This window comes from Plecotus auritus (genome assembly GCF_963455305.1).
Source record: "Plecotus auritus genome assembly, chromosome: 8".
Taxonomy (NCBI): domain Eukaryota; kingdom Metazoa; phylum Chordata; class Mammalia; order Chiroptera; family Vespertilionidae; genus Plecotus; species Plecotus auritus.
Genome location: NC_137782.1, coordinates 160240924 through 160313012, shown reverse-complemented (window position 1 = coordinate 160313012; position 72089 = coordinate 160240924). Strand labels below are relative to the sequence as shown.

Here is a 72089-nt window from a genome sequence, read left to right as displayed (position 1 = left end):
GTTTACTTGAATAAACCCCAGTTACCAGAATGCTGGTTAGAGTGGAACTTCCCAGAAAACAGAAGATCTTATGGGAGTTTCTCATGGTTTGAAACTCAGTCATGAGCAATGATTGCAGGGTGCTCTCATGAGGAATACTTCAGAAGGGAGTTGAAAAGAATGTTTACTAAAGAGATGAATTGGTCCACAAAAGGAAGGAAAAAAGGGACAGGCAGGAAAACCGGTCTGGGCAGAGGATGAGGAAGAAAGCCAAGAAATAGCTGAAAGAAAACCAACCCCAGGCAGAGGGAGAGTGAGCTGGGCACATCTGCTCACCTCTGTGTCCTCATAGTTTCTATGGCACGATGCCAACTTAACTATACTGCGTCAGGTGAGTCAGGTCTGACAAAGAGGGGGTCAGACCCTGGGGTTGTCTGCACCTCCTCCATGAAAAATCCCGGAGAGCTAAGATAATCTCTTCTCACCTCCCTTCTGGTAAGGAGCAGCTGGGCTGCTGGAGCAGCTGTCCTTTCCCTCCAGAAGGTCCCACAGGTTCCCCTCAGAAAGCCAAAGTCCTACACTCAAGTCCCTCTCTGCTTAGTCCTAGGGTAGGGCAGCTGTTGTTCACTTTTGCATTGTGTGGGAAGCAGCATGGTGCTGTACTGGCCTTTGTAGAGTGAATTAAGAAATAAATTAGCACCCAGCTCCTGTCAGTAAAGGCCAGTTGTCCAGAATATAAGGATATGGTATGAGAAGCAGACATCAACTCCAAGAAGCAGTAATTGGCATGTCCTGATTAAAGAGCCCAAATATGCTCCCATTTTCACACGCCTAGCACCTGCCTACTGCCTCAGTAAGGGCCCAGAGATCCAGCCCTTTTTTAACAGCATGCACCGAAAAGAAGGGAAATGTGGGAGAAGAAGGAAGGAAGATGCTGTTTCTCTACAAAACTAAACATAACTCAGACATGTTATTCAAATTCCCTCCAACAACTAAGGCCCAAATGACTAAGGCGGGAACAATGGGTGGTGACACTGCCCGAGATGTGGGTGCCGTGGCTGCCCCAGCATGTTCCCCTAATTATGGTGTGCTCTCTGACATGGGAGGCCCACAATTACTTCTGGGAAGTCACCTGGGGAGCTCTAGGAATCCCTGTCCTCGCACAGCTGCACTCGAGTAACTGACAGAGTCGGGAAAGAAGGTTTGGCCATTTTGGTTCTCAAAGTTTGCCCCTCTGGGCTCTTTCATCTTATTTCCAAGAACTAGCTTTTGTTACAAAGGTACTGTTTCCAGGAAATTGAAAAATGTCCTTTAATGTAAAGCCAGAAAGAACTTCCAAGGAAAAGGTCATGGGGATGAGAAGGAAATTCTAAGAAATTAGTAGTGTTATGTGCAATGCCAGAGAGAGAGAGAGACGACGGGAGTTGGGGGGGTGGGGGGGGGGGGAGAAGAAAGAGGAGGAGGAGGACAAAGAGAAGGAGAGGGAAGGGGAGATCTCAAATATTTGTGATCAAAGTCCAGGTTTTCCACTCAACAACTCTGTACCTATGAACAAGATCCCTATGATCTCTGCCCAGCCGGCGTGGCTCAGTGGTTGAGCATCAACTTATGAACCAGGAGGTCTTGGTTCAATTCCAGGTCAGGGCACATGCCCTGGTAGTGGGGTTGATCCCCAATAGGGGTAGGGGGCATGCAGGAGGCAGCTGATCGATGACTCTCTCTTATCGTTGATGTTTCTATTTCTCTCTCTTTTTTTCTTCCTCTCTGAAATCAATTAAAAAAATTTTTTTAATGGGGAAAAAAAAGATCCCTGTGATCTCTGAACCTATGTCCCCATCTGTATAATAAAGATACAATTTTCCTTACCTGGTGGTTGCAAGGACATGATGTTCATTAACCGCTAGGAATGGAACAGGTATACAGGGGATGTATATCTGTATACAGCAGAAGTTGAAGCTTGGTGCTCTTCTATACTGTATTTTAGCCACTCTCTCAAGAACCTCCTCACCATGTGCATCTGTCAGTAAGTCAATGATACCAATTAGGCACTTTATAGGGGAAAGGTTCTGAATCCCAGCAGGCAGGGAGGGAGCAGGGACTCCTCCTGGGAGCTTGCCTGGAGCCATACAGCTGCAGTAAGTACACAACATTCCTTCACTTCACTGGTGGAAAACCAAGGAGACAGGGGACTGAGTGATCTCTGATATCCAGGACTTCAGGACCCTTACAGGTTGGCTCCTATCCAAGAAAATGCTGAGTAGCCCAAAGCCAGCAATAAGGATGTGGATGAGAGAATCAAGGCCCATCTTCATTAGGTGAAAAGGGCCTTCTCCCAGTCAATCTCATTCTCTCTCTCTTCACAAGGCATAAATATCTAATCTTCCCTACATTTTGTTCCTGATTTGTTACTGCTCCACTGCATTTGGACCCAGAGGCATGGCTTTTGATGCCTAGAGAGATATGGCCAATCTCAACCCACTTAGAAGTGACCCATGTGACTTGTGCTCACATTTTGCTGGCAGAACCAATCACATTGGCCGCATCCAACTTCAAGGAAGTGAGTTTGTTAGTCAGAATAGGTTGGGTTACACTGTGACAACGGTTTATTTCTCACTCATGTGACATGCTTCCTGCAGGTTATCTAAGGCCCTGGTATCCAGGCTGAAGGAGCAGCCCCTAGATGGGGCATTGTCATTCTTGTGATAAATGGAAATGAGAGTTTGTGGATTAATGCAATGGCTCTAATGTTTCTGCTCAGAAGTGGTACACCTCACTTCCACTCTTAAGCCAACATGAGTTACCTGGCCTATATGACATCAGAGAAATAAAATTCTCCTACAGGAGGAGTAGCCCAGGTCACATGAGCAAGCCTGATGACAAAGCGTCAGGAGGTATAATGATCTTATCACATGGAGGGGTAGCAGACATTGGAAACAATAATCCAACACAGTAGGAGAATGGGATATTAGTGAGTATTGGTAATGTTTAACATTAGTAGTCTTGTAAATATAAATTCAGAGGACTATAAAATAGAACTTTGTAGGAGGAGATGATACATCCTACCTGTGGGATTAGGGAATTTGGGACAGTTACACAGAATAATAGTTAATTGATCTCAACCAGGGTTCGGAGAATCTATTGTTACCTACAATATACTCAACAATAAATTAATTCAGGCAATATTTATTTTGGGGCCAGGAACTGTAATCACTGTTATACAATGGCAAACAAAATAGGCCTGGTCTGTATCCTCATGGAGATTAAATTTATTTAGAGAAAACTGACATTAAATCAATACACACACACACAAATAAATGCATATATTTACAAAGTGGGCTATTACAATGGAAAATACTGGGCTGTCAAGAGACAGAGGAAAGAGAGTAGGCCATAATGAGGAAATTATGCTGGAACTGAGTGCTGACTTAGAGTTAGTCGGGCAAAGAATGTTCTAGGCAGAATGAACAGGTTGTACAAACTTCCTGAGATGGAAAAGAGTTCGGTATACTTGAGGTACTGATGGGAGGAGGGAAATCAATGTCCTCATTGAGTGGAAAAGGAGTTTCAGGGTAAGTTGGTGAGAAAGGTTACATCATGCAGGGCCTTCAGACCATGTAAAGGGTGGGAGTTATTTTGTTGTGTTTTTTTTTTTTTTTTTCATTAATCCTCACCCAAGGATATTTTTCCATTGATTTTTAGGGAGAATGAAAGAGAGAGGGAAAGAGAGAGAAACATCCATGTGAGAGAAACATATCGATTGGTTGCCTCCTGCATGAGCCCAGACCAGGGCCCAGGCCAGGGAGAAGCCTGCAACCAAGGTACGTGCCCTTGAGCAGAATCAAACACAGGACCTTTTGGCCCATATGCCAATGCTCTATCCACTAAGCCAAACCGGCTAGGGCCATGTAAAGGGTTTTGGATTGTGTTTTAAGTGAAATAAGCCATTGATAGTTTTCAGTGATGCGGGGGCTGTTTATTTGTGACTATGAGACATTATCCTATACTCATTTATTCAATCATTCTGGCTGCTATATGAAGAGTGGATTGAAGTGGGGCAAGCGTTGAAACAGAAAGACCAATTTGGAGATTAGGCAGGAGTCAGACAAGAGATGACGGTGGCTTGGTTAGATCTGTGGAGATGGATAGGGACATGTCTGCAATAATTTCAAGACATATTTTAGAGATAGAATCAGTAGCAATTTGTGATAAATTAGCTGTGTTTTAGGAAGGTGGGAGGCAGGGAATGGAAGAAGGTAGCAGAAAAGATGAAGCTGCTGCTGCCTGAGTGCAGTTCTCCCAAGAGAGGAAGAATGAAGGAGTGAGAATGGGGGATCAAATGTTTATTTTGAGACATTGAAATGTTGAGATTTCTGTGAGCCATCCAGTTAGAAATATCGAAAAAGTCATTGTGCCTGGCCAGCGTGGTTCAGTGGTTGAGCATCAACCTATGAACCAGGAGATCATGGTTTGATTCCCAGTCAAGGGCACATGCCCAGGTTGCTCAATCCCCAGTGGAGGGTGGGGGGAGGGGCATGCATGAGGCAGCCGATCAATGATTCTTTCTCATCATTGATGTTTCTATCTCTCTCTCCCTCTCCCTTCCTCTCTGAAATCAATAAAAATATATATTTTTAAAAGTCATTGACTAAAAGAGTCTGGGACCAGAAGAAAGTCTAGGTTATAGATATTCATTCAAGGGTCATAGTACATAAGTAACATCACAAATCATGGGAATGGATGGGATGAAGATTTAAAGGGAGAAGAGGAGAGGTCTGTGAATTGCTTTCTGAGGAACTCAAATATTAGAGTTCAGCAGAGGGGCTTGGATGTGGGGGAGGAAGGAATTGTTGGGACATGCTGGCAAAGGAGTTTGAGAAGACCAAGGAGTTGAGAGAAGCCAGGAGAAGCAGCATAATATTCCAAGAAGTGGTTAAAAGCCTAGAATGCCTCTAAAGGTCCAGTAAAAGGAGGACAGAGAAATCAATGTTGGCTTTGGCAGCATGAAGTGACCTAGCAAGATTGTTTTCTATGGCGGGTGGTGAGAGGGGAGAAGCAGGGCGGGGCAGAAACCAAAATTGAAAACACTAAAGAATGAGTGAGAGGTGAGTGTATGCCGCAGACAGCTCTTGTAAGAAGTGCAGCTAAGTAAGGAAGCAAAAAAAAAGGGGGGGGGAGGGGTGCAATAGCTGGAGATGATTAGAATAACATTAAAAGTGGTATGTAAATGTTTGAATATTTATTGGATGGATCCAATAGAGAGCTAAGGGTTAAAGAGAGTGAAAACCAAAACCCTAACCAAGGACAGATATCCCCATAAGGTAAAAGGGGGTGGGACCAGAGCACAAATGAGAAGCCTAGCTTTGCAAAGGAGAAGGGACACCTCTTCTCAAAGTAAAGGAGGAAGATTGGGTGGTAATGCCACCAGATGTTTGGATTTGGTAGTGGGGGAAAATGGGTAGGGTTTCTACACTGCATACTGTTTGGTTGTTGTTTTTTTAATTTAATAGGAAGCAAGGTGAAAAGAACATAGAATGGGAGGTATATGACTAGAAAACTGGAGAATGAACAATTATTTGAAAAGAGTAAAAGAATGATCTTATCTCAACAGTGAGACTGGACATCATGAGCTTAGAAGTAAAATTGGTCATCACAGGACTGAAAAGTCCTATCAATCTACCCAATTGTGGGATTTTTTTCTCTGAAACACTTAGATGCAGGTAGTGGCTTGGTTTATACAAGGTTGAGTTGCAACAGGTAAATGGAATAGAAAGAATAGAGGCAAAAAATGTTGAAGGTATCTACAAAAAATGGTTCACAGACTAAAAGGGTCCATTTGCCTGGCACATCAAAGCCCAATCAAATGCAAACAGGAGTTTGCAGTCAAGAAATTAAGGGTTTATTTGAGGAGATAGGGCCAAGCCTAGAGTCACGGGTCAGAGTAGTGTCAAAGAACTGGCTCCCAATGGCTTGTAATGGAAGGGTTTTATAGGGGACTAAGGTTCATGATCTCTGCTGATTGGTTGGTGCTAGGGTAGTTGATCAGTGCATCTTGTCCTGATGTCAGCCATGGTCATCTGGTTTTGAAAAGGTATGGTTGGTGGGGTCGTTCCACTTTTCTGGGTCTGGAACTAAAATACAACTGAGGCCTAGATGTTGTCTGTAGTTCTATTGTCACTCTGTCTCTGTGATCAACAAACCCCAGGTTTTGTTCCTAAGATTGTTTAATGGTAATCAGCACCTCATTGTCCTGAGGGCTTAATGATTAAGGGAGTGGACATGCAAGGGAGAAGGAGACAGGTGAGTCGTGGGGCTGGATGAGGCCAGTTTGAATCAGAAGGAAAGAATGGAAAAAGGGTTACATTAAAGAAATAAAGTTTCTACATAGTTACAGAAAAATAATAATAATGAGCCATGGATATAGATAAATTGAAGAAACAAGGCTGGTGTGTACAGAAAATGTGGTGGAGCCATCAGTGTGGAGAGTTTCATGAGGTCAAAAAGAATGTAGGGTCCGAGAGAAAGATGTTAGAATTTGTGATTTAGGAATTGGTATAATTTCTGGTGATTACCTTGTAATAGAGTTCTTTCTTTCTTTTTAATTCATATACCATGAGATGCACAGATCTTAAATTTATAGGTCAATGAGTTTTTGTTTGTTTTATTTTGTTTTGTTTTGTTTTGTTAACCCTCACCCAAGGTCATTTTTTCCCATTGCTTTTTTACAGAAAGTAGAAGGGAGGGAGAGAGAGAAACACTGATGTGCGAAACAGCAATGTAAGAGAGACACACTGATTGGTTGCCTCCCAAATATGCCCGACTTGGGGCCAGGGATCAAACCTACAACCCAGGTACATTCCCTTGACCAGGAATCAAACCCACAACTCTTTGGTGCATGGCCGACACTCTAACCACTGAGAAACACAGGCCAGGGTGGCCAATGAGTTTTGACAAATGAATATATTCATATTAAACTCAATTTTTATCATTTTAGAAAGTTCTTCAATGCTTCTTTCCGCCAGTTCCAACCCTCTAGCCTCCAACAGTGGCAACCACAGTTCTGATTCCTATCCCTATAGCTTATTTTTGTCTGTTTCAGAATTTCATATAAGTGGAATTATACAGTATGTATTCTTTTGTATATTATTTCTTTCACTTAGCTTACTGTTTTTGAGATTCATCCATGCTATTGTGTTCTCTCCTTGTTCATTCTTTTTTATTGCTGAGTGATATTGCATTGTAAGAATGCACTACAATTTATTTATCCATTCTTCTATTAACAATATTTGTGGGGTTTTTTTAGGTTTTGGCCATCATGAATAAAACTACTCTGAACATTTACGTAAAACTTTGTCTTGTGGACTGTTAGGGTCACCGAAGGAGGAACACATGAAGCCAAAAGTGGTAAAGAATTATAAATTTATTGTTACATCTGTGAGCAGAAGGGCTGAGACCAAAATGGCATCAGCAAGGCAGAGTAGGGGGAGCGGGATATTTATGTCTCCTGTAAAGGTCAGAGTAGCCGGTTGGACCAGGTGCAGGTAGGGGGCTGGGTCCACTGAAAACTGGGTGAGGCCATTTATGGGAAACAGAAGGACATTAGTCATGTCTTGCTAAATCTATGAGAACAACAGGAAAACTGCTGGGAGGGACAAGAGACTCAACCGAGCACAATGAAGTGCAAGAATGTGCCTAACATTCCAGCCTCTCTCTTTTTCTTTGTCTTTTTTTCCTGTAAGCTGGGGTTCCTATAAGCTGGGGTTGATGAGGAAGGCCGAACTCATTTTTCTGTAACTTCTTCATGCTCAGGTAGGGTGTAGAGATGTCACTAATTAATCGGTGATTGAGGGAGGGGATAATATCTAGTGTAGGTCTGGAATAGCATCATTTCCCCTATGGATCTATGGGTAATTGCCTGAATGTGGTTTTGGAGGAAGGAGGAAAAGGCTCTTAGGATGCATGGGCCAAAGATGAGTGCCAGGAAGAGCATTAAGAGGGGTCCAACTAGAAATAGAAGCCAGGAGGTCCAGTTAACATATTGCGGACCAGTAGTTTTATTGCTAGCTTTACCCAGTGACCAGATAAGTTTCTATTGAACAAAAAACATTTTACGACCATTGGATATGCTTATATGCATGCATACAAGTCCTTTGGTTGATCTCATCCTCTAACCCCCACCCTCCCCTACTTTCCCTCTGAGTTTTGAGCATCTGATCGATGCTTCTCTACTCAGCTGTGATGAGGTCAAGTCCTCTCTGAATAGGTAGGGTAATTGCTGCCAGTGAATCTATCTGGTCCTGTACTGCAATAATACTTGGGCAATTTCTTCTAAGCTATCTTCAAGGTCTTTTGATAGGCTCTGATAGTTGGAAAGGGAGGTTGCTAGTCCCCCTATCCCAGTGCCTAGGCCTGTAGTTATTCCTAGGCCGACAAGGAGGGGAAGGAGGGCAATGCCCCTCCTGGTCTGAGCATAAGCGGGAAAAGGAACCTTAAACAACCTGGTTATTAGGGGCAATGTCTATTTCATGGGTGAGATACATTAGGGTGCAGGTTCCCATCCAGTTGGCTGGGAGACAGAGATAGGTATTGGTGCCACCCAGAAAGAAGATTCCCTGATTTTCTAAGCAGAAAATGTTCTCAGTGGTAAAGAGGTTGCTCTCATTTTCCCGAACAGAGAAAGTTCCAGCCAAGGTTGCCCCCATAAGGACCTTTGAGATTGACCTGTGTAGCCCCAGTGGTGGTGTTCTCAAAAAACATATTTTTTCTCTCAGCCTCCACCCAAAATTTAGAATGTGTGAGACCGTGGGAGGGGAATCAGTGGCAGTTAGATTGGCAACTCTGCCATGAGAAATAGCTAACACAGGAAAGGGGTCGACCTAAACAGAGCTGGGAGGTATCAGTCGTTGAGATGATGGGCCAGGCTGAGAATCAAAAGGGTTTCAGAAAAGGGGCTGTTTGGGTGACAAAATAGCCCAGTCAGAGGAAGGCTGAAGTTGAGAGTAAAGTTGCATAAACATTGATCAAGATGTCCTAAAGCAGTGGTTCTCAACCTTTCTAATGCCGCGACCCTTTAATACAGTTCCTCATGTTGTGGTGACCACCAACCATAAAATTATTTTCGTTGCTACTTCATAACTGTAATTTTGCTACTGTTATGAATCGTAGTGTAAATATCTGTGTTTTCCAATGGTCTTGGGCGACCCTGCTAGCGGTTCTCAACCTGTAGGTCGCGACCCACAGGTTGAGAACCGCTGCTGTAGAGCCTAAGACCATCGGAAAACACAGATATTTACATTATGATTCATTAACAGTAGCAAAATTACAGTTATGAAGTAGCAACGAAAATAATTTTATGGTTGGGGGTCACCACAACAAGGAACTGTACTAAAGGGTCGCGGCATTAGAAAGGTTGAGAACCACTGTCCTAAAGCCTTTCCTGCAGGGAGTGTGCTATGGATGCAAAGAGGTGCCTGATATGCTAAGACACTGGTGGTTTGTACTGGTCCTAAGGGGGGACTTGGTTGGATGAGTGTTCAGTATGTTGTTTGAATGTGACTGGAGTAACTGAACAGCTCTGCCTGTGAGGGTTCCTCCTGTCATTTCTGTGAGTTGGAAGTTATAAACTTCATCAAGACACATGAGTTGGAACAGGGGGCTTCCATGTATCTGATAGTGGAAGGATAGACTGGAGTTGTCCCATGCGTATGAGGAGGTTGGGGCTGCCGTGTAGCTAGTTGATAAAAGGGGAAGACAGAGCCAGCAGTCCCTCAAGAGAGTAGGGTTGGTGGTGTGAGGAGGTGATGTGTTAGGTTGAGGGTTCAAGAGAGATAGTGAGGACTCTTAGGAGAAGTTTAAGAGGTATGGGGTAGACCTGTGTATACAATAAGAGGAGGTGAAGGCTTGGGGATGGGGGGGGTCATTGTATATTCTAACAGCAATAGCATAATTCCAACCAGATGTTATAAGGCAAAGGTGCATTAAAAATTAAAAAATGACAAGGGAGATCCTGAGAAGTACTACCAGCCAGAATAAAGGGTGGGTAAGGGCCTCCCAGGCTAAATTCTAGTTAAATTAATCCCAGAGTTGACTTCTAGCCAGGAGGTTATTTGTTCCCAGGAAAAGTCTCCTTGAAGAATTGTTCTGCAGTAGGTCATTGGGTAGGGAGGGGGCTGGCCCAGGGCGGGAGCTGAGAGACGGGGACCAGCACAAACGGGACAGTGAGGGGTGATGGGAGAAGCCTGGCTCCTAGGGATTACAGTAAGAGTCCCGGTTTATGGTTCCTCAGAAATTTTTGTAAGTTGAGGCGAGTCGGTCCAAGTGGAGCATAATGCAAGAATGTACCTAACATGGACGGATCTCTTTTCATTTTTCTTAAGTAAATCACCAGTTGTAGAAATTATGGATAGAATTCTAGAATTGGTTCATGTTACACTTCATAAGAAATTGCTAGCCGAAACCGGTTTGGCTCAGTGGATAGAGCGTCGGCCTGCGGACTGAAGGGTCCCAGGTTCGATTCCAGTCAAGGGCACGTACCTTGGTTGCGGGCACATCCCCAGTAGGGGGCGTGCAGGAGGCAGCTGATCGATGTTTCTCTCTCATCGATGTTTCTAGCTCTCTATCCCTCTCCCTTCCTCTCTGTGAAATATCAATAAAATATATATTAAAAAAATAAAATATTAAAAAAAAAAAGAAATTGCTAGCTAGTTTTTCAAGATGGGTATATTTTACACTCCCACTGGCAATGTATAAGAATTGTAGCTACTCCACCTTTTGTCCAATATTTGATGTGTCAGTCTCTTTAATTTCAACTATTTGAGTAAATGTAAGATGGTTTCTCATTGTGGTTCTAATTTTCACTTCCCTGGTGACTAATGATGTTGAACATCTTTTCATGTGCTAATTGATGACTGGTGTGTCTTCTTTTGTGGCATGTCTTTGAGGTTACCCTTAGTTTCTTGGCTGTGTGTGTTTGATTGGGCTTTGATACACACAGGCAAATGGACCCCTTTGTCCAGTACTACCATGTATTTAAGTGTTTGGTATATCTTTTGCAAAAGAACATGGCTGAATTTTGTGTTACTGTTTTTAAAACCATCCTAAGTCTATTTTAGCTAGTATATTTAAGCTATTTACCTTTTATTGATTGTTTAAATATTTGGGCTTATTCCCACCTTTTTACCTTGTGCTTCATTTTCTAATGTTTTTCTCCTTTTTATGGTATTGAGTTTCTAGCATATTTGTTTTCTTATTCCATTTCTTTCTCTTTTTTGGTTGGGAAGCTTTACACTCCATTTTAATTTTTTTAATGGTTGTCCTTGAATGTCGCCATTTCCAGGTGTTTTTAAAACTGCTTTATTTCACTTTTAAATGTTCTATTCTCTTCTAAAATAGCTGAAGTTTTAAAACTTCCACCTTTTCTAAGAATAATTAAAAGTGGCAATAAAAGTGGCAGAAGAACAATAGAACTGTTAAGAAAAGTGTTCGGTTGATATGAAATAAAAACACTATGCAAATTGCAAATACTTACAAAACAGGAAATATCTAGACTTCAAAATCTTTATAAGATAAAGACAAATACTTATTTGTCAAGGAAAAGGAAAATTACCCCTTTTAGCTGGAAAAATGTGTGTGTTTTTTAAGCTGGAGGGACCTTTTGCAATCTAACCCAAGCTCTTTATTTTAGAGATAGGGAATATGAAATCTAGTAAGTAAACATAATTTGCCCAAAATGTTCATCTGCGGAAATGAGATGCACTGTGAGGTAATTTCTTTTTCTGCAACTATTCCCAGATGGAAATTCAGGGAAAACTCCAGGCATGAAGTAAAAACTACAAAAGCAAGACCATTTCTTACATTCGCTTCTCCATTCAAGCTGGACTAATACACCACTTGTGTCAGTCAGTGGCAGACAAAAAAAAAAAGCCAATTGTAAGACAGTTACTGTCACCTGACTGATTTTTATTTGCAAGTCACATGCCTCCAGTCCAGGTAGCTGCCCACCGCCACCCGGAGACAGTGGTTGTTTCCATTATTGGCAAAATCCAAACAACTCATTTTCAAGTCAGAGCACCTATCTAAACAGAGAGCTTTTTATATATGATCTCTTTACGAAACTAACAAAGCATCACAGGGTAATTAACCTCTAATTGCTAATCTCTAATTGTTAATTACAAAGTTCACTAAGTATATCTATAAAGAATTGAGCTTCCAAAGTCCATGAAGGAAACTACCCATTTCTTTCCAGACACATATGCTATATAGATTGGAGGAAAATTTGAATAGTGCTTTTCAAACTGATATTTTGCAGGTAGTTCTAGCAGTGTTTAAGGGCTCTCTGGAAAAAGTGTCAAATACACATGTGAAATGCAGGACTAAACAAAGCTTAATAATTTTCAATGGGGATCTCGTTCGTGACTTCTCTGTGATGAATGTGTTTTGTGTACAGAGGGTTCCCTGGCTGATTCGTCAAATAGAATCTTTTTCTCATGAATGCTTCCATGGGATACACATTGAAAAATGTGATTTAAACAAATGCAAACTTTTGCCAGTAGCATAATATCTTTCTCACTAAGTGTGTGTGTGTGTGTGTGTGTGTGTGTGTGTGTGTGGTAAATATACATTAGCATTTTAAGTGTACAATTCAGTAGCATTAAGTACATTCATATAACTGTACAGACATCACCAACATCCATCACCAGAATTTTTTTCAACTTTCCACACTGAAACTTTGTACCCACTTGTTGACTCTAAGCAAAAAGTCAGCCAGATTTTCCTCTAGTAAAATGGGTTTATTTGGAAACAACAAGGAATCGCAATCCACAGCAGGCAACCATGGTGGGCCACGTGCAAGTTCGCTAAGACCCTAAAACAAAGAAGAGGAAGCCCTTTTGTAGAGGAGAAAGGGACATTTGGAAGGGCCATTACAAAGAGTTTCCCCCATTGTTCTTCAAGATCAACACAGGGCCTGAGACCTCCCTCTCCCAGCATTCCTACTTCACTTTAAATGAGGTTGCTATTTATTAATTTTAATTCACACATTAAATAATAATTTCATTTCCCCATCACCACCGTCCTTGGCAACCACCATTCTACTTTCTGTCTATGAATGTGACTACTCTAGGTATCTCATATAAGCAGAATAATGCGGTATGTTTGTGGCTAGATTATTTCACTCAGCATAATGTCTTCAAGATTCATCCATGCTGACATATGAAAAGATGCTCAACATCACTTATCATCAGGGAAATGCAAACTAAAACCACAATGAGATACCACCTTACACCTGCCAGAACAGCTATCATCAATAAATGAACAAACAAGTGTTGAGGATGTAGAGAAAAGGCAAGCCTCATGAACTGTGGTGAGGATGTAGAGAAAAGGCAAGCCTCATGAACTGTTGGTAGGAATGCAGACTGGTGCAGCCACTGTGGAAAACAGTATGGAGTTTCCTCAAAAAATTAAAAATGGAACTTCCATATGGCCCAGTGAGTCCACTTCTGGGTATATATTAGAAGAAACCCAAAATGCTAATTCAAAAGAATATATGCATGGCTATGTTCATTGCAGTTATTTACAATAGCCACAATTTGGAAGTAACCCAAGTACCCATCAATAGATGAGTAGATATAAAAGCAGAGGGACATATATACAATGGAATATTACTTGGCCATAAAAAAAGAACGAAATCTTACCATTTGGGACAGCATAGATGGACCTAGAGGGTATTATGCTAAGTGAAATAAGTCAAACAGAAAAAAGACAAATATCAAATGATTTTACTTATATGTGGAATCTAAAGAGCAAAATGAATGAACAAATTTTTTTTTTTTAGAAAAGGAAAAGAAAGAGGATCCAAGCCACTGAACTGGCTTGAGTCTAGGACAAAAGTGAGAGGACACAAACACAGTGTGGTGACACAAGTTCAGCGCCTCCTGTCCAGATCTCTGATGTTTCTGATTATATTTATTGTTTTAGTGGACTGCCCATCCATCAGTCAATAGCCACCATGGGACACCACATTTGGATTGCTGTTCTACCCCTACTGACCATTTCAGTGACTGTTCCCATGATGTCCTAGCCACTCTGGGGATGAAAGTGGCATATATCTCTTTCATCCCCAGCTAGCAAGAGACAGGCAGTACAGAACGTTACAGAATTATGGTGTTTCCTTCACCAATGCATTTCTGAATGCTTTGGGTCTGCCTGGGACTTAGTGGAATATGGAAGGATCACACCTGAACTATGCATTTCAACCGTCCTCTCTCTAAGCCTTTGGATTCCATCCTTTCCATTACACCAAAGAAGTTAGGGCACCTCTACCTCATTAAATAGTCCACTGCCAAGTCAGGTTTCAGTCAACTAAAGAAGCAGAGTGCCAGTGATCACTCCAGCTGTTCAAAATAACACAGAGATGTCAAAATCTCTGGCAATTTGCAGCTTTATCAATAAATGCAATTTGATTCAATGTGAGGTGCCTTCATCCTTGGTAGCAAATACTGCATCAGTCAGGATTTAGTCAGAAAAATTGAAATCAGTTTGGGTATTTTCAGCACAAAGGGATTTAATACAGGAGATATTGGTTAAAAGTCTTGAAAGGACTGGAGGACCAAAGTGAAGAGAGGGGGAGAGAGGTACTAAAAACCAGAGATCAGGCACTGCAAGAAGTCACTACCATCTGTATTAGTCTATTCACGCTGCATACCATAAAAGTTATAAAACTATTGGAATTATCAACAGGCGTGATCCTGGCAGCTGGGATCGAGGTGATAGCCTTAGAGATGGTTAGAAGAGGGATTTATTGATGCATTAAATGTGGAGTGTAAGAGAAAGTGGCCCTTGATCCATGGACCTCTTTTCTTCCCTCTCTACACTCACTCCCATAGTGATCTCACCCAATCTCATGGATTTAGATGCCATGCATTTCTGTATATACCTCCAGCTCTGATATCCAACTTATGTATATTATCTTCAGACTTATATATACAACTGTGTTCCCAAAAATTGCACTTGGATGACTAATAGATGCATCAAAGTTATTATATCCCAAACTGAACTTAATTCCTCTTCTATCTTTTAAAAAATGTTTCTGCTCTGATATTCCCCCATCACTGTGTTAATCAATTGCTCAGGCAAAAAAAAAAATCTTGGCAATATCCTTGACTTCTCTCTTTGTCTCACACATTATCTCCAACCCATCAGCCATGACATTAGCTCTATTTTCAAAATATAATATAAAAGCAACCACTTGTCACTCTCTCCATCACTACCACTCTGCTTCTCACCACCACCTTATCTCACCTAGACCACTGTCATAGCCCCCAGCTGGTTTGCTTTGTTCTATATTTGAGCCTTTATTGTCTACTAGAGGCCCGATACACGACAATTCATGCAAGAGTAGGCCTTCCTTCCCCCACTGCCGGCACCGGCTTCCCTCTGGCACGTGGGACCCGGGCTTCCCTCCTCCAGCCACCAGCAGGCACCCAGGACCCAGGCTTCTTCCTTCTGGCCGCCTGCAGGCACCCGGGACCCAGGCTGGCTTCCCTCCAGCCCAGGCCTCATCAAGAAGGATGTCCAGAATGACATCTCGAAGATGTCCAGTCTAATTAGCATATTACCCTTTTATTATTATAGATTCCCTGCTAACCAGGCAGAGTCATTCTTTTTACACTTAATTCTGATCATGTCTGGCATCTGTCCACGTTCTGCTCCTTAATGAATACAACATACTCCACCACTCACCATTCACAACAAGTGAAATCAAGGAACTACAAGATCCTTCCAAACACATAAGCCTATGCCTTCAGGAGGTTTGCCAGCCCTGAGTGGGCTTTGTATTTGATGCTTGGCCCTTTAAAATGCTATCTCTTAGCCTGTCATCCTCCTTAGCCCCAACCTCTCTTGCACAAGTTTCTCAACAAAAACCTGAAGTGAGTGGGTCATAATTCTTCAAACTTGTTTCTTCTCATTCTTCCTCACTCTCCAGGTAGTAATAGAAAGATTATGGGTCTGGGGGTTAGCCAGTCAGCCTCTCAAAGTCTCCTAGCTTTCCTTCATCAGTGGTATGAACACAATATCTACTGATCAGGGTTTTATAACATTAAATGGGATAAAATATCCAAGATGCCTGGCTATAGTCAGATTTCAATAAATGTTTCCTTTTCCACTCCCTTCTCCCAACATCTACTTACTTTCCCTTTCTTCTTTGTTTATTCTGCTTCTTTCTTGGATCAAGTACACATCGGCCAAGGGAGACTTGCCAAGATAAAATGGAAATTGAAGCAGGTGGCCCAGTTGTTGTGACACTCTCAAACCCTGCTTTTAGTAATGAGAAGTAAGACTCAGGTTCAAGTCTCAGCTGAAAGCAGCAGATCATGCCATTTGAGACTAACTTCATTCTGTGGCTTTGCCTGAGTTGGGAAGACCAGGTTTTACCTCCCTACCTGTCCAGGCTGAATTACTGTTTTAAGAGTGACCCAGCCAAAACCGGTTTGGCTCAGTGGATAGAGCGTCGGCCTGTGGACTCAAGGGTCCCAGGTTCAATTCTGGTCAAGGGCATGTACCTTGGTTGTGGGCACATCCCCAGTAGGGGGTGTGCAGGAGGCAGCTGATCGATGTTTCTCTCTCATCGATGTTTCTGGCTCTCTGTCCCTCTCCCTTCCTCTCTGTAAAAAATCAATAAAATATATTTTAAAAAAAAAAAAGAGTGACCCATTTGTGTGTGTGTGTGTGTGTGTGTGTGTGTGTGTGTGTGTGTGTTTTCTGTTGCCGAAAAGTAATAAGATCTCAGAAACACAGTGGCTCAGGGAGGGGAATTCAGTATGGAGCTGATTTCATTTGATAGAATGCTTAAATCTCAGGCCCTGCAGAGAAACTATTTTGTTGAAATATGAGTGCATTTGGCTCACACCATGTTTTTATTTATGCTCTACAGGTTAGTATAGTGAAAATATATTATAGGCTGACCTTTAAAAAAATGATTCTGAAAATGTGTCCCCCATTTTCTGAGTGGCAAAGGAGAGCATGCACAAATTTTTGTAAGGGAGTGAAGACCCCTGAAATAATTAAGTTCCTGGACCTTTACATGTAGAAAAATATACTTGTACATACAAGCAGCAAACTGCTGGCAGGCAAGGCGACTGTGCCAAACGTTATCAGGGAACCAAAGCGGATTAAACAGACCATCTATCACGTAGTAGCCATTTCCTTTGTTTATAATGTTTCCAAATGCTATTTATCCCTGATTTAATAATTTTGTTTGACATTTTCTTTTTCTTTTTTTTTTCTTTTTCAATTACAGTTTGCATACAATATTATATTAGTCAGGTATATGTTTGTTGTTTTCAAAAACATCGGTTTTTGTTTGGTTTATAAAGAAGCTGTTGCTCAGGCTTGGCTCTGTGCTCTTGGCATCCCTGTGGCATGAAGCTGAGGCTACCAACCTTGACCCCATGTCTGAACAGCCTAGCACTGTCTCTTATTGGAGGTGCAGCTCAGTGTGGAGCTGAATCTCCAAGAAAGGTGATTGTCCCCCTTCCTGGGGCGTGACTCCACCCCCACTGGATGCAGCCTGTGGTGGAGAAATGGACACAGAGCTCCTATGAAAACTGATGACAGGAGAAATCACTGAGCAAACTTATGTGACTTGATCATTGAGCTCGGGTGGGGCCTCACGAGGGTCCATATGTTCTCTTTCTAAATGCTATGCCAACACAAATTACCAGGCAGTTTATCTGCAATGTTTATCATTAACAGCAGGGGCAGGGAGCAGCCACCACAGAAACTGAAAGGAACCCGTATTCCCTTATCCTTGACCTTGACCTTGACTTCGTTTTCCTTTACTTAAAGGGTGAGCTGGAGCAATGAAAAGCCCAGGGTTCCTATACTATTGCAATAGTGTGTATATTTTTTGCACATGCAATGAATACTTCTTCAACATTTTCTAAGTACCAGCATGTTTCCAGACAAATTTATGACATGCCTATGACAAGGTCTGTGCAGGTAATAAAAAAAAATAGTAAAGCATGCCAGGTATATTGTTGGAGGGGGAAAAAGAGGCAGTAGTGGGGACCGTGGCAAATTGCTCAGCAGACTGGATGGTGTGTGCATAGAATAAAGGGAGTAGCCACCCCTCGGCTCCCAGCTATTGCTGTCATGTGGAAGTTCAGGTTTCAAGAGTAGATGAAAACATGTATTTGTGTTATTTGTCATGTACTGTAAACACTCATTTAAACAAGCAAAATGTTTTTGAGGCTCCTTGATTTGCAACCTTTGATTCAGCCAATCACTCTGACATCAATGAGACCTCTGATGTTAGGGAGCAGTTGAGGTCCCATGTCGGTCACTGACAAGGTATGAAGGGACTGGAGGACATCCTCCAGATTACACCAATACGTAGGAGGCAAAATGAGGAGGAGGGAGGAAGACTGGAAATTAACAACCCAAAAAGTAGGAGGAAAAACCAAGAGGGGAGAATCACAAATACCAAGAGGGAAAAGGAGGTGGTCAGGTGAGAGAACTCCTACCCGAGGGCAAAATCCCTTACTTGGTGTCTCAGTCAGTTTGGGCTACTGTAACAATAACACCATGGTCTGGGTGGCTTGAACAACAGACATTTCTCACATTTCTGGAGACTTGGGAGTTCGAGATCAAGGTGCCAGCCAGTTCAGTTCCTGTGAGAACCCACTTCCTGGTTATGAAACGTAAAGGTAAGCACATTTTTCTTATTCCTGAGTTTTAGCTATTAAATATGGTGCTTGCTGTGGTGTTTAAAAAAATGCTATTTGTCAAGTAAAGAGAGGAGTTCCTTTTATTCTCAGTTAAGAGTTTCTTTTTTTTATCATGGCTGAGGATTGACATTTCTCAAATGCCTTTTAAGCATCTATTCAAATCATCATAAAGCATTCCCTTTCATCTGATAATGTGATGCATGACACCAATGAATTTTTGAATATTGAACCACCCTTGCATTTCTGGAATAATCCCTCTTATTGTGGTATATGTTATTTATAAATATATGTTATGCAAATATTTTATTTGAGATTTTTTTGTATCTTTACCTATAAATTGACTGAGATTTTGATGTCAAAGTTACTCTGGTCTCATTATATGAACAGTGTAGCTTTCCATTTTAAACCATGTTCATGAGTGAGAAAGTTCAGTAAAACCTACCTGTAAATCTTCATCTTTTGGGGTGAGGCAATTTTTTAACTAGCAACTAATTTTAATAATGGTCATTACTAGTGTATGGACTCTGGTTATTACAATGTAACCTTTTTAATCACTCTGAGTCTCAGTTTTATCATCTGTACCCACTCCTACAGTTTATTATTATTCATTCATTCCCTCTTTCTTCTTGAGACAATTTGGTCTATTACACTTTTAGAAAAAATACACTTTCATATTTATTGGCATATAGATTTTTGTTACTTGTCATATTGCTTTTCTATGTGTAATTGTGTCTCTTTTTCTTATTAAAAATTTGCACATGCCATTATTTTTATTTCACAATCACTCTTGCTTAAGGTTTGTCTAGTTTTTTCTCTCCAGATGACTACTTTTTAATATGCTGAGCCTATCTAAATTATTTTTATTTTCACAATTCATTATTTTCTATCCTTATTATTTCCTTGCTTCTATATCCACACAATGACTTGTACTCAAACATTAGTAGCAGCTTTATATGTAGAGCCAAAATCTGGAAACAATGTAAATGCCCATCAACAAGCGAATTAATAACAATATTCACGTATGGTGGCTCATGCATTCAATAGCACGCTACTCAGTAAAACGAAAGTATTGATACACACAGCAGCATGGCTATAACCCAAAGACATCATGCTGAGTGAAAAACGAGTACACACTCTATGATTTTATCATATGGAATTTTGAAAAAGACAAACTAATCAATAGTGACAAAAACACTCAGTGGTCGTCTGAAGTTGAGGTGAGGGTGGGTTCATTATTGACTGGGAAGGGGCACAATCTCCACATGACGGAAATGTACTATGTACTGCAGTGTATATACTATATACGGGTTGTGGTGGTAGTTACATCAGTGCATACATTTTTAAAAGTCATCAGACTCACCCTAACTGGTTTGGCTCAATGGATAGAGCGTCGGCCTGCAGACTGAAGGGTCCCAGGTTCGATTCCGGTCAAGGGCATGTACCTTGCTTGTGGGCACATCCCCAGTGAGGGGTGTGCAGGAGGCAGCTGATCGATGTTTCTGACTCTCTATCCCTCTCCCTTCCTCGCTGTAAAAAAATCAATAAAATATATATTTTTTAAAAATAAGTCATCAAACTATAGTTAAAATATGTATATTTTATTGTGCGTAAATTATACCTTCATAAACTTATTGTTCAAAAATACTATAAGATACCACTTCTAAGCCATCTGAACTGTTGATCTTAAAAAGACAACACAAATGTGAGGATGTGGAGCAATTAAAACTCTCATCCATGGTTATATGAGGGTAAAGCAGTACCTTTACTTTGGACAGCTCTTTGGCAGTTTCTAATAAACATATAGCAATCTTATTATCTAGAAGTTCTACTGCTATGTATACACCCAAGAGAAATGCTGACATATGTCCACAGAAAGTATTTTCCAAAAATATCCATAGCCGCTTTCTTCACAACAGTCAGAAATGAAAACAACCCAAATGTCCATCACTAAGTGAAAAGAGATGAATAAATTGTGATACATTCATAGCACGAAGCACTGTTCATTTAAAATGTAGCACATCACTGATCACACAAGACCGGGATGATCCAGTACATATAGCTATTTTGTGTGTGGATCTGTTAGCAGGTGCAACGGGTCAGTCACATGTGCAGCAGCCTAGGATGCCTGCCCTCTATTCCCACCTCTATCCCTTGGGCTTCAGTATTTATTGTCTGTGTGTTGTTTTTTTGATGGCTTATGAGATCACTCTGGTGTTTCGTCTTGTTCGGAAACCCCTTACCCTGTCCCCTAACCAGCTGAGAAGCTTTGGACACCATAGTGAGAGTCATATATACTCAAGTAGGTGACTTCTGAGCCAGACCTTAGCAGGAAAAGTCCTTCTTCCTTTAGTCATTAATGATCTTTTCCTTGATTGTACCTCTCTTCATCTCTCCTCACCTGGGAAGCCGAGAACAGGGAGTGGCCCAGAGAAAAGGGATCAAATGGCCCCTTTACCTGCTTTTGATGTCAACATTAGCACAGTTGAAGCTGACTGGCCAGCCAGCTCACCAAGTATTTAAAGGGAGAACCACAATAATGCGGTGTTTTTTGCCTGGAGTTTTTCCTCTGTGTAGCTCCCTGGGGAGCCTGGGCTGGCCATAGTGACTAATCTCGTGGGACCCTGGGAGCTTGCAAAAGGTCAGCTCAGTTGAACACACAGCTGACATAGGAATTCTCATTCCCCAGACCCGTGTTCACTTTTACAATACAGGCACCCTGAGGACAAAAACAGTATGACAAGCATCTAATAACAGCCCAACCTTCCTCAAGTGCTCTCTTCTCTTGCTCGTCCCAGGAGACATCAGCTTTGGCAGCCTCTTGCCCATTCGAAAGGATCCATTAGCCAGCAGACCAGCATTAGACTAGTCTCCTTCATTCCAGGCTGCAGCAGGGCAAGGCACTCATAATAAAATGGATAGTCAAAAGAAAGATTCAGAGAATCAATGAGCTGTCCTACTGATTATGATCTTCTTTGCACAAAATATGGGCTGTTTCTGGTATGGAAGACCAACGTAATAGAAAAAGCCCGAGGAGAATTACATCAGATTTCTCTTTTTTAGATCTTGGTTCCAGAGCCCTTTGCCCTCCAGCTAAGCTTCCGATGTCTGTTTACTGGAGAACACCTTCAGTAAGCTACAAAGATGTTTAGTCATTATTCCTCCTTGGTTACAACATTCTAAGCAGATAAGGCAGCAAGCTACTCGCAGGGATAAGCATGAAGGGCAGGAGGCCCGGCATGGTTTTAGGTTCTCAGTGAAGGAGATGAAACAATGGATAGCTTATAGAATAGAGACATGTTTTGCAAGAACACGTGCCACCCTGCCCACTGTTTCATCAGCTATATCCTTGGTCAGATACCTACATCTCCCAGTAGGAAAAGTTCTACTGTTTACACCTGTGGGAGGCATATTGGGATCCAAATTACCACCGGCATTAGATCGATGCATGATAAGCCGGGGAGTGTTTGCAAGAGAGCATTCATGAACTTGCATAACCTTAGGGGGCACTCCTTCCAAACTTTCTCTTGTGTTGACACCTAGAACTTAGAGTTGAGTTCAAAACTGAAATCAAGGGAACCTGAGATTATGGATCCTTGTGGATTTGTGAATAAGAAAAAATGCAAAGCAAAGAATCAAAGGAACAGAAGTGAGTTGAACAGAAGTGAGTTGAGGGAATTGTGAAGCAACCTATCAAATCAACTGCAGTTATGGAGCCTTGCGTGCCTTCACACAACACTATGATAAAAAGATACAGAAGTGAGCCCAGCTGGTGTGGTTCAGTGATTGAGTGTTGTCCTATGACCAGGAGTTCACAGTTCAATTCCCAATCAGGGCACATGCCCAGGTTGGGCTGTGGCTGGATCCCCAGTAGGGGGCATGCAGGAGGCAGCCGGTCAGTAATTCTCTCTCATCATTGATGCTTCTATGTCCCTTTCCCTTCCTCTCTGAAATCAATAAAAAAAGAAAAGATATAGAAGTGTGAGACAGGGCTCTGGACCACAGAGGGGACAAGACATAAGCTCATAAAATTATGAAGAAACTATCTTAGGGAGCATATAATTCAGAACCACATTGTATGGGACCACTGGGAACTGCATGAACAACAAAGCAGCAAAGGAGCGAGTCTGGCCTCCCTCCAGACCTCAGGGGAGTGTGTAAGAAGGGAGTGAGACCTGAGCAGAATGCTGAAGAAGAATTTGGATTAGCTGTAAAGAAGACATGGGTGTGGTGGCGGGGGGTGGGGGGTGGGGGGCAGGGAGGGCCAGTCCTGGTTTTGATGGAAGGGGAACAAAGCTTAGAGGGGGTATTGAGTGCAGAATATTCATGTGACAAATGGAAGTAGAGAAAGAGCGGCTATGGGGGTTCATATAGATAAGGGCTAAGCCTATGCTTATAAGTTGATGAGTTTGTTTAATTTCATGCTTTAGGAATTACAAAGCTTTATTAGTAAATCTATCAATTCAGGGGATTGGAGTGAGGCAAATGAGGCAGTGAGGTTCTTGCAAAATTTAAGGGGACACCAAAAACCTCAGTAAGTAATCAAGATAAATAATATTCTAGTGCAGCATTTAAAAGACAAATTAATGTAAAAAAAATCTATGATGAACGAAATATCAAGGTTTTAAATACAGGATCAGGTATAGTGGCATGATGAACCATATTGAAGTCTGAGACAAAAGCAATAATAAAGTAATATTGATTTTGTCTTCATTTTGGAAATTTATAACATATATTAGCATATTAAGGAAAAGGACCCTATTCAACTTTGTTTAATCCTACAGAGCCCAAATGTATTTAAGCACACAACCTTTTTGTAAGCAACATCTCATATCACTGTAGAATATCTTTCAACTCAGGCTAATATAGTTTAATTTACTTTTACTGGTAAAGAAACCAAGGCATTGGCAATCAGCAAGATCTTTCTAATTAACTAAGATCAAATCAATGAAAAATGTTGTAAATGTAGTTTTTTTCATTAATATGTGTAATATAATGAACAGTTTTTAACCTTTCTTTAATTCTTTTTACAGACTTCAAGTCATTATGTTCATTAATGCATCATATGAATATGATTGTATAAACTGTTAAGGGATTAATTAAAATCTGTTCTGACTTCAAGGTAAAATAATACCCTTAGTTTCTGCTTATTGTGTTGGGAAATGAACATATAAAAAACTGATTTTGCCACAAATAAGAGTTATAATATCTAGAAAAAAATACAAAAACAACCACCTGAGACTCTACAGACAAAACAAAAGTAGGAAACTTTTGGAAGACAGTTGAAATTTGCATCCAGGAACACAAGGGAACACAATGAGTTTCCATTTTTTGTGGCTTTCCTCTGAAGGCCGTAACTTGAAGATGGATCAATAAAAAGTACATAACAGGAAAAAATGACCAGAACCTAGTAGATATATGAACCAATTTCAAAAGGTCTTACATGTGTGTAAATGTAGTCAAAGAAAGAGGAAGGAAAGAAAAGAGGGCTGAAAAAGTATTTGAAGAAATAATGGCCCCAAACTTCCAAAATGTCGTTAATGACTTAAATTTACAGATTCCGTAGTTCCATAAGCCCTAAGAATTTGAAGAAAACTATTCCTAGGAATATTATGCTCAAACAGTTGAAAACCAAAGACAAAGAGAAAATTATAAAATCATAATTGCTGAGAAAATGACTTATCACATTCAACAACTATTTGAATGATCACAGTTTCTCCTCAGAAACCAGGGAGGAAGGCATACAGTGAACATCTTTAAAGCACTGACCAAAAACAAAACAAAAAAACATTAATGAAAAATTTTTATTTTGCAAAAAATATCTTTCAAGAGTGAAGGTGAAGTAAAGATATTTTCAAATAATGGAAACTAAAGGTGAGAGACCAAGGTGGCGGCATAGGTAAACACCTAAATTGCTGCCTCGCACAACAATATCAAAACTACAACTAAACGACAAAATGGACAGCATCCAGAACCACAGGAAAGCTGGCTGAGAGGAAATTCTACAACTAGAAGGAAAGAGGAAAGCACATTGAGACTCAGAGGAGCTGCAAAAGGCTGAGGTACGGAGACATGCGCGGAGAGGACAGGCAGCTGAGTCCACAGGCGGCTGAATGCATGGCTGGCTTTCCCAAGCGGGAGGGAGATGGAAGCTCCCGACTGCGCTGAACTCCAGTCCCGGGTGAGACTCTGGGAATCCAGATTCATTCAGGGGGAATCTGGACTGTCAGGAAAAGAGAAAGCACACTGAGACTCAGGGGAGCTGCGGAAGGCAGAGGTCCTGAGGCACACACACCTGCAGAGAGGGCTGACTGCTGAGTGCACGGGTGGTTGAGTGCACAGCTGGCTTTCTAAACCAGGAGGGAGACAAAAGCTCCTGACAGCGCCGAACTCCAGTTCCAGGCGAGTTTCTGGGAACCCAGACTCATTCAGGGAGAAACTAGACTGTCTGGCAGCGGGCAAAACTCGAGGGCGGCTTTCTCTCAGAGGTGCTTGCAGCAATTACTGAGGGACACTGAGACCCAGGGGCCTCATAGGGCAGGGCTGAGGGAAACCAAGGCTGTCTGCTCCGCCCTGAGACTCCACCCCATCCAAGCTGAGCACAGAGGCTTTTGCAATTTTGCAAGTCTTGTGTCATAAGGGTGTCTCCAGCACAGAAGTTCTCCCAGCATAGACACAGCTGATCCTCACAGCCAATTGGCCTGGAGGTCAATTCCTCCCAGTGATACCAACAACAATCAAGACTTAACTACAACAAGGCTGTGCACAAAGTCGACAAAGGGGTGCACTAAGAGTGTCCACCTCAGGTAACTGGGGAGGCTGAGCCACTGGGCCCTATAGGACACCTACCACACAAAGCTACTCTACCAACTCAGGGAAGCAGCGAAAATGTGGAGACAAAGAAACAGGTCACAAATGAAAAAAATGGAGGAAAGTAAACGACTGGATATAGAGTTCAAAACCACGGTTATAAGGTTTTTCAAGAATTTCCTAGAAAAGGCCAATAAATTTAGCGAGACCCTTGAGGATATGAAAAAGGACCAACTAGAAATTAAACATTCACTGACTGAAATAAAAAATATTATACAGAGACCTAACAGCAGACTAGAGGAACGCAAGAATCAAGTCAAAGATTTGAAATACAAAGAAGCAAAAAACACTCAACCGGAAAAGCAAAAAGAAAAAAGAATCCAAAAATGTGAAGATAGTGTAAGGAGCCTCTGGGACAACCTCAAGCGTACTAACATCCAAATTATAAGGGTGCCAGAAGAAGAAAGAGAGCAAGATACTGAAAACCTATTTGAAGAAATAATGACTGAAAACTTCCCCCACCTGGTGAAAGAAATAGACTTACAAGTCCAGGAAGCACACAGAACCCCAAACAAAAGGAATCCAAAGAGGACCACACCAAGACACATCATAATTAAAATGCCAAGAGCAAAAGACAAAGAGAGAATATTAAAAGCAGCAAGAGAAAAACAGTTAATTACCTACAAGGGAGCACCCATATGACTGTCAGCTGATTTCTCAACAGAAACTATGCAGGCCAGACAGGAGTGGCAAGAAATATTCAAAGTGATGAACAGCAAGAACCTACAACCAAGATTACTCTACCCAGCAAAGCTATCATTCAGAATTGAAGGTCAGATAAAGAGCTTCACAGATAAGAAAAAGCTAAAGGAGTTCATCACCGCCAAACCAGTATTATATGAAATGCTGAAAGGTATTCTTTAAGAAGAGGAAGAAGAAGGAAAAGGTAAAGATAAAAATTATGAACAGCAAATACATGTCTATCAACAAGTGAATCTAAAAATCAAGTGAATAAAAAATCTGATGAACAGAATAAACTGGTGAATATAATAGAATCAGGGGCATAGAAAGGGAGTGCACTGACAATTGTCAGGGGGAAAGAGGTGTGGGGGGTGCGGGAAGAGACTGGACAAAAATCGTACACCTATGGATGAGGACAGTGGGGGAGGGTAAGGGCAGAGGGTGGGGTGGGGTGGAACCGGGTGGAGGGGAGCTATGGGGGGGGGGGGAAGAGGAATAATTGTAATAATCTGAACAATAGAGATTTATTAAATTTTAAAAAAATGAAACTGAAGGGATTCATTGCCACCACACTTGCACTACAAGAAATGTTACAGTGAGCTCTTTAGACTGAAGGTAATGATACCACAGAAAACTAAGAGCAAATTTGGAGCTAGAGATATAAGACTGTTTCTTCTCTTAATTTCTTTATAATGCTGTGTAGACATTCAATCTGACCTTCCCCAGCAAGTCATCTTGCAGCCTCTTCTTCAACACTCTAGTGATGGGGAACTCACAGCCAGGTTTTTGTCTTCCTTATGGTTAATCAAACCTTTCTCCCTTGAATTTTACTTTTTATTTTCTTTTTAGCCTCTCTCCCCAGTTCCTGGGGTGCCCAGAGTTCTCACTCCAATCCCGTTTCCCAACACCCTTTCTGCACATCCAGGCAGTTCCCACCAGAGGGCACTCCAAGCACTGCTCTGTCTCTCACCTCTGCTTTCATTTCTTCACCCAGCTCTCTGTCTGGCCAGGAGGGGTCCACCAGATAAACTAATCCCTGACAAGAGATACTTGTTACTTCAAGTCACTTGGTGCTTTAACCCAGCTAAAAGCAGATAGACGCATAGAATTGGAAATAAATTAATGTATTAATGTATTAATGCATTAATGATTTAATTAATGAAATTTAATCGATCTTATTCACTTTCTAGTCAGTGCTGGGGGAAAAATGCATCTTTATAAGGAAGGTCCTTTTCTTTGGGTCTCTGGAGTAAAGGAAAACAGAGACCATGAAAAGGGACACGCTGGTGGATACTGTCCTTCTGGATGCTCTCATCTCCTCATTGGCTGCACCGAACTTGGACACTGCATATACTTCTCAACAATTCCTTCAACTCTTCCTCACCTGTGTCACAGCGGCAGAGACGTAAACCCACATTTATGAGGTGAGAGGACATAAATACGATTAAGTTATATATTGTGAGGCACAGCCATCTGGCTGCTGTTTAAAGAATCTCAGCTTCTTCCCTTATGAAAAAGGAGCTCGAAGAAGAGCTCATTCTCTCTCTCTCTGAGGGGCTCCTGTCCTTTGGATGATAGGGAAGGGATCAGACTTAAAGCCTGGACACATGGGAAGTGGAAGAAGGGCACTGTGTCAGAGAGGGCCCCTTTCTCCCAAAGCCACCTGCCTCACCTCATTGTCAACCCTCCCCATTCCACCCCCACCTCTCCCACATAAGCACCCACCTTCTTCCAAGGTACCTTCTCCCTCTGTTCTCCTCCTCCTCCCAGCCAGCCTGCCAGGTGGGAGAGGGTATTGGATATCCTTCACCTACACTCTGACCACACTGAGTAAAGCCAAACCCCAAACTCAAGAAGGTTGGGACAAAAGGAAATAACACCGCTTAATACATATTTTCATCTTCCTCAACCATGTGTTTCACTCATCCAAGTCCCATGCTATGATTGGTGGGAAGGAATGAGGAACAATACAAATAATATAGAACCTTTCAAGATCACAGCTCAGTGGACTTAGAGAAAGAATGAGAAAATCTCTTTCTTAGGTATTAAATGCACTCAAAGGCTATTAAATCGTCCAAGCACCCACATTACTGCCTGGCACCATGCCTCTCCTTTTATCATGGGATGTAGTGGAGGCTATGAAACAATCAACAGCCTTCTCTAGAAGGTTTTGTTTTTCATTTAGCATTACCCTGCTTACTTCCCATGCCTGGATCTCAGCTCACAGCCTATTAGAGAACTCAAAGTCCAGGCAAGGAAGGAAATGACTCTTTTTCTAATTGAATTTATTGGGGTGACATTGGTTAATAAAATTATATGGGTTTTAAGTGTACAATTCTATAATACACCACCTGTATATTGTATAGTGTGTTTAACACCCCAAGTCAAGTCTCTTTCCATCACCATTTATCCCCCCCTTTATCCTCATCTACCCCCACCCCTATTTCCCTCTGGTTGTCTGTGTTTGTGAGTTTTCTTTTTTCTTTTTTTCTTGACTTAATCCCTTCTCTTCATGAGTCCATTCCTTCTTGTATCAAGAGCTTTCCCCCTTGCTTCTTGGTTAGATGGCCATGAGGTTACCACAAGAAGTCAGGATGGCTATTGAACAACTACAGGGGGATGAAATCATGGGTTTACTTATTTGTTCCTGAAAGGGTTTAAACCACCTAAATCACTGTTGAATTGCAAATTTCTCATTAGAGGTCTTTTCTCCTTCAGAATTCAGTGGAGCTAATGTTACTTATTGTATTGGGGGTAATGTTACTTATTGTATTGGGGGTTAAAACCGTTTCCAAACTAAATACGAATGTCATTTCTACTACACTAAGATCTCTACTACAACTTCATTTTTTCAGATACGTTCATGATAAGGGCATCAGCCTGGTCCTTCCCATAGAGCAAGGGAACTGGGTTCTACTCAATGGGCATGACAATCAGTGTATCTAAAATATGGTATAACCCTAACCAGTTTGGCTCAGTGGATAGAGCATCGGCCTGCAGACTGAAGGATCCCAGGTTCGATTCCGGTCAAGGGCATGTACCTTGGTTGCAGGCACATCCCCAGCAGGGGGTATGCAGGAGGCAGCTGATGGATGTTTCTCTCTCATCGATGTTTCTGACTCTATCCCTCTCCCTTCCTCTCTGTAAAAATATCAATAAAATATATTTTAAAAATAAAATAAAATATGGTATATATAGCCTTTCAGCTCTGGCTGTTTTTCTCCTTAAGAAGAAAAAAAGACTTCTGATCCTTAAAAGTATGTGATACGTTGGCTACTCTGACCAGCCATGGAACCTTGGAGGCATTCTAACACCATGGCTCTCAGTGTCTCCAGCTATAATATGAAGGGGTGGGACTAGCTGATGTCTAAAGTGTGCTTTAGATATTTCAATTCTGAAAAACCAACAAAACTCCTCAACATCTCCTACCTACAAGGTCAACAGGAAACCATTCTGACCATGAACGTTTCAGCAAGAGCAAGTCAAAGTATCTTGTTAGTTAATAATTAGACACTTGCATTATTCTAACCGAAAACAACTCCCTAGAAACTTAAATTAACCATATTTTTTTGCACTCTATTTTTAGAGAAAATAGAAAATATATTTAGGGATGAGAACACATTCAGACTTTATTGTATTCAATCTATGCACATATTCAAACCCTAAGCATTGAAAACAATGGTTATAGAGCACTAAGAATACCTTAGTTATCAAGGGAAGGTTTAAGATTACACAGAGTTCATTCCACATTATGTTTAAAACTCTTAATAAACTTTTAAAATATGTTATTGATTTTTAGAGAGAGAGGGAAAAGGGAGACAGAAATAGAAACATCAGTGAAAAAGAAACATCCATTGGCTGCTGCCTGCATGCCCCCTACCAGAGATCAAGCCTGCAACCCCAGCATGGGCCCTGACCAGGAATCAAACCAGTGACGTTTTGGTGCATGGGTCAATGCTCAACCAACTGAGCCACACTGGCCAGGCTACATAATATTTAAATTTAAAGGCTCATGATAATATTAACTCAAAAATGACAATAGGTTGTTTTCTTATTTCCAAATATGTAAGTTACCTTATCAAATCAGAGTTGGCCAAAATAACATTCTAGAAAGAACCTTTAGTGGCAAAAAATGTAATTGCTAAATCACAATTTTATCTTGAGGTTACAAGTACTAGGCAAATAATACCACCATTTATTGGACACTTGCTACATTGCAGACTGGCGTGGAGCTTTCTCTGGTTGTAACAGATTTAAGAATGGCAGTTTTCAGTGTCATGGAGAGAACTGGAAGTCTTGTTTCACAGAGCCCCAACTATACTTTAAGGTTCATTTCAAGGAGTGTCTCCCCCACCCCTGTGTATTCCTGAACTCTAGGGTGACATCTACCATAGCACAATTCCCTGCACCTTTACCCCACCTCCTTGGAGTCCTGAACTGTGGTGGAGAAGCTCTGCAAGTCACTTTTCATTTTGGTTTCAGCTCAAAGCCCCTAATTTCAAGTTGGCAAAGCAAAGACAGAAGAAGCGATGAAAAAGAAGGGGCAAAAACCACAGCTCATTATCTTATAAAAATCTCCACGAGTCCAGGGGTCTTTTAACTCAAACAAAGTTACTTAACATCCATGATTCAGGAGGTATTTAATGAACAGCAAAAACACTTATTTACATGATTACAATTTGTACTTTTCAGTAATCTGCAGCATCCTCAGATCATCCAAAAGTCTTCTGTGAATTTCTGTGCATAGCACCATGTCTGGTAACACTGGTGTTCATTTCTCAAAAGAGCTTGCTCCGTTTATTTTAGCAATGCTTGCTACAGACCTAGGTCAGAGGACACAAGTACCTTCATACATTCTCATTACAGGTCTTCAGCCCTTCCTCCCACAGCCCATCGTCTCAGCACCCAGGCTTGGGTGACCCTCCACACAGGTTGCCAGTTCCAGCGAGAACTAGCTGATTAGTCCCTGTTCTTAGCAGGCTCCGTGAGCTCAGGTCCTCCACCTTTTTAAAGAAACTACAATGGCCCTAGCTGGTTTGGGTCAGTGGATAGAGCGTCAGCCTGCGGACTGAAGGGTCTCGGGTTCGATTCTGATCAAGGGCATGTACCTTGGTTGCAGGCAACCAATCAATGTGTCTCTCTCACATCGATGTTTCTCTGTCTCTCTGCCTCCCCCCTTCCCTTCCACTCTGTAAAAATAAATGGAAAAATATCATCTGGTGAGGATTAACCTCCCACCCTTCCACCCACACCCCCAAAAAAAGAAACTAGAATGCAAAAACCTCCTCATTTTTAAATTTTGGAAACACTGAATGTAAAAAACGAAAATCAAGATATTTGTAAATTACTATCTGAACAATGCCCCCCCCCCGCCCCCCCCCAAAAAAAAAAAACCACAGGCTTTCTGCCCCAATTCCTCCTTCTGGTTGCAGCTCTCAGCTTCTGTTCTGGGCTCCTTTGAGGGCTGATGTTCAAGATGCACCTTCTAGATCTGGTCCTGGAGCTGCGGGGAAGAAACCCAGAAGATGAGAGTTGCTGGGTTCTTCCGATTTGCTTCACTGTCACTGTGGACACGTCGGTGAGGCAAGCAGCATCTGTCCTTAGTCGTCTCCTTACTTGATGCGTGCTCATTATTTGGATACTTCCACCGGTTTCCAAGGATAGGAGAGTTCGCAGTAGCCACTCTAAACCTCTTCTGCACGCTCTCAGGAGCCATCCCCTGCCATGTCTTTTTCTTTGTGATCATTGAAACCATCAGGAAAAGCCACACCAGTTCTCTGCGTTAGGCTCTGAGACCTCTAGCAGAGGGAATGAAATCCTCAGGAAGACAGGGACACTAAGACATTGCACACATTTGAAATGGGGTCAAGGGATGGTTGCATTTGCAGCAATGGGAAGAGAGGGCTCCTCTGTTCAAAGGCTGCCTAATCATCTCATATCGTTCCTAATTAACTAAGGAAAAGGAAGATGTGACTGAGTTTTCACTTGGCAGATTTGCTCAGGGGCTGTGCAGCTTCAGAATTTAAATCTCTCGTTCATATGATTGTAGAATAAGCATCTTTAATTAAGTCTATAAACACTGCCCTCAGCCTAAAACTTTCTTGACTTCAGAGCTCTCTTACATTGATGTAGAAGGGGTATAAAGCCACATAAACTTGGATCACACAAAGAAACACACATAGGGGAGCCTTGCACTTTCTAGGAGGAATAGCTAAGGGCATGGTTGAAGCTTCAACAGGAGATCAGGATCGAGAGCCCCGGGAGAGGTATCACACAGACTCTCCAGACCAGCTGAAAGAGCACAAAGGCCTACCATGACGTATATCATATATGTACGAACTATTACATCATAGATATGTGAACCTTAAAGGTTACGGGTTAAGCAGCATGGTGATTTTCAACAACATTGTGGGAGTTCTGTTCCTTTTTAAATGTGGTTTCTTTAAAAGATAAATGGAATGAGGGCTTTCCGAAATTTGGGGTAGTTCTCAAAGATCTTGAGGTAGAACCTAAAAGACAAGAAACAAATAATTAAAAATATAATCAAGCAGTGGTCAGCGGTTGAGGTTTGCTGTATCTGAAATCTTTCTTATAAATCAACCTACATTTATTCAGGGCCCAACTCTTCCCAATGGCCATTGGTCCATCTTCTCCCTCCTGCATCCTACTCTTATCAATGTTGAAGCTTCGTGGGCTGAGAAATAATTCTTCCTATCCATGAGTATGGTATATGCTTTCATTTACTTGTATCTTCTTCTATTTCTTTCTTCAGTGTCTTATAATTTTCCAATTACAGGTCTTTTACCTCCAAAGTTGGAGGTATCACGCCTACCTGATATCAAACTATACCACAAGGTCATAGTAATCAAAGCAGCAGGGTGCTGACATAAAAACAGACATATAGATCAATGGAATAGAATAGAGAGCCCAGAAATAAACCCATGCCTATTTAGCCAATTAATATTTGACAAAGGAGGCAAGAATATACAATGGGGTAAAGATAGCCTATTCAGTAAATAGTGTTGGAAAAATTGGACAGATACATGCAAAAAAATAAAACTAGACCACTTTCTTATACCATATAAAAGAATAAGCTTAGAATGGATTAAAGACTTAAATGTAAGACTCAAGACCATGAAACTCGTAGGAGAAAAATTAGGCAGTAAAATCTCAGACATTTCTCTTAGTAACATTTTTTTCTGACATACCTCCCCAGGCAATGGAAACAAAAGAAAAAATAAACAAATGGGACAACATCAAACCAAAAAGTTTTTGCACAGCAGAGGAAACCATCAACAAAATAAAACAACAATCCACTGAATGGAAGAACATATTTGCCACTGATAACCGCGAGAATAAACTCTGGGAGACTAAAGCCACGCAGTTTGTTTGTGGTCATCCGCTTTGGCAGGCCTAGGAGACCGACGCATCTTGTAAAAAGGCTTTACCCTTAAGTGGCCTGGCTGTCCTCTTGAAGCTGGTAGCGCTCAGGTTATAATCATGGTCCACTCTGTTAAAGCGCCTTAATTTGAACTGAGGTACAGATAGTAACAATACTCCCAGAGGTGGCTGGACGTTGGAGCTATGAATGGAGAGGTGTGGTGACTGGCCTCACACAGAGCCCAGTTAGCCCTGTAAGAAAGACGCCTCTTGCCCTTCCTCTGGGGATGCTGACATAAAAGTATAGGGCTCAATTCAGGTTTTGTTGCTGCAATAGCTGGAACCCTCAGATAGAATTGCTGTCCTTCCCCTGACCAAGCCCAACTCAATCCATGCTTCTCAGGGCCCCTCGGACTACTTACTGACTGACACCCTCTCCTCCCCATGTCCCCTTGGCCTCAGGTGGGCAACAGACCCTGCCTGGAGGGGCGGGGAGAATGGTTACACTGACACTCTTACCATCTGGGGAGCCTCTGTTGCCCTCCACCCACTCCCCAAGTCTAGGAGGTGGCATGAGTAGGTCTTGAGGAGAGCTATTGTTTTATTCATTTCTGACAGGTCTCTGCATAAATTCCACTCTGAGGAAGAGGACACATTCTTAGTGTAGCCTTCAAGACTATGAAATTAAGTAGCTGGACTAAAACGTCTAGGCAGGGTCCTGGTTCCAGGTCTGTTTCCGTTCCTTCTGAATTCTCTCTCTCTCTCTCTCTCTCTCTCTCTCTCTCTCTCTCTCTCTCTCTCTCTCTCACACACACACACACACACACACACACACACACACACACACAAGTCCCAGGCTTTCTCTTTCCTCCAAGTACAGAAGCCATTTTAGAGAAAGAATCTGAAATTTGCATTTAAAGCCTGATAACATCTTAGCATGTTACCCTTTCCATGCCAGTGACACTTTTAACTCTCCCCATCCCACCCGAAGTGCAAGGGTTGGGAGGGAGGTGGGAGTTCAGAAAGCTTTAGGCTAACGCTAGACCTACAGAGGGAAGGTTACAAAGCCCAGCAATTTGCTGGAATTTCCCATAGATAGAACAGTCCTGAAATTGCACCACACGAATAATTGCTTACCCACCTTCCCAGGAAGCCAGCAATGGGCTTAGCTATGATTTATGGAGGGTGAGGATAGGGGAAGAAGGAGAGTACCCAAGTAAGCCCTGGTATTACAGAGACTCAGGGACATGATCCTGGCGTCTCCAGGATTCTATGCTAAAAGCCCATTAGGAGTGGAAAGCTATGTGAGGACTGCATTGTGGGTTGACAAGTTTACCTGTGGTGATGAAAAGCTCGCAGTCCAAGGAAACAAAGTGAGAAAAATGCAAATGCAAGTGCTGGAAGGGACCAGGTGGCCAGGGCATAGCCGATCCATTCGATGATCTCACCAAGGAAATTGGCTCCAGAAACGTACGTGAACAAGCCCCCTGTGTGCAGAAGAATCAAAAAGTCAACGATCAGAGCTGCATCACTGTGACATGAAAATCCCTCTGCTTTGCCCCAAAATGCTTAAGGGTGGCTAGATCAAACGTGGGCCTGGGGACTCTCTTCCCAGTCATCACAGCTTGCCGGAATCCACTTGGGGAGAAAGGAATACAAAGCCATGGCAGCCTGCTGTCCTCAGAACATCCTGCAACCGTGAGGAGTGGCCCAGCTGCTTGGCGGGCTCCATCCAGATCTCTAACAACGGTGGGACCCCTGGCTCCCCTAGGACAAGGATGAGGGACAGGAGGTCTAGGTTTTGTTTCATTCTAATAAGTAGCGATTCCAGGCCGGCCACCTTCTCATTCCTTCCCTGCACACCCCTCTGCGGGTCAGCATATTTCACATTCACAGCCACAGGGTAAAACAACAGACTCGGTGGAAGTAGTAATATGATGTGAGAAGTCATTCAATTCTCCTTTGGCCCTGGCCCTCCCAAAGCAGTACATTGTGTTCAAGTTTAAAGGAGGGAGTAGGAGCTGCAGGTCTCTGACCTCCTGGAGGCCAGTGAGGTCTGATGCAATTTATTTTTTTAAGGTTTATTTTTTTTTTATTCAACCATGTATGTATTCTAATATCAGAACTATACTAGAAATCGTCACTTTCTAGTCATAGTAAATGTATCTGCACCCGAAATTTCTGCCCCGCATGAAACTGGCAAAGTGTCACCTAAAACAAGTATTTTCTTTCCATAGTTACATAAAGAACATTTGTTTTTAAATCATTCTCTAGTGTAATTCAATAGTTGGAAACTACCCTTGGCAATCTAGCTTTTAAGAGCTTTCTCTGCTCTTCTTTGTCTAGTTACTAAGTGAAGCTTTAAAAATTGAAACCCCTTAAAGTTACCTTCCTGAGGCTGACATTGCATCAGCGGTTTCCAGCCTGTGATTCCCCAGGCCCCAGGAGGAACCACAGATCTATTGCAAAGAGGCCATAAATTGTCTGTGATAGCAAATGGTACATCTCAACCTGTTATTTTTGTTTGATGTAGATACTGTTAGGATGTCAGCAACACATATTCATTTAAATGTGCTATTGAATTCATAGTAGCATTGTCATTATTTTCTTAGTCAATGAATATTAATCCTAAATAATTATTCATTATTAATAATATTATTAATAAACTAGAGGCCCATTGCATGAAGAGATTTGTGCAATAGGCCTTCCTTCCCTTGGCTTCCAGCACTGGTTTTCCTCCAGCACCTGGGACCCAGGCCTTCGCTCCGGCCAGAGTCTGCCTTCTTCGTCTTCACCACAGACTCCGGAGTCTGCAGTCTTGTCTTCACTGTGGCACTCCACTCCTGTAGATCTCTTCGCCCCCCCACCCCCGCCCTCCCTCTCATAGCAGGCATCCTGCCCCGCCTGGCTACTCCATGCCTGCAGCAGCTGGGCAGTGGCCATCTTTGGCCTTCTAATTTGCATAGTCACTCTGATTGGCTGTGGGTGTAGCGGAGGTACGGTCAATTTACATGTTTGTCTATTATTAGGTAAGATAATTATCACCATTCATAAGTCAGGAAAAGGTTTAATGTAAAGGGTTCTATTTACATAAAAAATGATGGGCCCTAGCTGGTTTGCAGTGGCTAGAGCATCGGCCTGCGGACTGAAGGGTCCCGGGTTCGATACCAGTCAAGGGCACATGCCCGGGTTGCGGGCTCCATCCCCAGTGTGGGGTGTGCAAGAGGCAGCCGATCAATGATTCTCTCTCATCATTGATGTTTCTATCTCTCTCTCCCTCTCCCTCTTGGAAATCAATAAAAAAATATATTTTTTTTAAATGATGGGAACTACTATCCCACACAAATACCTCCCTACAAATATTGAAGAATTACAGGACTGATTCATTCCCACCTGCTTATATTTGTCAGCTCACACCCTGGTTTCTCGGGAGCAATTGGAATTTATCTCTGAAAATGCACTTGTAACACATCTCATCCTAATTTTTAATTAAGTATATATGATTCTCTCCACCTTTGAGCATATATAAGTGGCAGGAAATATGCAAGTGCTACCCCTGACTACCCATTAGATAAATCTAGTGTGACTTCATTGAAGAGGACAGATCTGCTGGTCATGCATAATTCAGCTCTATTTGCTGCCTAGGATGTGTCAACACTCTGTATACACATGATAGTTCATTTTTTTGTGTCAACTTGAATGGGCCATGGAATGCCCAGATATTTGGTAAAACATTCTGGGTGTGTCCCGGAGGGGTTTCTGGATGATACTAATATGTGAATTGATAGACTGAGTAAGCAGATTGCCCTCCCCATGGCGGGTGGACATCGTTCAATCCCCTGAGGGCCTGAATGGAACAAAAGAGGTCGAGCAGGGAAGATCATGCTGCCTGACCAGCTGACCTGGGAGGTCTGTCCTCCCCTGCACTCTGGCTAGAACATAGACCTCCTGCTCTCCTGGGCCTCCAGCTTGCAGAAGGCAGATCCTGGGCCCTCTCAGCCTCCATAATCATGTAAGCCAATTCCTTATAATAATCATTATATATGTATATTTATACCTATAGCGTATTGGTTCTGTTTCTCTGAAGAACTCTTGTACCTCTCTGGAACTTCAGGGTTCAGATCAGAAATGCACGTATTGTGGGGTGAGGTGGGATGGGGAAGAAGTCCCCAGATTGTCCGTGCACCCTCTCCATTTGTTACCACATAATTCCTGGGACAGGCTCCCTAGGAGGAGTGGGAATCTGGAGGGCAGGGGAGACATTACCTTGTGGAATCTGATAGATGACTTCTCCAGGCTTCCTGAGCTGGCGCAATACATAGTCACTATGAATGTTGATTCCCATTCCCAAAATAAATAAGAAAACACCTAGGCAAAGAAGAGAGAGGGAAGTGAAAACTGTATCCTGATTTTGATGTTTTTTGCACAAGCCAAGTTTTTTTTCTGAAAATGAAGGAAAGGGCAATCCCTAGATTTTTGTTCTGAGCCATCCTATCTAATAAAGCGGGAATATGCTAATTGACCGTCATGCCCTCACAAAGATGGCGGTGCCCATAGCCAGTAAGGAGGGAATATGCTAATTGACTGCCACATCCTCAATGATGGTGGCACCCACAGCCACAAGATGGTGGCGCCCAGTCCCCTCAGCCCCGCCGGGGTGGCAGGCGTTCAGCTGCTCCACACACCTGCCTCCAGAGTCCCCCAATCCCCTCAGTCCCCCAGCCACCCAGGGCTGGCCCGAGGCACAGGCAAGCCTCGGATGGCAGCTGCCCAGCTGCCCAGGGTGGGCCCGAGGCACAGGCAAGCCTCTGGTGGTGGCTTCCCAGCCACCCAGGGCCGCCCGAGGCTCAGGTAACCAGGCCCGGCTGAGGCTTGCAGCAGAGGTGTGATGGGGGTGTCGCCTTCCCCTGATCACCGGGTCACCTCCCACCCCTGAGGGCTCCTGGACTGTGAGAGGGGGCAGGCCGGGCTGAGGGACCCCTCCTCCAGTGCACAAATTTCATGCACCAGGCCTCTAGTAATAACATATAAACAGTTGAACCTTCCTGGCCTTTAGTTTCTCTTGCAGATAATGAAACAAATTCAATAATTAGCATTTTCTACGACTTTATAGATAGCTGGTCAGGGAAAGTCTATTAGAGTAGGCGTAGATTGATAAAGACCTAAATAAAGTGAGGGACCAAGCTTCGGGAACCCATAGGGTCAGAGTATTCCAGGCAGAGGGAATGGTCTGCACAGAAAAGCTCTGAAGCAGCACAAGCTTGACCATTTCAGGCTCAGCAGGAAGGCCACTGAGGCCACAGCACAGCAATGAGGTGCATGGAGGCTGGAAATGAGGTCGGGGAATGGGGCTGAACCAAGGACACATGGGTTTCATAGGCCGTGGTGAGGAATGTGCATTTTATCCTGAAGCCATTGGATAAATATGCAGGAGGTATATGTTCTAGCCAGAGATAAGGAATGAATGACTTGATGTTTTTCAAAGCTCTCTCAGGTTGCTATAGAGAGAAAAGATGAGGGTAAGGGTGAGAGGAGGGGAGAATGGAATCATTGAGGGGTTACTGTGATAGGGTGGGCAGAGGTGATGGTGAGTTAGACGGTGGGGAGCAGTGTTGGGTGAAAAGTGGTCAGATGTACTTACCCAGGATAAACCGTATGTCTGTGTACCACTCGGCAGGGTACTCAGCGCAGTAAGTCAGATAGTAGCCTTGCAGGAGTCCGTTTCCCGTACAGAAGATAAAGCCTTTGAAAAGCAATGCGACTGGAAAAGGCCTCCCTCTCATGAGGAAGGGGTAAACAAATGTCCTGGGGCATAGGGGAAGAAAGGTCAGGATCTCTTGTTAAAAATATATATATCAACCAGAGGAAAGGGTTTCAAGCAGATCATTACATCAAACCTATTAAAAAAAAAACAAAACATTTTTCCTTAAATTTGTGCAACAAAAGAACATGATCTGGCTCTAAAATGTGTATTTATGATATTGTTTGTCCTGTTTCATTAAAAGCCATTGTAGTCACCATTTATTATCTTATTTTATTCTTGGAACCATCTTGAAAAGTAAACGTCATGCCCATATAGTAGTTAGTAAATTTAATCCTAGGAGCCCAGGATTGGATGCTGATGCTTTCTATAAATCAAGAAGTGAAATCCAGATGATATGGGAAGAAAGATACAGCCTGGCTTACCCCATCTGCCAGTGGAATGGCATTTTGATAGCAGCCAAAATGGCTTTCCATAATGTTTCTCTTATGTGATTTCATTACTGATATTATAGCATTCCCTATAAAGGGGCTACCTAATCCCTTGAGCAAGTAGAAACGTCTCTAAATGTTAAGAATTATGGATCTAGAGGAATCTAGGAAGAAGAGCTTAAAAATACAAATAACCTCAAAATAAAATATTGCCCAAGATGTGCTAAATCCTATACATCAAATTACATCCTCTTCATAATTTTTCTTCCCTATGGTGCAATACAACAGGAAAGCACATAAACCTATATGAATAGTTTAATGAATCACTATCAAATAAATGCACACATCATCACTAAGTCAAGAAATAGAACAGTTATCACCCAGAAAGCCTCCCATGGGTCCCTCTCTGTTCACAGTACCATCATCACCCCAGAGGTAACCACCATCCTGATTTTTATAATAATCATTTCCTTTTGCCCCTGTGTAATTTTACCACATTTGTATACATTCCTAAAAAAGATTTTAACTCAAATTTTCCCATTAGTTTAATAATGTTTTATGTTTAAAACTTTGATACATCTGGAGTTATCTTGTTGTAAGAAGTTCAGTAAGAATCTAACTTGCCCTGGCCAGTGTGGCTCAGTTGGTTGGGTGTCTTCCTGTGCATCAAAAGGTTGCCAGTTTGGCCCTAACCGGTTTGGCTCAGTGGATAGAGCGTCAGCCTGCGGACTGAGGGGTCCCAGGTTCGATTCCGGTCAGGGGCATGTACCTTGGTTGCAGGCACATACCCAGTAGGGAGTGTGCAGGAGGCAGCTGATCGATGTTTCTCTCCCATCGATGTTTCTAACTCTCTATCCCTCTCCCTTCCTCTCTGTAAAAAATCAATAAAATATATTTAAAAAAAAAAAAAAAAAAGGTTGCCAGTTTGATACCCAGTCAGGGGCATGCAGGAGACAGCTGATGGATGTTTTGGTCTCACACCAATGTTTCTCTCTCTCTCTCTCTCTCTCTCTCTCAATTTTAAAAATCTTAAAAAAAAAAAAAAAGAATCCAACTTACTTTTTTTCCTAGTAAATTTATTAAATATATCTTTCTCGGATACATGAATTGCCCCCAACTAAGCCCAAAGACAAAATCCTTGCCTTTCGAAACCCAAGATACAGTGCATGTAGCCATGCTTTCAAATTAAACCATGTATCCTCCCACCCTATCCTCTGGACCTCCTAAGTCTGAATGCAAAGTCAACACTATTGCATCTCCACCAAAGGAGTATGTATTAATCGCAGACTCACCACTATAATAAACAATTCCAAAGTCTCAGAGATCCCACATGTAAAAGCTCATTTCTTGCTCAGACCACTGTGCAAACCTGCTCAGGGGTGACGCTCTGCTCCGCAACCCGGAGCCAGGCTCTTCCAGCGTCTCTTCCTCCACCAGCCAGCAGACAAGGGAGGGAGAGAGCATGGATGACTGTAAAGGTTACCCAAAGGGCCAGGCTGCAGGCTGGCGGTGGTGTCCATTACTCCCATCCTCATTGCTTTGGCTCCACCAAACTACAGGGGAGCCTGGCAAATGTGGCCTAGCTGGAGCTCCCAGCAGGAGAAGGAAAGGAGGTTGGTGAACATGGCATCAGCCAAAGGCTCTGGAGAGGCAGGAGTCCTGGAGAACAAATACAGTTCTTCTGATCCAAATCATTTTTATGTCGGAAAGCTGGAAGCAGTTCAAAATAAATGACTCCATGTAGAAAGCAATAAAAACAAGGATGAGGAAGGGGAAGGAGTCAGGCACCCCAAGAGGCTGAAATTAATGCTGTGGGGGGTTGCAGATGACTTTCACCTTCAGATTCCATGGCCCACACATGGCCTGAGACTCAGTATCCCTGATTTGAGAGCACTTCGCTCTATTTCCCCCTTACATTTCTCATGTGAGTTTTCATTCTTTTGTGTTTGTTCTGATGCAGAGACTGATAAGTACTCTGTAAATATAAAATTTTCTATCACTGCTAAGTAAATACTCATTTGGGGGAACTCTTATTGGAAAGGGTTAACTGAAATTGCAAATCCAATTTAAACCAAAGAAACAACCTTTAAAATTATACATCTTACATAGACTAATTCATATCCAACTAAGTCGTCTTCAAATATAAATGCTATTGCTAAGATTACCAAGCTTACTGAAGACTTTTCACTATATGAAATTTCAGACTTTATTGTCAATCAAAATAAATTCAAGTTCTATACCTAAATACTAGGCTTCTATACATATATTTACTTAGTATATACTCCTTCCTCCCCCTTCAACTACCACCCCTTTTTTTCTGCTTTCCTTTACAGCAAACGCCCCCAAATAGTTGTCCATATTCACCATCTGTTTTCTCCTCATCTTTCCTCCCTTCCTCCCCCATATAGAAACTCATCTTTGTGAGACCACCAGAGACTTCCACATTTCCAAATCCAAGAGCCAATTTTCAGCTCTCTTCTTATTTGACAAGGTAATCATTCCATCCTCTGGAAACACTTCCTTCATTCAGCTCCCAGCACAACACTTTCCCTTGGTTCTTCTCCGACCTCGCTGATTTCTCTTCATTTTCTTTGCTGGTTTCTCTTCACCCCCTTGGCCTCTAAATATTGGCATGCCCCAGGGCTCAGGGCTCTTTTCTTCTTTATTCATAGCCACTGTGTATGTAATCACGTCTAGTATCAGATCTTTAAATATCATCTATAGAATGACCACTCCCAAATGTATGTCTCCAGACAGGATGGCTGTAGTCCTTGAACTCAGACTCATATGACCAACTTCCTATTAGACATTCAGTTTAAAGACATCCTGGTCTCTATCCAAACAACCAGGAAAAGGTGGTTTGGCTCAGTCGATGGAGCGTCGGCCTGCGGACTGAAGGGTCTCAGGTTCGATTCCGGTCAAGGGCATGTACCTTGGTTGCGGGCACATCCCCAGTGGGAGGTGTGCAGGAGGCAGCTGATCGATGTTTCTCTCTCATCGATGTTTCTAACTCTCTATCCCTCTCCCTTCCTCTCTGCAAAATACCAATAAAATATATTAAAAAAAAAAAAAAAAAAAAAAAACAACCAGGAAAAGGAGCAATCCAGCACAATGAAACTTTTAAGGAAAGAGCTGCTCTACTACAGTCAAACGCCACAAAAAAAAAAAAAAAAAAAAAAAAAAAAAACTGTGGCCCCACCCCACACACAAACACCAGAAAATGTTGATATGGAGCCAAATAAATAAGAACTATAAATTAGTTCAATAATGTTGTAGGAAATATGTCCCATGTTCATAAATCAGAATACTTAATACTGTTAAACTGTACATAATATCCAAAGGCATCTGTAAATTCAATACAATCGCTATCAAAATTCCAATGGTATTTTTCATAGAAATAGAAAAGGCAATCCTAAATTTGTATAAAACTACAAAATGCCCTGAAGAGCCAAAGAAATTCTAAGAAAGAAGAACAAAGTTGGAGGCATCACACTTCCTTATTTCAGACTATATTACACAGTCACAGTAATAAAAAAGCAGTATGGTACTGGCATAAAAACAGATACATAAACCAATGGAACAGAATCAAGAACCCAGAAATAAACCCACACATATACAGTCAACTAATATTAGATAAGGGGTTCAAAAATACGCAAAGAGGAAAAGATAGTCCCTTCAATAAATGGTTTAGGAAAATTGAATATCCACACCCAAAAGTACAATACCGGACCCCTATATTACACCACTTACAAAATTTAACTCAAAATGGATTAAAGATGTAAATGTAAAAATCAGTACCTTAAAACTTCTAGAAGAGCCCTGGCCAATGTGGCTCAGTTGCTTGGACACCAAAAGGTTGAGGGTTTGATTCCTGGTCAGGGCACATACCTAGGTTGCAGGTTTGATCCCCTGTCAAGGCATGTACAGGAGGCAACCAATCGATGTTTCTCTCTCTCTCTCTCTCTCTCTCTCTCTCTCTCTCTCTCTCTCTCTCTCTCCCCCCCCCTTCCTCTCTCTCTAAAATCCATTTTTTAAAACTTAGTGGTTTAAAACACCAGTAAACATGTATGTTCACTCACAGTTCCTATGTGTCAGGAATTCAGGAGTGACTTGGCTCAGAGTTCCTCATGAGATCACAAGTAAGGTGTTGGCTAGACCAGCAATCATCTGAAGGCTTGACTAGGGCTGGGGGATCTGCTTCTAAGATGACTCACTCATCCGGCTGGACATTTGGTGCCAGCAGTGGCAGGAGGCCTCATCTTCTCCTCACATGGGCCTCATCCACATTGAGTTTAACCAAGGGCACTTGGGTATCCTCATGACGTGATTGCAGGCTTCCCCCAGAACAAGCAATCCAAGAGAGAATGCCTACAAAATCTATGTTTGTTATCAGTGGTCGGCAAACTCATTAGTCAACAGAGCCAAATATCAACAGTACAACGATTGAAATTTCTTTTGAGAGCCAAATTTTTAAAACTTAAACTTCTTCTAACGCCACTTCTTCAAAATAGACTCACCCAGGCCGTGGTATTTTGTGGAAGAGCCACACTCAAGGGGCCAAAGAGCCACATGTGGCTCACGAGCCGCAGTTTGCCAACCACCGTTTGTTATGATTTCATCTCAAAAGTCACACACCATCACTTTGCCACATTGTATTTGTTACATGCAAATCACAAATTCTGCCTCCCATTCAAGGAGAGGGAAATTGGGTACCATCTTTTCAAGGAAGTCATATCAAAAAAGAATTGTGGACATATTTTAAAACTGCCAAATGACCTTAGCAGTTTAACTTCTCTGGACCTCAGTTTCCCATTGATAAAAGGATAATAATAATAATAATGGTACCAACCTCAGAAGGTTGTTGAAAGAATTAAATGGTATAAGTGAATGCAAGTGGCACATATTAGAACTTAATGACTAAGTGTTTATTTTTTTCTCCAACCAGGAAATATGTCGTTAGAGTTTCTCTGTATGAAGCCTAGGGTCAGCCTCAGACCTACATAGCAAAGTTGGCCTTTGTATCCTAGACTTTGTGTCTGCTCACATCATATCCCTTGTGGAGCCCTCTCTTCCTGCTTCCCTCTTTCTCCTACTTTCTCAGGATCCCAGTCATGCCTGACATAGACATTGATGTTCACACCCTAAACAGTTTCTTTTTCCTGGAAATTTCCCAGTCTTCAAATCATTCTAGTTCTTTTCTGGAAACCTACCATTCCTTTTTCCCAATCCTTCAGGATGTTCTACCTCCTATTATCTTCTAAGTGATGGCTAAAACCTATGCCCAATAAGATCCCAAAAGTGGAGTTAGCACCTGTTGTAGATACATCTGCAACTGATCTTAGGAGACTAGGAAAGAGACCTAAGAATCCTGCTCAACAAACCTCTTACACAAAATAGAAGATTGAAGATAAACGCTATTCCTTGAAAAAAAAAGTTGAGCCTGTCACTCACTCATGCCTCACATGGTTATTTTAATCAAATAGTGATCAGATGGCACCCCCCTACCTAATTTCTACTTCACTGTGAAAATGATAATTGTGATTAAGGAGGAGACGTGCCATTTTGCAACTGGAGACCCTTGGGGAAAGAAGAACTATAGACATAATGTTTCAATGTAGATATTCCCTATGGCATTGGGTATCCCTGGGGAACATAAAGACCATGCCTGCATGACAAAAGAAGTTGTGAGAGAAGAATCCTAACAGATGTGGAAGGAGAGAGCATTTTTCTGAAGGTCTTGATGGTTGGCTTGCATGTGGCAATAAAAATCATCTCACAAGATGACTTTGTCTGGCTCATCCCATCCAAGATGGCATGTGAGTAGTAGTCAGTGCTGGAGGATTTCATGTTGCCTCTTCTTGGGATCAACTTGCATTTTCACCTGGCTCCCTAGAAACACATTGCTTTGAACCAAATGACACACTTGAATGGGAGGAATTTCAGACATGTTTTAGGACCACACACAAAGAGTTGTAGGGGCAAAATCGATTTTTTTATGTCAATCAGACGGTGTTCAGGGAGGCTTATTCTGTTTATGCATCCTGGTGATGATGGTCCTAATAAGAAGACATCTATCCTGAGGTGTGTGTGTGTGTGTGTGTGTGTGCGCGCGCGTGTGTGTGACCACTGGGCCAGTAAAGAATATGAAACTCACAAAGGTGTGGTAATTTTTCTAAAGCCACACAGCTAGCTACAAAGGGCAACAAAGATGGGATTTATATGAGGGTCCTCTGCTTCAAAGCAATTTATTTCCAAGTGGAAATGGGAATTGAAATAAAAGTATAAAACTGGGGGGAAGTCCCACATACCCTTCAAGAGAAGACAGGTTTGGTTTTCAGTCATTTCAGTCCAATGATCTTGTTATATTTGCCACCGAACATTTAGTCTTCCTTCTTACGGTAACTACCATGTTTCTCCACCAGGGACCCATCTCCTCACCCAGTCTTAGCCCATGACGGGGTTCATCCTCTCCATGCTCCTCAGCCAATCAGAACAGTGATTGTTTCAAGGATGGGCATGTGACCCAACAAATCCCAATAAGGTTTTGTCTATATTTTTTATAGAACTATTTTTTTCCACATGCCTTGGATCTGAGAGGATATAAGCTCTTAGATTCTACCGTTGTGCCCTAACTGGTTTGGCTCAGTGGATAGAGCGTCAGCCTGCGGACTCAGGGGTCCCAGGTTCGATTCCAGTCCAGGGCATGTACCTTGGTTGTGGGCACATCACCAGTAGGGAGTGTGCAGGAGGCAGCTGATCGATGTTTCTCTCTCATCGATGTTTCTAGCTCTCTATCCCTCTCCCTTCCTCTCTGTAAAAAATCAATAAAATATTTTTAAAAAAAAAAAAGATTCTACCGTTGTCTTGCCACCCCAAAGGACAGCCTTTCTGAGAATAAGAGCCAGTAAGAGAAGTAGAGCCAAGAGCTGAAGAGAGAACCCAGGTCCTGATGGTATCTTTGGAACCACAGCAGCAATCTGGACCTGAAGTTGGAATTTTCCAGTTATGAGAGTTAATAAGTTCATGTTTTACTTAAGGCTATCAGAATTGATTTCTTTGTCACTTGGAACTGAGAGTCCTGATTAATGCACCATCACACTGTTCTCTTTGGAAATAAGCACCAAACTTTTCCAAATTTAAAGCCAGAATTGGTGAAGGTTTTAGGTTGCATTCAGTCATAAAATAGAGTTTCCCCCAAATGATTCCCTTTGGAGCAGAACCCACCAAGATGTCTTTCCTTGTTGGAGCCTCTCCGTATGCCAAAGGGCATTAGGCCAGCCAGCCCTCTGAGCCCTTGGCCCACTTCCCTGAGTCCTTCCCGAGAAATAACACTGGCAATAAACATTCACTTGTCTGCATACTCAGATCTTACCTGTCATTATAAATAACGGTTTTGGACAGATTAGAGAGTGGGATGTGTAGGCCAACTGCAAAGGTGACTAAACACAGAATGAATCAGTGGTGCATCCCATCTGCTTACATTTCATTATGACCTTGTGTAGTGGGTTGAATGGTGGCCCTTAGACAAGATATATCCACTCCCTAATTCAAATAACTTCTGAATATTACTTTATTATAACAAAAAAAGTTAAAATTATCTTATATGGCAAGACATGTGATTAAATTAAGGATCTTGAGAAGAAACTATCCTGGATCATCTGCATGGAGCGTAAATGAGATGACATGTATCCTTAAACAAGAAAGGGACAGAAAAAAAGAAACGGGGGGAAAGTGGGGGGACAGAAAAAGAAGAAAGACCCAGAGGGGAAAAGCAATGGGAAGACAGTACGGAGAAGCAACGACAAGACAAGGAATGCCGACAGCCACATGAAGCTGACAGGGGCGGGGAATGAATTTTCCTGTACAGCTTCCAAAGGGAGCACAGCCTGGCTGACACCCTGCAGACTTCTGGCCTCCAGAATGGTGAGAGGAAATTGTCTGTTACTTTAAGCCACCCAGTTGGTGGTCATGTGTTACAGCAGCCACAGGGAACTAAACACCTTGTTAGAGTAACATTAGGCCATTGAAACTAATTTCAGTTCAGACATCCAGTGGAGGAAATACCAGCGAAGGATCACAGACAGCTAATATTTTTAGAGTGCCTACTATGTTCTAAGTAATGTTCTAATTATTTTGCACATATAAAGTCATTTAATATTTATAATAACCCCAGGAGATAGGTATTCTAATGGCTCCCGTTTTACAAATAAGGAAACTGAGGCACAATGATATTAACTTAGTCTTACAGGGGTCCTCAAACTTTTTAAACAGGGGGCCAGTTCACTGTCCCTCAGACCGTTGGAGGGCCGGACTATAGTTTAAAAAAAAAAAGCTATGAACAAATTCCTATGCGCAGTGCAGGCCCGGGACAAGTCCGCTGCTAAGCAGGACAGGCAGCGGCACCCAGCGGGCCGGATAAATGCCCTCGGCGGGCCGCATGTGGCCCGCGGGCCGTAGTTTGAGGACCCTGGATCATTCAGCTATAAAAGATCAGAGCTGGGATTCAAGTCCAGGTGAAGCTAGTTCCAGGGTTTATGTTATTGAGTATTTTGCTCTCCTACAGTTACTGTTTGTTTGTTTGTTTGTTTGTTTAATGAATCAGTTACATGAGCACTTGTCTACCTCAGAGGTTCTTACGAGCTGCATAATAAAATCACCTGAAGGGCTCTAGGAATACTGAAAGGAGGAAGCACGTTGAAGACAAGTTAATCAGAGCCTTAGGTATAGGGCATTGTGCATTTCCCCAGATGATTTCAAATGCGCAATCAGGATTAAAAACCACTGGCATAATAACTTCCAAGGGCTGGTTTCACTAATTTTTTCAAATTGGCATTGACCAGATATTTTGGCTTCTCCAAATTCTGTGTCCACACAGAGAAATTAAATTGCCATATCTAGTAGAAGAGAGGCTCATTTCAATAAAACCACATTCTTTTTTCTCAGCCATAGAATGGTTAACCATTTTCTATCAAAAGTAGTACCATGGGCCCAGCCGGCATGGCTCAGTGGTTGAGCATCGACCTGTGAACCAGGAGGTCACAATTCAATTCCACATCAGGGCACATGCCTGAATTGCTGGCTCCATCCCCAGTGGAGGGCATGCAAGAGGCAGCCAATCAATGATTCTCTCTCATCATTGATGTTTCTATCTTCTCTTTCTCTCTCCCTTCCTCTCTGACACCAATAAAAATATATTTTAAAAAAGAAAAGTAGTACCATGGGAAAAATTCTGTGAACTTTCCCCCAAACCTCCTGGAACAGCACTGAGATTTCAGACAGCATTGGGATTTCACCAGCTCAAAACCCCATTGCTGCAACATTCCTACACGTAGTGGTGCCCTGAGACTGAGGCAACCTAGACATAATGGAGATTCCCTCCTCCCCAGGGAAAGTAAGGCATTTTCCACTACCCTACAGAGATCCAAGAAGCCAGTGCAAACGTAATTAAAAGACTTGCGCTTCAGCACCACCTACAGTAAAACAAAAGGAAAACTTCTTATCCACCTGCTAAATAGAGAATACCACTCAAAGGAAAAAGCAGATTTCATTCCCATAGATCAGAGATTTTCAACCTTTTTCATTTCATGGCACATAAAACTAATTACTAAAATTCTGTGACACACCAAAAAAATGTACATTTTTTGCCAACTGACAAAAAAAATGGGTATAATTTTGATTCATTCACAACAGAAGGGTATTGTTGTGCTAGCTGTTGTCATTTTGTTTTATTTGACAACCTAAGGAAAAAGAGGTCAGTGTCCCCCACTAGTCAGGTATTGCATATTTTAAAAATTCTGTGGCATACTAGTGTGCCACAGCACACTGTCATAGATGCCTAAACAGAGAAGGAATCCATCAAATACCATGAATAACCAAGATAACAAAGCACCTCAGAAAGAAAATGAAAACTCTCCAAAAAGAAACTTAAAGACATGGAAATACGTGATTGAAATGATAGAGAGTTCAAAATGAGCTGCCGTTTGACCCAGTGATCCCACATCTGGGAATATATCCTACGAATCCTGAAACACCAATCAGGAAGAATATATGCACCTCTATGTTCATAGCAGTGCTATTTACAATAGGTAAGATCTATAAACAGCCCAAGTGACCAGCAATAGATGAATGGATAAAAAAGCTGTGGTACATTTATACCATGGAATACTCTGCAGCTGAAAAAAAAAAAAAAAAAGGATCTCTTACCTTTTGAGACAGCATGAATGGATCTGGAGATTATTATGCTAAGTGAAATAAGCCAGAGAAAGACAAATATCACATGATCTCACTTATATGCAGAATCTAATGAACAAAATAAACTGATGAATAGAATAGGCTCAGACACATGGAAGCATGGAACAGACTGATCTCAGAGGGAAAGGGGAAGGAAGGATGGGAAGAGATTAACCAAAGAAATTATATGCATATATGCATAGCCCATGGATACAGACAATAGTGCAGTGAAGGCCTAGTGCAGTGGTCGGCAAACTGCGGTTCGCAAGCCACATGCGCTCCCGAGCCGCATTTTGCCGCTCTGTTGACTAATGAGTTTGCCGACCACTGGGATAGGGGCTTAATCACAAGGAACAATAACAGCCTGTAATTATTGGAATCGAGAGTCTATCAGTGGTCGGCAAACTCATTAGTCAACAGAGCGGCAAACCGCGGCTCACAAGCCACATGTGGCTAGCAAGCCGCAGTTTGCTGACCACTGGTAGTGCGTTGAGATGGGAGCCTGAAGGGGGTTGGGGGAATGGGGAACATCTGTAATACTCTCAACTATCAAAATAAATTTAAAAAAAACTCAACAAGATACAAGAGAACACATATAGGCAGTTTAATGAACTCAGAAATAAAATCAATGAACAAAAGAAGTAGTTTAACAAAGAGATTGAAACTGCAAAAGAACCAAATAGAAATTCTGTAACTGAAGAACTGAATACGAGAGATGAACTAATAAGCTTAAGTAATAGAGTTGACCAGGTAGAGAAAAGAATTAGTGATATCAAATATAGAAATCTACAAATGACACAGATGGAAAAAGAGAGACTTGAGAGCAAAAAATAAATAAAAGAACTCTACAAGAACTATTTGACTCCATCAGAAAGAGCAATATAAGAATAATGGGTAGCCCTGGCCAGCTTGGCTCAGTGGATAGAGCATCAGGAGTTCTAGATCCTCCACCTCCTCCTCAGCACTTGGTATGGTCAGTCTTTCTCATGTTAGCCATTCTAGTGGCTGCATAATGCTATCCCATGGTGGTCTGGTTTGCATTTCACTAATGTCTAATGATGTTGAGCATCTTTTAATGTTCTTATTTGCCATCCATGTTTTCTTTGGTGAAATATTTGTTCATATCATGAGGTGCAGGAGCAATTTATTAGAGAAAGAAAAGTATTTTCAATAAATGTTATGGGAACAATTAGCTATCCATATGCCAAAAAAAGAATGCTGATTCATACTTCTAATCCTATTTAAAAATTAACTCATGATGGATCATAGACATAAATGCAAAACTTAAAACTATAAATATTCTATAAGGACACCGAAGAGAAAACCCTTGTGATCTCAGATTAGGCAAAGATTTCTTAGATACGATACCAATAGCACAAAACCAAATAGAAAAATTGGACTTCACCAAAACTTAAAACTTCTTTTCATAAGACACTGTTAAGAGAATGAAAAAGATGAGCCACACAGACTTGAAGAAAATATTTGCAAAGCATATATCTGGTAAAAGACCTTTATGTCGAATATATAAAAAACACTTTCAAAACTCTATAAGGAAAAAAAGGACCCAATTCTCTAGTATTTAGATGTGTTTATCAGATATGTGACTTTGGGAAAATAAAGAACATTCACTGAAAGACTGAAGTGAGGGCATGCACTACTGCTAAAGAGGGCAGATAGAGGCAGGAGATAAGTCAGAGACTGTACACAAAAATGGGTCTTGGGATGTTTCATCAGGTGGGAAAAATGTCAAAAGTAAATTGTCACATTTTCTTCACAGTAACTTCTAGGATCAGCCTTCACAACATGAAGCAAGTGTGATGGAAGAATTCTGAAAATGGCCCAGAGCCTGATTTAAGGCTTGGATAGTAGAATTGGATCTTGTGGCACAGATACAAACAATATTTGGAAATTAAAAAGAGGAGAGGAATTAAAAAACAAAGTACATGGAGGGCAATTTTCAGTCATAGGTCACCATTCAGGCCCCTTTCCTGACTGAACATTACATTCCCACCCACAAATCTGGAAATAGACCATCTTTGAGGACCAGCTCAAGTGCTTGCCCATCACTCCCACTCACTCCCACCAATCACAACAATCAGATAGAGTGCAGTCGCTTGTGAAATAGGGTTAATAATAGTGATTGTCTCGAGGACTAAAATGAAATAACCAATGTAAAACACGTAATGTAATTTCTGGAACACCCAGAGCTCAATAAATATTGGTTTCCCCTTCCCTTATCCCCCTTCTATAACCACAAGGCAAATTGCACTATTGGCCTCAGTTCAGAGGGTTTTAAAGGCTCCGGGGTTGTGCATAGCAACTTTTTAAATAACTTGATGTCCCTGTTGCCATACATGGCAGGGAGTCAGAAAGCAGAATGGGGAGTTGCCAGACCAAGTTGCCAGGCTCTGACAAAAATCAGTAAGTAGACAACTTCTGTATTCTATCTGATAACAGAACACATTCATGCCACCCCCAACCCCGTCCTTCTTGCTGAGGGCTCTTCATTAAAGCATCCTTCTTGGCCTTCCCACAGTTCCTCACCCATTCCTCCCCAGGGAAGGAGAAGTGAATTACATGATTGGTAAATTTGAAAGGTACCTCAGCCCTAGGCTCACTCTGCTGTCTTTTCAGAACAGCTCCGCTGGGAAAAGCCTGTAGTTGTTCAGGCATGGTTATTGATGAGTATTTTTGAGATACAGGTTTAGGAGGCCCACATGATCCACAATGTAATCCACATTCTCACCAACCAGCTTCACCACTAGTAAGGGGCCATCTGTCTCCTAGGTCTATCTCACTGTTGATTCTGAACTTGGGTGGGGAAGAGGGATGCCGTGTATTGGGCTCCCTCAAAACCCACTTACCCATCTGCCCTCTATTCCACGCACACTCATACCCGGACAGGCACCAGAAACCTCAGCATGTTCGGTGGTACGACCATGGTCCCCATTAGGGTCACATCTCCCTCAATTTGCTTTTTCCTACTTGCTCTGGGCCTCTCAGCGTGAGACATTGCTGCCATCCAACTTTCACAAAAGAAAGAGTTACAGACACACAAGGATAGTTCTTTCCTGCCTTCCTCCTGGAGTATAAGCACCAGGTATTGGATGGCTTTTGTGTTTCCCATAGGACTTAGCAGAGTTCTGAACATGTGAAACTCTGATAAAGAATCAGGAGACCTATGAACTCTGCCCCTTTCTCGTCACGTGACTTTTTACACATTACTTTCTCAATTTGTGTACTTCCAGGGCACTTAATTTGTCTGTTCCTTTTAAGTGACACAGATTTTAAATGAATCAAAAGTCAGAAGTGGGGGAAATGGGACATCTGTGATACTTTCAACAATAAAGGTAATTAAAAAAAAAACACCTTACAGATCTGAAATAATAAAGGATGAATTCTCATTATAATAAATAAATTTTTAAAAATCAAATGGACAAAAAGTTGATCATTTCTTCAATGTGATAAAAGTGAATGGTCAAGATCGCTAAAGCTTGTTTCCATTTTTGGCAAACACAGCTCTAGATTTGTCAGATGTGCTTATGATGTCAACCCATTTACAATGTAAACTCTTAGACTCCTACTATTTCCCACAAAGGTTCAAATAAAGGGCTTAGAACCCATGAATTCTCAGAAAATTCTGTTTACTACTTAATTCCTACTTAAATGTAGCAGAAATTCTTTAAAACATGCTTACTGCTTTGCTATAGAATATAACAAAATTTCATTATAGAGTTAGCAGGGCACTGAATATAAAGCTACATCATTTATGGTTTTCTTAGGAAGGGCTGGCAAAATATGGCCCACAGGCCAAATACTGCCTGTTTTTGTAAACCAAGTTTTACTGGAACACAGCTCTACTCATTTGTTTACAATTTGTCTGTTTTGCTTTCATGCTGTAACAGCAGATTTTAGTAGTTACGACAGAAACTATATGTCTACGAAGCCTAAAGTGGTTACTATTTGGCTTTTTACAAAAAAAAATAATAATAAAAGTTTGCTGACCATCATCACCCCCTCCATTCTAAAGAACCCTCCAGGCCCTAACTGGTTTGGCTCAGTGGATAGAGCGTCGGCCTGCGGACTGGAGGGTCCCAGGTTCGATTCCGGTCAAGGGCATGTACCTGGGTTGCGGGCACATCCCCACTGGGGAGTGTGCAGGAGGCAGCTGGTCGATGTTTCTCTCTCATCGATGTTTCTAACTCTCTATCCCTCTCCCTTCCTCTCTGTAAAAAATCAATAAAATATATTTTTAAAAAAAAAGAACCCTCCAGTTAATCTTAGTAGATCCAAATTATCCCTCATGAATGTCCTAAACACGGGATTAAGTGATCACAAAAATGTGGCTTATCCTGCCTGGGCCTTTCCTCCTCCTCATCTGCAAGAGGAGAAATGTATCAAGATGATGTCCAATGTAGGCATCAACCATCATTCTGACTCTCAGCCAATGAGTAATGGCCTTCGTGATGCTGATTACTTCCGAGTATTTGAGACACCTGCACCTCGTATGGGATTGTAGAAATACGGGCGGGCACATCAGGAGTTTCAAGTCCCAGCCCCCTCTTGGCCCCTAACTGACTAAACCTCTTGGCCCTTTGCTTCTGTAAAATGAAGAGGTAGACAGACGAGGATGAAATTTCCTTAAAGGCCACCCTGGCTGCTGCGAAAGCCCAAGGAACCACATCACACCTGGATTTACAGAGAAGGGCCTCAGGGAAGGCTTCTTGGAGGAAGTGGCGCCTGATCTGAGTCTTGAAGGATGAGGAAGAATTCACGCTGCTGGAGAATGGCCTGACTGATAAATCAAAAGGCAGATCTGAAATAATAAAGGATGAATTCCCACTAAAATAAATAATTTTTAAAAAATAAAATGTGAAGCCATCCTTTATGTTTTGGCTGGTTAGAAAATGTCATTTGTCTTAGCAGCTAAGCCTCAGGAAAGATCTCTTCAAATTCACACAGACTCTAATGTGTGCATTCCACTCTGCTTCTGGCTGTGCATTGTGGAAGGTCACAGTACAGTCACCTTTTTGTTATCCAAATACTAAGATCACATCCAAAGCTGGAATATGGCATCAGCTGCTACAGGCATAGGACATGTGATAGCCATTGCACAGGACACCAAGGCTGCTTGGGAACATGAAGTCCATCAGAGAGTGTTGGGCAAAGGATCATTCCAGGATTGAAGTCAAGGTCAACAGGAGGTGAGATAAGTTTAACTTCAAACAATCTCGACAGTGGGATTAGGTAACATGCTTATGCAGCAGTCATTTTCATGTGATTAAACCATCCAAACATCCACAACAATAGATTCCAAAGGGAGGGGAATTCTCTGAGTTGACCTAGCTTACACCGTCTCAGCAATAATGATGTCTAAGCAATCGCCAGCTCCCCCACAATACTGCCTGTACTGATGTCAGAAGTAGAAATCATTCATGCATTCAACAAATTTTAGTGCCAACTACGTGAGTACTTTTCTGTCCACTGAAGACACTGCCATTAAAAAATGAGACAAAAATCCTTTTCCCTTTTGCAACTAACATTCTAGTGTCACCCTTGTATGGAGAAAAGTCCAAAGAGTTTTAACTTCTATCCAACTGGACATAGTGCTGCTCTGAACAATCCCGGGGGATATTTTGCAAAAGAGTCTAAGCCACACCTGAGCCAGCTGTCTTCCTGAGCCCTTGTCCCTCCATCATATTCTCTGTGTCAAAGCTCTGCACAGGCCAGGGTAAAGCCAAGGCAGCCTGGTGCTTTCTCCTTACTGTACCATCATCAAGCCTCAGGACTCCTAAAGCCTCAAAGCAAAAATGCTCTTTGAACCTCTCTGGGAGTATTGACTAGGAACAGTCCTAAGTTCTGAAAATGATGTAGATGTAGCTTTATTTAGCCCAGCTCCTCCTCTCCACCCACATCAAAAAAGGGGGAAATTGAATGTCCTACTATAGATTAATGATAGGTAAATTATCATGCTTACATGAGATAAAATCACAAGCCACCATTTAGCCTCCACAAAGACTCCATAATGTGTGAAAATACTTACTATAAAGTTTTAGGTAGTCAGGCAGGAAAAAAGCCCATATACATATATGTTCAATATAACCAGTGTAAATATAACAAGTGTAAATATAACAAGTGTAAAATTCTGCTAAGAAAAATAAAAGCCTTGACTGCTAGTCAAGATGGTGGAGTAGGTAAAAGTCTGTGTTCGCCTGTCCCACAATCACATCAAAATTACAACTAAATTATAGAACCACCATCGCTGAGAACCACCCAAAGACCAGCTGAAGTCCTATAACTAAGGATGTGAAGAAGAAACCACAATGAGACTGGTGGTAGGGGCGGAGACATGGAACAGGCACATTCCACATGCATGGTGTGGCGATTAAGAATCAGGAGGGATACCTTGGCTGCAGAGCCCACCCCCCCCCCATAAGAAGTAAGGGGTCCCAGCACCACCCTAGGCTCCCCAGGCCCAGGAAGAGGAGTCCCTGTCACATCTGGCTGTGGAAACAGTGGGGATTTCATCCAAGAAAGACAAAGGGCTACGGGAGACCAGGACACTCTGGTCGCTTTTTATATTTAATTTTATTTATTTTTAAATTACATTTGATATTCAATATTATATAAGTTTCAGATATACAACATAGTGGTTAGACATGTGTATAACTTAAAAACTGGTCATTCCCCCCACCCCACCCCTAGCTGGCAGGGCTCAGGGGTTGAGCATCAACCTATGAACCAGGAGGTCACAGTTGGATTCCCGGTCAGGGCACATGCACAGGTTGCAGGCGCAGTCCCCAGTGTGGAGCGTGCAGGAGGCAGCTGATCATTGATTCTCTCTCATCATTGATGTTTCTTTCTCTCTCCCTCTCCCTTCCTCTCTGAAATCAATAAAAATATATATTTTTTAAACGTGGTCCCCATGAGCCATGACTGGGTGGCTCAGTTGGTTGGAAAATCTGGCCAGGTGAGTTTGATTCTGGTCAGGATATATACCTCGGCTGTAGGTTCAATCCCTGATTGGGGCATGTACGGGAGGCAGCTGATAGACGTTTCTCTCTCACATCAATGGTTCTCCCTCTTTCTCTCTCCCTTCTTCTCTCTAAATCAATACAAATACATCCTCAAGAGAGGATTTGGTTTTTTTAAGTGGTCCCCTTAATAAGTCTATAACCTGTTCGGCACCAAATATAATTATAACAATATTATTTGACTGTAGTCTCTATGTTGTCGTTTTCCCAGGACTATTTTTGTTAATCCTCACCTGAGGACATTTTCCTCATTGCTTTTCAGAGAGACTGGAAGGGAGGGAGGGGAAGAGAGAGAGAGAAACCTTGTGAGAGAGACACATTGACTGGTTGTCTCCTGACACACACCAACCAGGGGCGGGAAGCAAACCCACAACCCAAGTACTAGTATGTGCCCTTGACTGGGAATCGAACCTGTGACCCTATGGTGCATAGGCCAATGCTCTAACCACTAAGCACACCAATCAGGGCTCCCATGACTATTTTTAACTGCCAATTTGTACTTCTTAATCCCTTCACCTTTTTCACCCAACCGCCTAACCACCCTCTCATTTGGTGGCCATTAGTTTATTCTCTGTATCTATATGTTTCCGTTTTGATTGTTCATTTATTTTGTTTTTTTACATTCCATATATAAATGAAATCATATGGTATTTGTCTTTCTCTAACTTATTTCACTTAGAATAATAGCCTCTAGGTCCATCCATGTTGTCACAAATGGTAAGATTTTGTTCTTTTTATGACACAGTAATATTCCACTGTATATATGTACCACATCTTCCTTACCCAAATGTCTGCTGATGGACACCTAGGTTGCTTCCATAACTTTGCATTTGCATATAAAATGCCCTTCTTTATCTCTTATTATTGTCTTTGTTTTAAAGTCTAGTTAGTCTGAAATAAGTATTGCTACCCCAGCTTTTTTTTCCCCCTCATTCCATTTGCATGAAATAGCTTTTTCCATCCTTTACTTTCAGTCTGTGTGTTTCTTTAGATCTGAAGTGGGGCTCTTGTATGGGTCTCCTTTTCTTATCCATTCAGCCATCCTATGTCTTTTGATTAGACCATTTAATCCATTTACATTTAAAGTAATTATTGATAGGTATGTAGTTATTGCCATTTTGTTATTTATGTTTTGATCTTTCTTTCTTATTATTAAAGCAGTCCTTTTTAACATTTTTTTGTAATACTGGTTTGGTGGTGATGAACTCCTTTAACTTTTTCTTATCTGAGAAGCTCTTTAGCATTCATTTGATTCTAAATAATAGCCTTGCTGGGTAGAGTAATCTTGAATGTAAGTCTTTGCTTTCCATCACTTTGAATATTTTGTGCTAATCCTTCTTGGCCTGCAAAGTTCCGTTGAGAAAGCAGCTGAAAGTCTTATGGGAGCTCCCTTGTACAGAAATAACTGCTTTTCTCTTGCTACTTTTAAGATTCTCTCTTTGGCCTTAACTGGCGAGGTTCAGTGGATAGACTGCCAGCCCTTGGACTGAAGGGTCATGGGTTCGATTCTGGTCAAGGGCACGTAACTCAGTTGTAGGCTCAATCCCCCGCCCTGGTTGGGCACACCAGCCCAGGGCCTGTGTGGGAGGCAACCAATTGATGTATCTCACTCATATCGATGTTTCTGTCTCTTACTGTCTCTCCCTCTCCTTCCACTCTCTCTAAAAATCAACAGGAAAATATCCTCAGGTGAGGATTAACAACAACAAAAATAACAAAGAAATCCAAAACACTAATTCAAAAAGATCCATGATATATGCACCCCTATGTTCATTGCAACCTTATTTATAATAGCCAAGATATGGAGTCAACCTAAGTGCCCATCAATAAATGTATATACAATGGAATATTACTCAGCCATAAAAAAGAATGAAATCCTACCATTTGTGACAACATGGATGGACCTAGAGGGTATTATACTAAGTGAATACAAAGAAAAACAAATACTATATGATTTCACGTATATGTGGAATCTCAAAAACAAAATAGGCAAAACAAAAACAAACTCATTGATACAGAGAACAAATTGATAGTCAGCAGATGGGACAGGGGTTAGGGAACTGGGTGAAAAAAGTGAAGGGATTAAGAAGTACAAAATTGATAGTTACAAAATAGTCCTGGGAATATAAATACAGCATAAGGAATATAGTCAATGATATTGTCATAACCATGTACAGTGCCAGGTGGTTATTAGATTCATGGGGGGATCACTTCATAAGTTATATAAATATTTGTACATTAATACTGTACATGTGAAATTTATATAATATTGAATGACAACTATAATTGAAAGATAAAACAAATAAAAGTTTTTTTAAAAGGTGAAAGGGATTAAGAAGTACAAATTGCCAGTTAAAAAAAATGGTCTCAGGGATGTAAAGTACAAGGTAGGGAATATAGTCAATACTATTGTTAACTATGAATAGTGTCAGATGAGTACTAGACTGATCTGGGTGATCGCTTTGTAAGATATAAATGTCTAATCACTATGTTGTATGCCTGAAACTAATATAATATTGTATGTCAACTGTAATTGAAAAATAAATTTTAAAAAAGACAAGCCTTGCACTGCCAATATGGCTCAGTGGCTGAGCGTTGACCCAAGAACCAGGAGGTCATGGTTCAATCCCAGTGCAGGGCATGCAGGAAGCAGCTGGTCAATGATTCTCTCTCACCATTGATATTTCTGTCTCTTCCTCTCCCTCTCCCTTCCTCTCTGAAATCAATAAAAATACATTTGGAAAAAAACAAAAGCCTTGATGGAAATGCTTCCAAACTAACCATTGATAAACAGGTGTTGAAATTACGGATGTTTTTCTACTTTTGGTAGTTTTCAATTTTTCTTTAGTGAACATTCATTATTTTAGAATTTTAAAAAATTAAAAGTTAATATAGTGTTTTTAAAGGCAAGTATGAGGCAGCAAGTACAAATATCAAATAGTTTATCATGGTAGCTAAGAATCTGAATTCTGGATTCAAACTCTCTGGGTCAGAACCTGGCTCCCACGTTGCTGTGTGAACTTTGCTTGCCTCCATTTTCCACCTGCAAAAATAGGGGTGATATGGGTGCCTACCTAAATGGGTTAACATGAGGATTGGTACATAAAACACACAGAGTGTAAACACTCAAAATGATAACAGATCTAATACTACAGAGGCTTCAAAGACAGAGCTCACACAGGGGGAAGGTGAGCAAACAGCACCTCTTTATTAACTAATTCAGAGTTATCTGTCAGTGGACAACTTCCCCTCAGGCAGCATCAATACCCAGATCCTTTACTTAGATTTTTAAATTTTCCCCTGAAGAAGATGTAGAATATGTTGATATTCATTTTATGGGTAATTACCTTCGTGTGTTTTTTAATGTGCCAGCCATAATTTATTGTACAAAGTGCCTCTCGGTTTTAAAAACAAGTCTAAAAATTATGTTAATAAGATTGTCAGAAAACACTAATCATTAAAATGATCTCATAAAATATTGCGTATGGCGCTAACAGACAGTAGTAAATTTGAAGATAAAAGTAACTGATAGAATCATATTTTTCTGTCAAATGCCTGTTCCAAAAACAGTGAAGTCAAAGTTGGTCTCTTATACCCTACACCCAACATCCCTCTTTCTGTACAAATTAAAATATCTAAATCTGGGTAAAATAAAGTGGTTAATAACTAGTCCCTCACTTTGCTCCCAATAGGCTTTTAGTAACTACTTGTGGAAAGGACACCCATTTCTGAAATTGTGGTTCTTATTGCTTGCCAACATTTCTTTCTAAAGGAGTGAGGATTCAGCTAAGATTGCATAAATATTAAACTGTGACCAATAAAAGAGATCTAGGGGTAAGACACGATTAGAAGGAAAAACAGGTTGAAATTAGTTTCTCTACATTTCCTCCTCCTGAAACAGAGCATCACTTTGGCCTTATAAGAGAGAGAGAGGATTGTGCCTTTCAGCTTCCAGAGGCATTCTGTACCCTGATTTCTAATCCAGGTTTCCTTGACCTTGGGATCCTAGAAATTCTCCACTCAAATATAAGGCTGTGCTTCTATTCAAATTCTTGGCCTGGTTTTGGCAACCTTTCCCTGTCCTTGGACTCTGTTTTCTCCTTGCATAGAGTCTCTGCCTACTTATCATGGTGAAAAGGTCTTGAATCACGGAGTTGCTCAGGCTTACATTTGGATCTGGCTGGGCAAAAGCTGTATCATCTCCATTCAGTCCCTTCATCTTACTCAGCCTCACTTTCTTTGTCTGTAAGTGCATATCTCGCAAGGTTACTATGGGGTTGGGTGAGACAATAGGTGCTACGTGATTGGGCAATGGTAGGCAACTTGATGGGGTGTTCTCCCCTTCCCCTGTGTCCTTTTTGGGGGTTAGCAATCATTTGGGTCCTAAAAGCCCTTCGTTTCTTCCCTGTCTTTCCTTATCAGACCAGAAGGCCAAGTTCTTCTGAACTTGGGGTTTTTAATGTAGAAGAATGTTTGAGCTCTCAGTTAACTCTGACCCACTCATACTTATGCCCCGCGGGAACGGGAAAGGTAGGTTAGCCGGTGGGGAAGGTCCCTCTTGGGTGAAGCATGAAAAGTGGGGCTCTCGCTCAGGCCAGTGGGTTCCCATCCGTTTTCTTTCCCGCCATTGAAGTCCGGATCTGGCTCTGCCCGCCTCCCTCCTCAGGCCCGCAAAGATTAAGTTGATCGATCCCTCTGAGCTGTTTCTTTCTGGGGGTGCCAACACTGAGAGTCTCTCGTGACCCCTGAACCAGCCCGCCCCTGTCCTGCAAAGGAAAGGTGAGAAGAGACGGAAAAGGGGTAGGGAACACCGGACCTAGCTGAGTTGGAGAAGGAAGGGTCAACAGCTCAGCCCAGACTGGAGTTTTCCGGCTCCCCCCCCCTTCCACCAACCCCCCCCCCCCGCCCCCCGCAGCCTCCTTCCCCGGAGCAGCCAGAGGACTGGGACTGGAACCAAGACGAGTGCGACGGCTTCTCCACTCGCCTGGGTCGGCGGCAGCCCCGGCCCATACAGGTGCTCCCTCCCCGCCAGCCAGCGCTGCGCTCCCGGCAGCCGCGCGCCCTCGGTCCTGGGTGAGCGCCGCGCTGCGCACCTGGACGTGCAGACTGGCCTTGCACCGCCGCCCCACCCGCGGGGGAACGCTACCTGTGGAAGTAATGAGCGCAAAAGAGGCCCAGAAGCACCGTCGCAGGCGGACCGAAGAGGGCGCGGGACTGCCGGACGAGCATCCCCAACGGCAGCGCAAAGGAGGGCAGCTCCTGCAGGAACCAGGCGGCGCCTGCGGGCAGGTGGGGAGCCGCGGCCAGGCTCCCCGTGTACTTCCCGTAGCTGGAGGGCTCCCGCAAGTACAGCACCAGGGCCCCCAGGGCCGCCAGCGCGGCGCTGCCTGCCAGCACCGGGCTCTGCTGGCAGTGCGCGGGCATCGTGCTGCCGCGCCAGGAGAGCGAGGCCCCCGCCGCCCCTTTATGGAGCGGGAGACACCCCTCTGCGTCCGCCCCTTTAGCTGGGGCCCCCGCCCTCCCCCCTGCCTCCCACCTGGGCGCGGCCAGCCGGTCTCTGCTCGGCGGCAGCGCCCCTTCCGAGGGGCTGGCGCTTCGGAGGCGGCCAGGGTGGGAGGCAGGACCAAGGCTTTCGTGGGGCCAAAACCTGTCCTGGGGCCGGGGGCCGCGCCTCCACCCACGGACCTCTCTCCTCCTCGCCTGCCACTGGTCTCCCCCTTCCACTTGTCCTCGCGCATCGATCTCTGAAGCTACAACTTCGGGCACTAGGAAGAGAGAGAAACCACAGGAACGGTTCAGCGGGAACGTTCTCCCGCGCCCCCTCCCCCACCCACCCCTCTGTGCGCACCTGTGCGCGGTAGCCACGCAGTCCCTACCCTCGAACCACCCCAGCCAGGGTCTCCCCAGCCCTTCTGGTTCCCTGCGCTCCTCCACTGCCCGCCCTCGCCCACTCCACCCCGCCTCCTCCTTTCCGCGCTGGGCCCCACACCAGGCAGTGGCCGAACATTGAGCTTCGCTCTGAGTTGGGGCGTTGAGCTCCTTCGCCACTCTCAGCATCAGTGCCCCCTCTATGCCACCACGCCCCCGGTCAGGTACCAACCTCTCCCAAACCCAGTTCCTCCTTGGGTTTCTCGGGAGCCCCCGGGCGCGCCCCCCCGGACTCCTGGAGCCAAGAGGCGCCCTCTCCCAGGTCCTCCAGCTGATGAGTCGGGTCCCATACGGTGATGCCGCTGCGCTCTAAATACCCAGATGCAGGTTCTTTGTCTTCCTTCTGTTTGCCGCTGCCCTTCTCTCATTCTCCACCCCGTCGTTCTCCAACTTCGTTCGTTACCTATTTCCTCTTCCCTTCTCCGAGTCAGCATCCAGACCCTCGGCTGCCCTCCTCCTGTGCTTTACGCCACCTTTCCTCTCAGCCTTTCTTTGGCATCGCTTTCCTCCTGCTGGGCTGGCCTCCTCTTCCCACCTACTGTTGTACAACTTTTTGTCCCACCTTCTTTGATTACTGGATCCCTATTCATTTTCTCCTGTGGTCCCTACCTCGAGAGAGAGAGAGAGAGAGAGAGAGAGAGAGAGAGAGAGAGAGAGAGAGAGAGAGTTCTGAGTTGGGACGTTGAGCTCCTTCGCCACTCTCAGCATCAGTGCCCCCTCTATGCCCTCCCTCTCCCTTTCTTGGATGTTGCAACTCATTGCCTCTCAGAAGCATCACCCAGTATTTCCTCATCCGCTCCTGGCCTGTTGCACTGGCTGTTCCGATGAAAGGCACGCTGTCCCATCTGCCCAGTTTGGAGGTTTCTAATTCCTGGGACACGTGGTACATGATGACACTTTCGTGCTACAGGGCAGGCACCCTCTGCTTGTTGACCAAGAGGTATTTATCATCTCCCTGTTAGGTAATACATTAAATAGTCATCATAGTACTTCAGTTATCAATTGCTCGCCATGTGAGAATCACCCATGCTGACTGAAGCGCTTTGCACGGAGTAATCAGGTGTTGGCTCTCACAGCTTCGTGGAGCTGTTTCTGCGCTGGCTTTCCAGTGCAGACCCAGTCCCAGCTTCCTCACTTGCTACCTGCTGGTTGAGGACAGCCAAGTGTAGATGTCTAGTAAAGACCTAGCTTCTGATCTGCATGTCCTCCCTGCTGAACAACTCCACTTGTGTGTCCTTCATGAGGTCAAATTCAACCCTACCCAAAGCTGAACCAGTGTATCTTCCCCTCTATTCCCCATCCATACCCAGATTTTTCCTCTGCCATTCCTGGTTGTTACATGTCTGTTCTCAACAGCTATCGCCTGGCACATAGACACAGAAAACCATGGATTTCTTAACTCCATACAGTATCAGGAGAATAAGCAATGTGACGTTTCAAACACAACTCAGGGAGGAGGATCCAAGATGGCGGCGTAGGTAAACACCTAAACTGCTGCCTCGCACAACAATTTCAAAACTACAACTAAAGGACAAAACATCTATCACCCAGAGCCATGGGAAAGCTGGCTGAGTGGAAGTCCTACAACTAGAAGGAAAGAGCAAACAGCATTGAGAGGTGCACAAGCGCAGAGAGGCTGAGGTACGGAGGCACGCGAATCGGGCTGGCAACGGGCGACTGGGAGCACTGCTTTTTTCAACCCCAAGGGAGACAAGCTCCCGATTACTCCAAACTCCGGTTTCTGGGGAGACACGGGGGACCCAAACTCCTACGGGGAGAAGCTGGACTGTCTGCCGTGGGGTCGGAAAGTGAGGGTGGCTTGCTTGCAGGGCTGGCACAGGAATAATTGTTTACTGTGCTGGGGCACGGGACTCAGAAACTCGGTCAGAGACTCAGAGCCGGCTATCGGGCAGCCATCGCTGTTTGCCATGCCCTAGCCTAGTCACGCCCTGAGACCCCGCCCAGCACAATCTACAAACCCACCCAAGCTCCAAGCAGCGGCTTTAGCATATGAATGACCTGCCTTATCGCAGCTTAACCTAGCAAACTTGCAGCCCAGGTCAGACAGCTCCAAAACCTCCAAACCCCAAGCAAAGAGGAGAAAACTGTAGTTCTTGCTGTAGCGCCTGCTGGGTGGCCTCAGACAGTAGCTGACCTGCACCCCATTGGAGATCCAGAAGCCAGTGTACCTAGTGGTCAGTGTGAGACACCAGATTTCAACTCCTCACACCCATAAGTGACACATTCAAGAGGCAGACTCAGTGAGCACCAAAGCCCCACTGAAACAAGTCCTGCACCATAAGCGTGTCTCCAGCGCAGCAGTTCTTCCATTATAGACACAGCGGGTCCTTACAGCCAATTGGCCTGGAGGTCAATTCCTCCCAGTGTACCAACAGCAATCAAGGCTTAACTACACCAAGACTTTGCACTCAGCCCACAAAGGGGTGTACCAAAGGCGTCCACCTCAGGTGATTGGGGAGGCTGAGCTACTGGCCCCTATAGGTCACCTACCACACAAAGCCACTCCATCAACACAAGGAAGCAACAAAATGCGGAGACAAAGAAACATGTCACGAATAAAAGAAATGGAGGAAAGCAAACTACTGGACGACATAGAGTTCAGAACCACATTTATAAGGTTACTCAAGAATCTTCTAAAAACCGCTGAGGAACTTAGTGAGACCTTTAAGGACCTTAATGAGAGTGCCAAAAAAATGGAAAAGGACCAGTCAGAAATTAAGCATACACTGTCTGAAATAAAGAATATACAGAAACTCAACTGTAGATCAACGTACCCCAAGAATCAAAACAAAGATCTGAAATATGAGGAAACAAAAAACACCCAACCAGAAAAACAAAAAGAAAAAAGAATCCAAAAATATGAAGATAGTGTAAGAAGCCTCTGGGACAACTTTAAGCGTACCAACATCCGAATTTTTGGGGTGCCAGAAGAAGAGAGAGAGCAAAATATTGAAAACCTATTGGAAGAAATAATGACAGAAAACTTTCCCTACCTGGTGAAAGAAATAGACTTACAAGTTCAGGAAGCGCACAGAACCCCATACAAGAGGAATCCAAAGAGGACCACACCAAGACACATCATAATTAAAATGCCAAGGGCAAAAGACAAAGAGAGAATCTTGAAAGCAGCAAGAGGAAAATGGTTAGTTACCTACAAGGGAGCACCCATATGATTGTCAGCTGATTTCTCGGCAGAAACTATGCAGGCCAGAAGGAGTGGCAAGAAATATTCAAAGTGATGAACAGCAAGAACCTACAACCAAGATTACTCTTCCCAGCAAAGCTATCATTCAGAGTTGAAGGTCAGATAAAGAGCTTCACAGACAAGAAAAAGCTAAAGGAGTTCATCACCACCAAACCAGGATTACATGAAATGCTGAAGGGTATTCTTTAAGAAGAGGAAGAAGAAGAAAAAGGTAAAGATAAAAATTATGAACAACAAAATGACATCAAATACATACCTACCAACAAGTGAATCTAAAAATCAAGTGAATAAAAAATCTGAAGAGCAGAATGGACTGGTGAATATAATAGAATCAGGGACACAGAAAGGGAGTGGACTGACAATTCTCAGGGGGAAGGGGGTGTGAGGGGTGTGGGAAGAGATTGGACAAAAATCTTACACCTATAGATGAAGACAGTGGCGGGGGGGGGGGGTGGTAAGGGCATGGGTGGGGTGGGGAATCAGGTGGAGGGGAGCTATGGGGGGAAAAAAAGAGGAACACCTGTAATAATCTGAACAATAAAGATTTATTTAAAAAAAATAAATTAAAAAAAAAAACACAACTCAGGAGAGAACTTTTTTAAATGAAATTTCTTCTATCTCAATTCCCTCCGCTCCATTTTTCTAACTTTGGCCTTCATTGATTTTTTTCACTACTGTACCAGTTAGCTTTTGCAGCATAATAAACTACCCTAGAAGTCCGTGGCTTAACAAAACCAATTTTCTTCACTTTATGCATCTGTGAGTCAGGTGGGGATCAGCTGACCTAGGCTGGGTTTGGCTGATCTTGACTGTGCTCATTCATTCATCTGTGGAGCAACTGAGAGCCCTGCTCCAGGCTGGGTTGAGATGGGGAACTTTTGCTGAGGCAGCTCTATCCTTCTGGCTCTCATCCCAGGATGAGTGACCTAGTCCCAACATATCTTCCTAATTTCAATAACAGAAGCACAAGAGTACCAGAAACACACAAGACTTCTTGAGAGTCAGGCCAAGAACTAGTACACTCTTACCTCCTATTCATTCTATTGGGTACGACAAATCACATGTTGGGTTCCAGAGTCAGAGTGGGAGAGAATTGCAAAGTTAGATGGCAAAAGACAGGGATACAGAAAGAGATAAAGGATTTGAACCAATAATGTAACTGTTCAGTATTACATACATACAGAAAGTATCCAAATTGTAATATACTGCTTGATTGATTTGCACAAACTGAACACATTGTTGTAACCAGCACTTAGGTCAAGAAACAGATTATTAGCATAACAAAAGCTCCCCTCCTGCCTCCTTATATCTCCTCCCAGAATAATCACTGCTCTGACTTCTAACACCGTAATTCTGTTATGCCTGCTTTTTTAAATTTTATTTTTCAATTACAGTTGACATTCAAAATTATTTTTATATTAATTTCAAGTGTAAAGCATAGTGGTTAGACAATAATATTATCTGCAACGTGAACACCCCAACATTTAAAGTTTGAACTTTTTATGAAAGTAATCATATAGTATTTACTCTTTGTACGTGTGTTTAATGGTACCCGAGATTTGTTTTTTTGTGTGTTTTTTTTAAAAATATATTTTTACTGATATTTTACAGAGAGGAAGAGAGAGGGATAGAGAGCTAGAAACATCGATGAGAGAGAATCATCGATCAGCTGCCTCCTGCACACCTCCCACTGGGGATGTGCCCGCAACCAAGGTACATGCCCTTGACCGGAATCAAACCCGGGACCCTTCAGTCCGCAGGCCGATGCTCTATCTACTGAGCCAATCTGGTTTCGGCACCCGAGATTTGTTTTAATCAGGCATAGTGAGATACACAGACGTAGAAATGACTGTCATGAATGAAGTTTATACTCACAGATCCCTAAAAACAGGAGGCATAGCATGCCACACAAAATCACTTGGGGAAGAACCAGGATAAGTCAGAAGGCAGAGGGAATGAAAGGAAAATGTGGACAGCAGCTTTTATTGTGGTTTCTACAGGAAGGAATGGACAAGGCAGGGTAAAAAGGCTTAGGATTGTCTAGTTTAACTGCCTGGTTTGAATAATTTCAGTGTGCTTTTGGCTTTAGGAACTATCTCTCATTTTTTGTTAGAACAGGTGAATAGTGGTCCAGAGTGAGCCTGATGTAAGAGGTGGTATGGAGAGAGAGAGAGAGAGAGAGAGAGAGAGAGAGAGAGAGAGAGAGAGAGAGAGAGAGAGAGAGAGAGAGAGAGAGAGAGAAAAGAAGGAAGGAAGGAAGGAAGGAAGGAAGGAAGGAAGGAAGGAAGGAAGGAAGGAAGGAAGGAAGGAAGGTCACCTGGGAAATAATGATCCCAGAGGGTCGTATTTTACTGGGAGGAATTTTTAGAGTGAAGGTATCCTTCCTAACAAAATGTCAAATCAATGCCCCAAAAGGATGAAGGTGATTCTCAAGTAATTTAACTAAACCCAACCCTCTTGAAAAGAAAAGGTAACCTTCATAATATCCAACATCCATCTTATAGATCCAAGAACATTGACAAACCCCAAGCAAAATGAGCACACACAACCAAATCGTACCAAGGCATATCATAATCAAACTGTTAAACATGTTGCATTGACTTCTGAGACCAACTACTGTAGTTAAACCAACTTTCACAGGTTAAGGACACAGTCCAGCTCAAGACTGCCCTCACTTCGGACACCAGCAAATTCAGGGGTCTTCAGACCACACACACTTGGAAACAACTGTTTATAAATTTGAGGGCTCCCACTTCCCCTTCGGGTTCAATAATTAACTAGAACAACTCACAGAACTCAGGAAAGCACTGTTTTCCTGATTATGATTACAGTTTTAGTTAGCAAAAAAAAAAAAAAAAAAAAAAAAATCAAAACCAACCAAAAGCTGCATAAGATGAGGTCTTAGAGGCTCCCAAACATGAAGCTTCCTTGTCCTCTCCCCATGGAGTCAGGATCCACTACCTTCCCAGCACATCGTGTGTGACAATATGCAGTGTATTGTCTACCAGTAAAGGTCACCCAGTCTTCCAGAGTTTTTATTAAGTTTTCATTATGTAAGCACAATTGATTGAATAATTGGCCAGGTGGTTGAACTCAATCTCCAGCCTCATTCTGCTCCCCGGAGGTCAGGTTGGTATCACTGAGTCAAAGCCCCAATCTCTAATTACATAATTTGTCATTCCAGCATAGCAAGCCCCATTCTGGGTCATCTGAGTTAGTACAAACTATCAGAGGCCCCATGAATAGCAAAGACATTCGTATCACTCAGGACATTCTAAGGATTTAGAGCAGTGGTTCTCAACCTTTCTAATGCCGTGACCCTTTAATACAGTTTCTCATGTTGTGGTGACCCCCAACCATAAAATTATTTTCGTTGCTACTTCATAACTGTAATTTTGCTACTATTATGAATCGCAATGTAAATATCTGTGTTTTCCAATGGTCTTAGGCTCTACAGCAGCGGTTCTCAACCTGCAGGTCACGACCCTCAGGTTGAGAACCGCTAGCAGGGTCACCTAAGACCATCGGAAATCACAGATATTTACATTACGATTCATTAACGGTAGCAAAATTATAGTTATGAAGTAGAAACAAAAATAATTTTATGGTTGGGGGTCACCACAACATGAGGAACTGTATTAAAGGGTCGCGGTATTAGAAAGGTTGAGAACCACTGATTTAGAGCAACTTCACAGGAAGTGGGGATAAGGCCAGCCACTTTCTTCACTTAAGAGTTTAGATGTTATCCCCTAAGAAGCTGGGACAAAGACCAGACTTCTCTTTAGCTAAAGTTAATTCTTCATTACACACATATCAAGAAGCAGAAAAATGTGACACATAATCAAGAGGAAAATAAATCAATAGAAACAAACCTAGAGATGACAGAAGTGATGTATTAATAAATAGTCTAAAATATTTATTTTAAGTATGCTCAATATGCTTAAGGATTAAAACATGAACATAAGAAAAATGAAAGTTATAAAAATGTAACCTCTAACAAGGAAAAAAGTTTTAAATGAAAAATTCACTGGCTTTTTAGCAAAGGGTTTGCTGCCAGAACACAGATTTCATGAATACCACCACTAAAAGCCAACATTGTCATCATTGGACATACAAATTCCAGAAAGTCTACCACTACTGGCCATCTGATCTACAAATGGGGTTGGATTGACAAAAATCAAAATCAAAAATTAAAAATTTTGAGAAGGAGGTGTTGAGTTAGGAAAGGGCTTCTTTAAGTATGCCTGGGTCTTGGATAAACTGAAAGCTAAAAGTGAGTGTGGTATTACCATTGATACCTGTGGAAATTCAAGACCAGCAAGTATTTATGTGAACATCATTGATACCCAGGACACAGGGACTTCATCAAAAACATGATTACAGGCATATATCTGAACTCTAGTTCTGGGCAACAGCTTGAAAGATGCCAGGGACATACGAAGAGAAACTGTATTGTCTGGCTTTGGGACAAGGGCTAAAGGGGCAGCTTTCTCTCAGACAGAAGTTCTGGCAAAAGCCATTGTTCTTTTGTTCAGCCCTCCCCATACACAGCCAGCAGGCAGGTGCCATATCTGAGTCTCCATCAACCTGACTAACACTGTTCGCCATACCCTGATGATTCCCTGAGACAACCTCCCTCCCAACTTGTGAGCCCACAGAAGCCCCTTCCAACGGCTTTTCCAGACAAATGGCATGTCTTAGCTCAAATCTAAACAAACCTGAAATCTCTCTGAGGTTCACAACCCTAAGCGAGCAGCATCTGGCCTCAGCATGCCATGTACCTCTTGCTAAGTGACCCCTCACCTAACACTAGGGGCAGCCAGCCTTGGTTCACAGCTTGGCCTCTCCCAGGCACCTCCGAGCCCAGCACAGGTAGCAGCCATCTGCAGGTCACTCCATAGCTCACTCCAAGTGGGCAGGGCACAGGGGGCAGCTGATTTCGGCCTGTTCCTCCTGAGAAGCCCCAAAGCCAGTGCGCCCTGTGAACAACTTCAGACCATGCCCGAGCACTATGCAACCACCTCCACAAGTGATGCACTCAAGGGGCAAGCTAGGCAGGCACCAGAGCCATGCTGAAGTAAGTCCTGCTCAGTGGTGTCAGCCCCTGCACAGCAGCTCCTCCATTAGAGTTGTAGCAGGTCCTCACAGCCAATTGGCGTGGGGGTCAATCCATCCCATTGACATGCCAACAAGGCTCAACTTCAATAGGAGAGTGCACAGAACCCCCATGGGAGGACACACCTAGAATGCCTGGTTCAGGTGACCTGGGAAGCTGCACCACTAAGTCCTACAGGACATTACTACATAAGGCCACTCTCCCAAAAACAGGAGATATACCAGCTCTACCTAATACAGAGAAACAAACACAGGGAGGCAACCAAAATGCGGAGACAATGAAACATGTCTCAAATGAGAGAACAGGAGAAATCTCCAGAAAAAGAACTAAATGAAATGGAGACAAGCAAACTACCAGACACAGAGTTCAAAACAATAATAGGTTTGCTCAAGGAACTTAGGGAGAAACTCAAAAGCATTAAAAAAAAAAGACATGGAAACCATTTAAAAAGTCAGAAATGAATAATACAATAACTAAAATGAAGAATACATTATAGGGAATTAACAGTAGATTAGAAGAAATAGAAGATCAAATCAGCCATTTGGAAGATAAGATAGCAGAAAACATCCATCAGAACAACAAACAAACAAAAAAAGAATCCAAAAAATGAAGATAGTTTAAGGGACCTCTGGGACAAAAACAAATGTACCAGAGGGTACATTTGGTGCCTGAAGGAAAAGGGAAAGAGCAAGAAATTAAAAACCTATTTGAAAAAAATAATAACAGAAAACTTC

The 72089-nt window shown here is 42.6% G+C and overlaps 1 protein-coding gene across 1 annotated transcript; it reads right to left on the bottom strand.

Annotated features, from left to right (window-relative positions):
• Positions 1-29855: 29855 nt before the first annotated feature.
• On the bottom strand, positions 29856-62518 carry SRD5A2 (steroid 5 alpha-reductase 2). Its single transcript, XM_080685014.1, has 5 exons — positions 62232-62518; positions 39271-39434; positions 37896-37997; positions 34966-35116; positions 29856-32758 (listed from the first exon to the last, which is right to left on the bottom strand). Exons 1-5 carry the CDS (start codon positions 62507-62509, stop codon positions 32692-32694), a joined length of 762 nt encoding a protein of 253 aa, XP_080541140.1. The 5' UTR covers positions 62510-62518; the 3' UTR covers positions 29856-32691.
• Between the last annotated feature and the right edge of the window lie 9571 nt (positions 62519-72089).

Excerpts from the sequence above, each read along its gene's own strand:
- SRD5A2 (XM_080685014.1), bottom strand. The coding sequence starts at position 62,509 with ATGCCCGCGCACTGCCAGCAGAGCCCGGTGCTGGCAGGCAGCGCCGCG. Across the intron at positions 39,435-62,231 it reads TGCGCTCATTACTTCCACAG|GACATTTGTTTACCCCTTCC; the intron begins GTAGCGTTCCCC and ends CCTATGCCCCAG. Across the intron at positions 37,998-39,270 it reads AGACATACGGTTTATCCTGG|GTGTTTTCTTATTTATTTTG; the intron begins GTAAGTACATCT and ends TTCTTTGCCTAG.